General features: G+C 42.4%; 1 protein-coding gene across 1 annotated transcript; it reads right to left on the bottom strand.

Moving 5' to 3' along the window:
* Positions 1–5,065: 5,065 nt before the first annotated feature.
* On the bottom strand, positions 5,066–60,371 carry wdr1 (WD repeat domain 1). The gene is made up of 15 exons (XM_078214845.1): positions 60,032–60,371; positions 55,915–56,036; positions 55,737–55,827; positions 46,805–46,952; positions 38,216–38,396; positions 28,152–28,229; positions 26,459–26,539; positions 25,856–26,089; positions 20,859–20,946; positions 18,038–18,194; positions 13,198–13,285; positions 11,788–11,898; positions 11,068–11,244; positions 6,907–7,051; positions 5,066–5,720 (listed from the first exon to the last, which is right to left on the bottom strand). Exons 1-15 carry the CDS (start codon positions 60,045–60,047, stop codon positions 5,611–5,613), a joined length of 1,827 nt encoding a protein of 608 aa, XP_078070971.1. The 5' UTR covers positions 60,048–60,371; the 3' UTR covers positions 5,066–5,610.
* Between the last annotated feature and the right edge of the window lie 11,718 nt (positions 60,372–72,089).

Genomic DNA, 72,089 nt, shown 5'->3' on the forward strand with positions numbered 1-72,089 from the left:
CTTTGAGAAGGTGATGGTGAGCTGCCTTCTTGAATCACTGTAATCCATGTTCTGTTGGTTGACCCACAATGCCGTTAGGGAGGAAATTCCAGGATTTTGACGCAGCGACTGCGAAGGAACGGCGATATATTTCCTAGTCCTATTTCCTAGGATGGTGAGTGTCTTGGAGGGAAACTTGCAGGTGGTGGTGTTCCCATTTATCTGCTGCTTTTGTCCTTCCAGACGGAAGTGGTTGTGGGTTTGGAAGGTGCTGTCTAAGGATCCTTGGTGAATTGCTGCAGTGCATCTTGTAGATAGTACACACTGCTGCTACTGAGCGTCGGTGGTGGAGGGATTGAATATTTGTAGATGTGGTGTAAATCAAGTGGGCTGCTTTGTCCTGGATGGTGTCAAGCTTCTTAAGTGTTGTTGGAGCTGCACCCATCCAGGCAAATGGGGAGTATTCCATCACACTCCTGACTTGTGCCTTATCAATGGTGGATAGGCTTTGGGGAGTCAGGAGGTGAATTACTCGCCACAGTATTCCTAGCCTGCCCTTGTAGCCACTGTGTTTATATGGTGAGTCCACTTGAGTTTCTGGACAATGGGCGGTCACTTTCATCTCACCTCTTGAGTTCAACCCCAAGGGTGTTGACAGTGGGGGATTCAGTGATGGCTACATCATTGAATGTCAAGGGGCAGTGGTTAGAGTGTCTTTTATTGGTGATGGTCATTGCCTGGCATTTGTGTGGCACAAATGTTACTTGCCACTTGTCAGCCCAAGTCTAGATATTGTCCAGATCTTGTTGCATTTGAGCATGGACTGTTTCAGTATCTGAGGAGTCGCAAATGGTGCTGAACATTGTGCAATCATTGGCGAATATCCCCACTTCTGACATTATCAGGAAGGGAAGGTCATTGATGAAGCAGCTGAAGATTGTTGGGCCATGACACTACCCTGAGGGACTCCTGCAGAGATGTCCTGGAGCTGAGATGACTGACCCTCCACAACCATAACCATCTTCCTATGTACCAGGTATGACTCCAACCAGCGGAGAGTTTGTCCCTGATACCCATTGATTCCAATTTTGCCAGGGCTCCTTGATGCTACAGTCGGTCAAATGCGGCCTTGATGTCAAGGGCTGTCACTCTCACCTCATCTCTGGAATTTAGCTCTTTTGTCCATGTTTGAACCAAGGCTGTAATGAGGTCAGGAGTTGAGTGACCCTGGCGAAACCCAAACTGGGCGTCACTGAGCAGGTTATTGTTGAGCAGGTGCTGCTTGATAGCACTGTTGATGACCCCTTCCATCACTTTACTGATGATCGAGAGTAGACTGGGCGGTAATTGGCTGGGTTGGATTTGTGTACAGGACATACCTGCGCAATTTTCCATATTGTTGGGTAGATGCCAGTGTTGTAACTGTACTGGAAGAGCTTGGCCAGGGGAGCAGCAAGTTCTGGAGCACAAGTCTTCAGTACTATTGCCGGAATGTTATCAGGGCCCATTGCCTTTGCAGTATCCAGTGCCTCCAACTGTTTCTTGATATCATGTGGAGTGAATCGAATTGGCTGGAGACTGGCATCTGAGATGCTGGGGACCACTGGAAGAGGCCGAGATGGATCATCCACTCGGCACTTCTGGCTGAAGGATTGTTGCGAACACTTCAGCTTTATCTGTTGCACTGATGTGCTGGGCTCCTCCATCATTGAGGATGGGGATATTTGTGGAGCCTCCTCCTCTACTGAGTTGTTTAATTGTCCACCACCATTCCTGACTGAATGTGGAAGGACTGCAGAGCTGAGATCTGATCCGTTGGTTGTGGGCTCGCTTAGCTCTATCACTTGCTGTTTTTGCCATTTGGCATGCAAGTAGTCCTGTTTGGTAGCTTCACCAGGTTGACATCTCATTTTTGGATATGCCTGGTGCTGCTCCTGGCATGCCCTCCTGCACTCTCCATTGAACCAGGGTTGATCCCTGGCTTGATGGTAATGGCTGAGTGGGGGATATTCCGGGCCATGAGGCTGTAGATTGTGCTGGAGTACAATTCTGCTGCTGTTGATGGCCGACAATGCCTCATGGATGCCAGTCTTGAGTTGCTAGATCAGTTCGAAGTCTGTCCCATATAGCACAGTGATAGTGCCACACAACACGATGGAGATTATCCTCAATGTGAAGGCAGGACTTTGTCTCCACAAGGACTGTGCAGCAGTCACTCTTACCAATACGGTCATGGACAGATGCATCTGCAGCTGGCAGATTGGCAAGGATGAGGTTAAGTATGTTATTTCCTCTTATTGGTTCCTTCGCAACCTGCTGCAGACCCAGTCTAGCAGTTATATCCTTCAAGACCCGATCAGCTTGAGTGCCGCCGAGCCACTCTTGGTGGTGGACATTGAAATCCTCCATCCAGATTACATTTTGCGCCCTTGCCACCCTCAGTGCTTCCTCCAAGTGTTGTTCAACATAGAAGAATACAGATTCATCAGCCGAAGGAGGACAGTACGTGGTAACCAGTAAGAGGTTTCCTCACCCATGTTTAACCTGAAGTCATGAGACTTCATGGGGTCCAGAGTCAATATTAAGGACTCCCAGAGCAATTCCCTCCTGACTGTATACCACTGTGCTGCCACCTCTGCTGGGTCTGTCCTGCCAATGGGACAGGACATATCCAGGGAAGGTAACGGTGGTGTTATAAGATATGATTCCATGAGAATGACTATGTTAGGCTGTTGCTTGACTAGTCTGAGACAGCTCTCCCAATTTTGGCATTAGCCCCCAGATGTTAGTAAGGAGGATTTTGCAGGGTCAACAGGGCTGTTTGTTTTGCTGGTCTTTTCTGGTGCCTAGGTTAATGCCAGGTGGTCCATCTGGTTTCATTTCTTTGTTGAGACTTTGTAGCAATTGTTACAACTGAGTGGCTTGCTAGGCCATTTCAGAGGGCAGTCGAGTCAACCACATTGCTGTGGCTCTGGAGTCACCTGTAGACCAGACCATGTAAAGACAGCAGATTCCCTTCCCTAAAGGACATTAGTGAAATGTCCTTTAGGGAAGAGTGCAATGATAAAAGCCAGAAGAGCTCTCTAGCCAGTGATCACTGTCCTTGGGCTCGAGACAATTCAATCAATTCTTAAGTGTATTTGGAAAAGCCCACTGACATTCCTGGTTCACACTTGATATCATGCATGCTTTGTGCATGAACCATATTAAGTATAAGATCCTGTCTCAGTGCATGAATACTTGAGTCTGAGGAGATATGTTGGCATGCTGTACATAATCACCCTTTTCAGATTTGCTTCATTTAATTCTTGAACTGCACCAAAACCACCAACCTGACAAGATTCTTCTATTGGATTATTGACTTTTCTAATTGGTCCCAACTCCTGGACCAAAGTCTGTTTAGAAGATAATGGTCTCTCCCTGGAGATATGTTACTCACACAACAGTGGATGGCACCAGCCAACAGCAGTAATGCTTATCACAATTCCCAAAATTCTTTAAATGACAGTTGTCTTGATTTTCCCAATCTTCTAAAAAATGTGGTTTATTCATCTCTATTTGATCCCCAAATCAATTTCTTGCCCATTTCCCAGTGAGCCACCCCTTGTGTAGTCAGCATAATTTGCTGGTTAACACATGGCCTCCTGCAAAGCCCCTCTTCAACTAAGTTCTGATTTTAATGTTCCATTTTGTTTGATAGGTCTATCTCTTGTGTAATATTTTGACTCTGCAGTGAGTTGTTACAATTTTTGCTAATTACAAATCTTTCAACAATATGAAACAATGGCATCAGCCAAGTTTGCTTTCATTTTCCCTTACTTAATTTGTTTTTTTGGGCTAACTGCTTATCTTCTGATTGTTTTTCACTTCCTTTCTAATTGCGTTCCTTATTTTAAATTCAAACTAGTTAGTCTCAAACACAAGGGTCCTTTTGTCATACTTGATGCTGCATCCATTTTATGATCATGTTGTAAGCCTCAAGCCTCAACATTCTCTACAACCTTATGGAACAATTCTAACAGTTGTTTAGATACCGAGTCAATTTCCTATAACATTGAATAATTGCAGCAAATTCTTGTTGGAATATGTACCCATCTTGCTGTAGTTGAGACCAGAAATAGAACTTGAAATTTTTTAACATTGCTGATGAATCTGACATTTTAAGCAATGCTATGTTTCATTAATGAAATTGTCATGGTTTGTATTAGATTCACAGGGAGAGATACCATTTAAAAACAATCAATAATTGAAAGAGGGCGAGACTAAAGTGCAGGGTAAACACCATTGGTTGGACCCAATGACCTGTTTCGGTGCCAAATATCCCATCTAATCCCATGGAACAAAAAACAGAAAATGATGGAAAGACTTAGCAGATCTGGCAGCATCCGTGGAGAGAGAAACAGTTCATGTTTCAGGTCTGCGATTTTTCAATATATTTCATATTTCTGGTATTGCATTCAGCCAGAATACAATCTGGTATTCCTGCTGTGACCCATTTCCAAATTAATTTCCATATTTTAAATTCCATGCACTCTCATTTTTACAAAAGAAAATAGCACATTTCAAGGACTGGCTGTCACTTTGATCAAAGCATAGTACCCCAAGGCAGAATTTAAATAACACAAATTGCCTCTAAGCAATAACCATGGTTTTGTATTTTATATTTAAGGATTCAATTAGCAATTTAATCTAACATTAGCTTTGTTGCACATATAATAGATGGATTGTGCACAAACCATGAGAAGGATTGATGGACAATTTGGATTTTTCTATCTATGTCTGTGTTTCTATGTTCAAACGCCAAAATGTTCTCGATGTCAATTTTTCAAAAGTCTGACAGCATTGAAAAAGTTTGAAAAACCACCAGTTTCTTTCCCCTTTTACATGCCCACTTACTCAATTTTGAGCATTGCAGTGATTTTATGAATACATCAATCAAAACAAACTTGTTTTACATTATAGACAATTTAGGAAGCATTCAGCACCCAAATGGTCTTGTGTCTCATTCATTTGGTTCACTGAATATCAATTGCACCTAATGGAATAACACAGCGGACTTCACTTACAAACTAACCATACACAGCTGAATTTTTAAAGCATTAAAAATTTATTAGGTACTTTTCTGATCATCTGGAGAAAGTCTGAGGCAACAATTGTGCAGTACAGATTTCTAAAGCAAAGAAATAACATGTACAATATACAGTAGCTGCACTTACATCAATTTAGATCACAATTTTCCAAGAATTTTTGTCACTGTACAGAAATATTCTCTAGTTGTCATTGAGTGTCTCTTGATTCAACTCAATACAACTTCATAGATCTGGACTTAAACAAAAAAAAGCTGCATATAGGGCTTTACAGAAATAGAAATAAGGCTGTTGCCTCTGGAATGTTGAAACATACGAGGTTAAGCTCCAGAGATTAGGTTAACAAGTGCTTTTCACGTGCAATTCGTTTTCTGCTAAAGCTTTCCAAACACAGTATATTAGATATGAACACTTAAGGTGAACTAGGATTGTGATATGAGGCCCAATGGGCAATAAAGAAATATTCCGCTCGATGCTAAGTTTCTACAGCAGCACCCTAGTCCCTGAAATTCTACGTGTCCTTCCCAAAAACAGCAATTTTTGTTCAGTTGTAGGTGATGGTCCACTGCTTCACACAAGCATCATGAGAAGTTGTCACCAGAGTATGTTCATCCAACCAAGCAACAGAGCTAATGTGATATAACCGATGGGTATCTAAGGAAAAAAACAAAATTTTATATACAAGTTCACGCAAGATTGGAGAGTTCTGCAAAAGAAAAAAATTAAGGCCGTATCATAGTCCACATTTATATTACAGAAAACAATCTGCAGTCCCACTTCAAGTCCATGACCTTAAAATTGTGTTTTGCAATTTTCAATTTAGGGTAGGACAGTTGATAGCGAAAACAAAATCACATTAAAAAGCAATTAGTTGCTGGAGCAATGTTCAGGATTACAAAACAGACATACTTCATCATTACACAAATTTAAAAATTGAATTGTCTTCTAAATGTTCCTCTTGTATATTGTTACAAGTCAAAATTTAAAACTTGAGGTACCAGGTCACCTGCATTTAGTACAATTCAGATTTTGTCCGAATCCAACTGTCTGCCTTCACCAAATTGTACATTTTAGATTGCAAACTTCACCACAAAAGTACCACCTTTCAACAAAGGCATAGAGTAACCCATTCTGCTAAGTAACTAACTGGTAGAACCTTAGGGTGGGGATGGATTTTATTCATGGATATCTGACAAGTGTTCAACCCATAACACAGGTTTGCATAGCCTTTAGACAATATGGATAGCTTTCACCTATGATTATTATGAAATTATGGTTTGGTGATGGTTCAAATTTTTGATTGGTTAGTCAACACATGCTTGGTCATAATGTCTTGCATGGCGAGTTCTGGCAGTTTCAACTCATATCCTAGGTGGTCTTACGGCACAGTGGCAGCACCCTGGACTAGAAGCTCCAGGTTCAAATCCAATGCCAGGACTTGTGGGCGACGGAAGGATCATTCATAACATGGTTCAACAGGCTGAGAATCCTTCCACCACTTCTCCACTATTCCTCGAAGGGACAAATCTGCGCATGAAGATACACTTAAAGCCCAGATCATCTCACTGATCTACAGTGCAAATACACTGCTTGGGAATGATATCTGATGTGAGATGCAAAAATAAATCAGTAAACATTGCAATAAATGCTTTCTTCAGGTGGAGTTAAAATCCACCGTTGTTACAAAGTGCATCTAATGTTCTATTCTTTGTCATGACTGATAGAGGCGTTGGAGATAAAGGCGTAGGAAATGTAATTGTTAAAATGATAACATCCATTACACCATTGCAAACCGCTCATAACCATTAAAAAGGCACACTTTATAGTTCACTACAAATACCTGGTATTTTGAATAATTTATTTCGATCATTCAGGGTCCAGATAAAGACTAATCCATCCATCCCACCGGTTGCAAAATGTTGATTGTCTGGAGACCATGATATGCAGAGAACTTTGGCGTGATGTCCATAGTAGGTATCTCCCTCCTGTTAAAATAGACATTGTTAAAATACGGTTTCTTGCCTCCCATAATAGAATACTTTTATATAACTTGATTGTGCACCTGGTCATTGGACCTGAACTAATACCAGAATTTACTTTGTTATGGAACATAGGGCAATACTATATTGTTTTTGAATTTCCTTTCCACATCATTCCAGATCTTCTAAAGCATGGCCTTGCTCTATGGAGTCAAACTGTTACTGGAGTGTCAGATTCTCTAAGAATGGCAGCATATAAAAGTCACAAAAACAGAATCAACTGGGTATCCGACAGCCTGAAAACTTTCAAATGCAAAACTACTGAAGTTACTGAGAAATTGCACAGGTAGTCATCATTTTTCCTTTATGGTGTATACACACTGTAGAGACATTCTATTTGAGAAAGCGCGTTGACGAGGCTGCCTCAGCTGGGTATAACTGTTTGCAAATGGCCTTCTCAAGAGAGAAGGTATTTTCCCAATTAATTGGATGAAAGTTTTATCCACTGGGTGCACAAGATCAATCAATAAGTTGAGGGAGCATGTCTCATAACTTACAGCGCAGTTCCAACTTGGCAAAGGGCAAGTACCTCTAATCCTCACCATTGCTGGAGCCAATTTTTGCTCGACTGAGAATTCAGAGATCTAATCTGCTTTCATCTCGCATTCACCAGGAATATTGCTGCAGATTTCCATCATCAAAAATTCAACATGAATTATTAAAATCAAATGTGATTTTTGTCCTGTGCTCATTCCTCAATCTCCTCCTGGAAGTGTCATTATACTCAATATGGATGCATATGTGCTATCTGCCTTCCCTTACTTTGCCGGAGTATTCTTCTTGTGCAAGTGCAGATGGCAAATGTCAGAAGGCTTTACAACTGAGCCTGAACTAGGTAACACTGTCTAACAAGTGCGACTGTTAGATGCTTTCTGGAATTGAGGAAGGACAGGAAAATAAGTTTAAAAATGTATAAATGGACTGGACATGAAGCCTTTGTGGGAGAGTTTGAAGCGATAACCAAACAACTAGGGAAGTAGAGAGCGTTTTAAAGTAAAGAGTGGGGATGAGGGCTCAGTTGCTTAGAAAATTAAGTCAAAGTTATAATAGGAGTGCAGGTTAGTGATCAGTCTGACTGTTGACAGAAAACTACAAATAGAGACAGATCATAAACATTATTTTACACCAAGGACTCATACAAAAGCCCTAACTAGGTGGGGGAAGTGTTCCAAGAACAGAAGGTTTTAAAAAAATCAGGGGTATACGAGGATGCAGTGGCACAGGATAATGAGGGGGAACTTGATTGTCAATGTGACAGGCCAGGGCAGGAAATAAACAAAAATATATAGCACAGAGCAAATCCAGAGTTGTAAACAGTTGTTAAAAATTAACAAAGCTGAATGTTCTTTATCTGAATGCACAAAGCATTTGCAACAAGATAGGGGAACTGATAGCACAGATTGCAATGACGAGTATGATGCACTGGGTATTACAGAAACATGGTTGCAGGGGTGATCAGGACTGGGTGCTCAACATTCCAGGGTATACAATGTTCCAGAAAGGAAAGGAGGATGGGTAGCATTGTTAATCAAAGAAGGTTTCAGAGCAGTGCTGAGTCATGATATAAATGCAGGAGAGAGTGATGTATCATTGGTTTGGGTTGAAATTGTGAATAGCAGGTGAAGGAAGAAAGGGTGGGAGTAGTCTTAGACCCCTAAATGTGATCTCTCAAGAAGTCAGTATAAATGGGGAAATGGCAAGGGCACATTTGAAGGAAACTGCAATTATGATGCGAGACTTTAGTCTGCATGTTGATTGGGCGAACCAAACCAGCAATAGAATAATTTGTGAAATGCATCAGGGATTGCTTTTTAGAGCAGTACGTTGTGGAAGCTACCTGGGAACTGGCTATTTTAAATTTGGTTTTGTGTAATGGAGGATGATTAATAAGGGCTCTTGTCGTCAAGGATCCCCTAGAGGATACAATATGATAGAATTCCAGATACAGTTTGATGGTGAACGCCATAGGCCCATAACCAGAGTCTTCAACTTAAGGGTTAGGGTTAGGAGTTGTCCAAGGTGAATTGGGTATACAAACATTTAAAAAAAAAAGTTTATTAGTGTCACAAGTAGGCTTACATTAACACGGCAATGAAGAAAATCCCCGAGTTGCCACACTCCGGCACCTGTTCGGGTTCACAGGGTGAATTTACCATAGCCAATGCACCTAACCAACACATCTTTCGGACTGTGGGAAGAAACTGGAGGAAACCACTCTGCCACCGTGCTGCCATCTACAAGTCAGTAGTTTCCTCCGGGTGCTCCTGTTCCCTCCTACATTGCAAGGATGTGCGGGTTAGGTGATTGACCATGCTAAATTTCCTCTTAGTATCTGGAGACTAGCAGGATAAATATGTAGGGCTATAGGGCTTGGGTGGGATTTTTGTCAGTGCAGGCCGAATGGCCTCATTCTGCATTGTGGGATTCGACCTCTCCTGAACAAGGCTGGTGAAATAACCGCAAACAAAGAAATGGTGGATATGTTAAAGAAAATATTTGCATCAGTCTTCACCATGGAAGACAAATGTTGTTAAGATATCAGATAGGTCGATTTCAAATAACATGGTAGAACTTACAAAAATCCCAAGCACAAGGGATAGAGTATATAGAGATCGGTGAAGGGGCTAAAGGCAGACAAGTCAACAGGACTCAATGAACAGCAAGCTAGGGTTTCAATGCAAGTGGTTGCAGGGACAGTGGACCCATTGGTTGAAATATTTCATAACTTGCTAGATTCCAGGATGGAACAAGGAGGTCGGAAAACAGCCAATGTGGCTCCCTTATTCAAGAAGGGAGAAAGCAGAAGGCAGGGAACTATAGGCCAGTTAGTTTAACATCTATTATTGGCAAGATGCTGGAGTCAATATCAAAGAGAAAATAGCTAATCATTTAGGAAAACTGAATATAAATCAAACTTAGTCAACATGGTTTTATGACAGGTAAATCATATTTGCCAAGTTTGCTTGAATTCTTTGAGGATGTAACGGAGAGTAGATAGAGAACCTGTGGATGTAGTTATTTAGATTTCCAAAAGGCATTTGACAAGGTGCCACACAAGAGACTGGTACATATAGTAAACGCTCATGGAATTGGAGCAAGTGTGTTAGCATGGGTTGAAAGCTGGCTGGAATAAATGGGCCATTTTCAGAGCGGAAAGATGTAATTAATGGAGTACCACAGGAATTAGTTCTTGGCCTGTAATTGTTCACTATTTACATGAATGATACGAAGATAGATGGAAGGGCATGTTGTGATGAGGATATTGTGATTCTGCAATGGGATATAGATAGAATTGATTAAAAAAATCTGGCAAATGGAATTTAATGTGGGGAAGTGTGAAGTCATACACTTTGGTAGGAGGAATCAAAAGGCAGATTATCTAATTGGAGAGAGAAGTACAAAAGGATCTAGTGTACTAGTCCATGAATCACTAAAAGCTAGTCAGCAGTCCAACAAGTCATTAAAAAGGCAACAGCCGAATGGCTTACTCCCTCTGATAATTCATGTGTTTGTATGTACTGTTTTTCTGTTTCTGTTAACATGCTTTGTGGATCTGTAGGAGGGTAGTGAAGCAGGTGGAATATAGTGCAGGACAGATGGAGTGACCAAATACTGAACACATCTTACAGAAGGTGAAGGATGAAGGCTGGCACAGAATCTTAGAAAGAAAAATATGGGTAAACTTTCAGTGGCAATGGTGAAGAGGCAAACAATTTGAGACTTAGACAGAACGCGGTGTTTAAAACTCAACACTAGGTTAAACATGATACCAGGGTTTTGCACATCTCAGTTGAGGATGAGCATATGAAACAATCTTACAAAGACTAAATGTTGAAGCAGAGCATTCTATAGCAAGAAAAAAAATCTAACTTTATGGAGATCTAATGCACATAGAAAACCTAATCAAAATTTAGTCTGTTCAAGATGTGTCAGTTCTAAAATTATTGCAGAAATAAAATCACCTTATATCCATCTGCAACAATAAATACTTGTATGGCTTTATTTGAAGAACAGACAGCCAGGGTCGCACCATCAGGTGAGTAAGCCATGGCAAGCGGTTCTGCCGATTGCCCTGAAGTTAAAACACAATCTTTTTGCAGTGTAGTTCCTTGAACAGAATACAGGTGCACTTTTGAATCCTGATAGCAAAGAAAAACATGTACAACAGTTTGAAAATTATGAATTATACAATAGTTTCCTGCAAGGGAAAAAGGGCAGAAAGCAGTAATACTGAATTTGCAAATGTCAGACCCTTGCTTTTTAAAGAAAATTCATACATCCTATTGCAACACGACACTTTTCTTGAGATGCACATTTATGAATGAATATTATTTTAAATGATCTGCTCAATTATCAAAGTTAAACTTTAGAACCAACTTCAATAGTCTTGAGAACTTTAAAACTAACTCAATCATGCTGGTTTACACCAGAAAATTAAAATTAATTTGCAACCAGAAATCGAATATTTCAAGAGAACACTAACATTGAAAATTAAAGTGTCTATTTTAACAAAATGTCATGGTAAAATTAAGTGAACTTCTATTACAAGCATATTACTCCAATTTTAACAGAATTAGTATATTTTTATATACTTGACAGTATCCATGTTCATTGGCAATGCATATATAATGAACATTTTGGCACAATTACAGTTCAATTAAACAAGTAAAGACATGTCTTACGTTTCCTCCCACAGCCACAGTAGTTCCTCCAGGATGAACTGCTAAGCATCGTGGCTCATAATCAAGGTTCTCAATCATAAAAACTTTCTTCTTGTTCTTCAGCAGTACAATCTGAACAGATGAATATATTTATTACATTTTTGCACAAGTTCTTGGTCACAGTTTAAGAATTAATACAGATTTCAGAGTCAAAGTTAATTGATTGCTTTTAATTTAACCAATTAGAAATTATTAGCTAACAAATTTGCTTTTAGAACATAGAACATTACAGCGCAGTACAGGCCCTTCGGCCCTCGATGTTGCGTCGACCAGTGAAACCCATCTAAAGCCCCTCTAATCTACACTATTCCAATATCATCCATATGTTTATCCAATAACCATTTGAATGCTCTTAATGTTGACAAGTCCACTACTGCTGCAGGCAGGGCATTCCACACCCTTACTACTCTGAGTAAAGAACCTACCTCTAACATCTGTCCTATATCTCTCACCCCTCAATTTAAAGCTATTTCTCCTCGTGCTAGCCATCACCATCGAGGAAAAAGGCTCTCACTATCCACCCTATCTAATCCTCTGATCATCTTGTGTGCCTCTATTAAGTCACCTCTTAACCTTCTCTCTACCGAAAATAACCTCAAGTCCCTCAGCCTTTCCTCATTACGATCTTCCCACCATACCAGGCAACATCCTGGTAAATCTCCTCTGCACCCTTTCCAATGCTTCTACATCTTTCCTATAATGCGGCGACCAGAACTGTACGCAATACTCCAAGTGCGGCCGCACCAGAGTTTTGTACAGTTGCAGCATGACCTCCTGGCTCCGAAACTCAATCCCTCTACCAATAAAAGTTAACACACCGTACGCCTTCTTAACAACCCTATCAACCTCGGTGCCAATGTTCAGGGATCTATGCACATGGACACCCAGGTCCCTCTGTTCATCCACACTACCAAGTATCTTACCATTAGCCCAGTCCTCTGAATTCCTGTTACTCCTTCCAAAGTGAATCACCTCACACTTTTCCGCATTAAACTCCATTTGCCACCTCTCAGCCCAGCTCTGCAGCTTATCTATGTCCCTCTGTAACCTGCCATTTCCCTCTGCACTGTCTGCATTTGCCATTGAACTGGAGGCAGAATAAAATTGTGATGAGTAGCGTCCATTATACATCTTGTGAAGGTGTGAAAGTCACAAATGTGGCCCTGTGCTCCATATTCCACTATCCATTATTTAGTTTGGATTTTGTGCTTTGATGAGTCCTATAGTTTAAAATAAACTAAAAATTTACACTTAAGCACAAAATGCTATTATCCATTACAAGCACAATTAAGACAAGGTTAACCAATAAAACCATTACTTAGATGTAAAACTACACATTATCCACAAGTAGACAATATTCAAAAAAATTACCTGCCCAATGCAAATGACCACTGTAAGGCCACCAGGACCAACACCAACATCCTTGGGTTGGCTATCCAACTTCATTGTGTCTTGGGCACTATAAACAATAGTCAGTGAAAATACTAAATAGATAGAACATGTATAGCAATATTGTTAACATTAGACAGAGTGATAACACAAATTACTGAGCGCAAAATTTGATAGCTCCTGAAACATCAGCACAGGGATCACGAAATTGCAACTAACCCATGTTTATTGATTGCGATGCAGGCACCGCTCCAACTTTGTACTGCTTATTCATTTCAATGATTTTAGCAACCATCCAGTGCTGACTATGCTGCTGATTGCCTGGACACACCAGCCGAAGGATAATATCTGAGTGGTTATCACTACCTAAAGTTAGTATAAAAACAAAATATGCAGCAGGTCTGGCAGCATCAATGGAGAGTGGTCTGTGCTCTTTCATTAGAATTGGGAAAAGTTAAAAATCGATTCCAGTTTTAGCAAGTTGAGGGGGGGGGGGGCGGGAAGAATGACAAAAGGGAATGTCTATGATAGGTTGGGAGGCAGAAAGTGATAAAAGGTTTCATGGCACCCAGTCAAACAATGAGGAGCTTTTCCTCGAGCTCGTGTTCACCTTCATTGGAACACTAGCAGTCCTGACAGAAAGATCAGAGTGGAAGCAAGATGGAAAATTAAAATGACAGGAAACTGGAAGTCCAGGATCACACATGCAGACTGGATGGAGGTATTCAGCAAAGCGGTCACCCAGCCTGCATTTGGCCTCTCCAGTGTAAAGATGACCATAATATGAGCAGTGGATACAATGTTTAAATTCAAATAAGTATATTTCTGTTGGAGGGAATGAGGTAAAAGAGGTGCTTGTGTTCCCTGCACTTGCATGGAAAGGGAAGAGGTGGTAAAGTGACTTAAGGGATGGACTAGTGTGACAGATGGAATAATTTTTCAGAAAATGAAAGTGGAGGACGGGGGAAGATGGGCTTCGTGGTGACATTACGCTAGAGGTGACACGTGACAGAAGTGTCCTGTTGAACACAGAAGCTGGTTTGGGTGAAATGTGAGGATGGGAGAACTCTATTGTGGTTCTGGGAAGAAAGGGCAAGAGCAGAAGTGCAGGAAAAAGAATGTGTGATGGAAAGCCCCGTCAACCATGGCAGGTGACAATTGTCAATTAAATAAAAAAGGAAGGTGTATTGAAGAAGTTCATCTAAAACAGATGTGACAGAGTTAGGAAAACTCTAGGAAACAAGGCTCGAGAAGTAAACGTGGGATTACTGTAAATATCGGTCAATAACCCATCCCCAAATAAAGACAAAATGCAAGAAAGGGGAGAGTTAAAGCAACTTAAAGCTAGCATGCACTTCTTAAAGGGTACGTTGCTAGAGCGGGTGCTGGTAATCATGTAGAAGTGAGTATGACCTCGGAAACACTGAAGAATAGCACATGGGAGAGAGTGGGTTCAAAGGTTCTTGAATGCTGCACTGGAGGCCTTGGAGAGGAAAACTGGGGCAAGGATGCCCTGAAGGCATATGTTCAGAAGGCAGTGGAAGCAGATCGCTATAGAGTCAATACCCTAATGATCTAGACACTGCTAGTAGTTTAATGACTGCACACATTGCTTAATTTAATATATACCTACCAGTCAGTTACTTTAAGATGCATACATGTTTTTAAAATCAAAATGAAAACCTTAAAATAACTGCACAGTACAAGATAGGCAAAAGGAAATTAAAAGTAACATTTTGGTTGAGAACACAACATATGAAATAAGAGCAGGAGTAGGCCATCTGGCCCCTTGAACCTGCTCTGCCACTAAATAAGATCATGGTTTATCCTTTCATGGACTCAGCTCCACTTAACCACCCACTCAACATAACCCTTAAATCCTTTACTGTTCAAAAATGTATCTATCCTCGCCTTAAAAATATTCAATGAGGGAGCCTCAACTGCTTCACTGGGAGGGAAAAGAAGCCATATGATGGCTACATCGCCTAATATGTTGCAAGACACCAGACAAATTTCTTCACTCTTGCAGATCAAGGTGGAGACAGAAGCTAACCAGAGGGGTTTATTAGAGGCTTTCACAGCTAAACATCCATCGAGGAGAAAGTACATTGTTGAGACAATTATTTGCCGAGGCCGTGGCCAGCAAAGGAGCTGAAACTGAAGGAGGCCACATTATACCTCATCCTCAGTTTTGCATCCCATTCCCCCTTACCCAACATATTCCTTTAAAGAATCCTAAATAATCCTCCTGATTTACAAGCCGCAGGTGGTGTAAGCATTCTATTCTACTCCATGCTCCCCATTTCCACATCACAGCCCAACTCCTTTCTCTTTCTTCTTTCAGATGTCCAAGTGCAATTCTGTCAAAGGACAAAATGACACCGAATCTGCTAACTATTGGGGAATTACAGTTACTGATATTACATTTGGCAGAGTGGTTCAGAGTCCGGGACCATTGGGTTCACCTCCTCACTTCCATCTCTTCAACCACTGAGGCATGGGCCAGGGCCACATGAAAAAGATTGTCCTCACAGGACAAGGGCATTCATTCTGCCACTCTGCCTTGTGTTGACAATTAGCCAGCCAGCCCAGATTGCTGCCTCTCATGAATTGTGCAGTCCGAAACAGGGCCAACGTCAAGAGCTGCTACAGGGCAGCCTCTCCGGATATATGCTACATGCACCACTGAAAATCAGCAGCTGTCCACGAGTCATGCCACAGCCACTGGGGTAGTACTGCACAGGAGCACTGGGACAGGCAACAACACTCTCAGAAGAAAGGCACTAAGGGAGTGCAAAAGTGAGATCAGTTGATTGCATGCACTATGACAATTTCATTTAGAAATTTGTTTTGGAACGTTTATTTTGCATTAGCTTTAATTTTGCACCATGGCTCAGCAAATGCTGCAGTAATCAGAGGGGTAAGTAAGGTGCAGAAATGTTAGCGAATGGAGTTATATTAATGATATTGCACACAAGTTCTTTGCAGATAACACAAGTCGAAAGGGGCATCTAGGTTGTCTCTTCCATCTTACACCCCTGCTTCAGCCTATCATATCATTAGTGGCAAGAGTTGTCCTCATGTCAGGGAGACTGTGCAGCATGAAGCTCATGAATCTTAACAGCTCTGCCAAATATTCCAAGGCTGCTCCAGAGTGTTGTTTCAAAATGCCAATGGTTTACTCGATCATATTTTGTGGAGCAGCATGGCTTCAGTTGACAATGTGGGTTGCGCATCCAAGTTATGAGCCATGTGGTCAATGGATGCCCCTAGTCAACCGAGTACTCCCCTTTGGTTACTGTGCAAAGGAATCATGACTGCTGCCATGATACTGGACACTAACCTGCATGACCTGCTGCTCATTGTCACACAGCAGCTGGGCTGTGAGGGCAATATTCCCTCTAAGCTGCAGCCATGCAGTCACCCAAATGTACCACACGGGGAATAAACAGGCTTTGTACAAGTAGCTGTCCCTTTAACCTACATACATGGGTCCATGAGGCGATCTTAAAGAAACTGCACAGAGCAACAAATGTGCAAAAAGGAAATCTGTTGAGTGGAATACCTTTTGGTTTCACGATGTGATATTTGACATGTGGCACCAACAAAGAGATGCACATACAACCAGCTTGCACCACAGTGAAGGCTGCAATCTTACAAAAAACAGATGTCTCACACCTAGTTTGCTAAAGCTCTGACAGGAGAACTGCACCGAGTGCCTTGAGCAGGGATGACATTTTGCTCAGAGCCCTTAGGTTTTGAATTACCTCTGCTAAATCTCCAAATTATGTCGTATTACTATGGAAATGCCTACAAGAACACTCATGTCTGGTAGCAACAGGTGTACGCAGAAAACTTGGAAGTCTGCAAATACGCCACACCTGCCACAGCAATCCCCATAGACCCGAACAACTTGAAATCATAGAAAGCACCAAACACCTGTAAAATCAAAGCAAGACTTAAACCAGCAACTAATCGGTTAGTTGAAGATTCCTGATAATGGGGCTATGAAGGTAGGTACATGTTGGAGGAGATATGCTTCCTGCTGCTCAACATGCTCCAAAATGGTACCAGTGTCAAATTAAATGTCGCATGTTGATTGATGTCGTGATCTACCCATTTTGCTTACTTCAAGCACACCAACAACCTCAGCAATGTGGCATCCGGCTTGATTTGTCTCAAATGTGCACACTTGGAGCTTCAAGGGTACTCAATACCCAAAAATATCAATTGTTCACTGCTCAATTAAAGAATATTGAGCAACACACGTGTGCATTCTTTCCTCGTTCCCCCGCCCCCCAACCCCCCCTGCAGCCTTTGACATGGTCACCAACACAATTCACCGCCAAAGCCTTTTTAAGAAAATCACTTCCAGCAGTGACTTCCCTTCCCATCTGGGCACCATAAACCCTGGATCCAAAGACTCATCTTTAGCTCCCTCTTCTGCATGCTGTCCCTTGGTGACATCACTCAAGTGAGATTGGTTTCCTTGCTACCATTTTTAATCCCCCTTGCAAGACCCTTCCAGTCTGCTGTTTGCAAAATCTTAAATTTCCTCGAACTAAGCATGAGACACAAATTGTTTCTGGCTCCCATTAAACTCCACTTTTTTGCCCCCAACTCCATTCCCTAGCCCAGACTATTCACAATCGCGACATTCTGCTTAACAAAAGGTGATTTTCCAACCCCTGCACTTGGTTGGTAAGGAGAGCATTGCATCCTAAAAGGATAGTATTCAGCAAAATTTCAGATTTTGAAACACTGTGTAAAGGATACACAAGCTGAAGACAATAAAACATGCAACAATGTAATAGCATCTTACTTGTATTCTTTCTTGACCAAATTTGTGAAACGCACAGTATCATCCATACCACAACTGACAAGCTCATCCGAGTCATTGACCACCATAGATGACACCTGGTTCGTATGCCCTTTCCCTGAAAAAGTATCATTCTCTCCAGTTTGAGCATTCCAATCATGTGAGGAATCATGGGAGTTAAGGGAACATAAAACGGAAAATTTGTCAAATACATTCAAAAGCATTGCATGATACACCTGAAGGAAGTGGTACCATTTCTGTGTAGCATTTCTGGATTGATTCCAAGCTAAATAACACAGTTTGTGTATTTTTTTTTCAAAAACTGAAAACGTAGTCAGCAAAACTTCAACATATATCTTACATTTTTTTTAATAAACAATGGAAAGGTTTTGGCAATGGGTTATATTTAAGTGTTGCGTTTTAAAACAATTAATTCTTACAGGTGAGAAAAAAGCCAAGGTTGCAGAAACTGAATATGTATTTAAAAGTCTGGTGTGTGTGGGGAAGAAACAGCTGGTTTTACTGCCCAGTGTATAAATTAAACACCAATCAGGGAAGAAACAGTTTCAAAGAGAGAAGGAACGACGAGAGATAGTCATGCAGTCAGTAGCATCCAAGCAAAAGCTTGATGTGAAATCATAGAATCCCTACAGGGCAGAAGAGGCCATTCAGCCCATTAGGTCTGCATCAACTCTGACAGAGTATCTTACTCAGGCCCTCTTCCCCACCCTATCTCTGTAACCCCATACATTAATTATGGCTAATCCATCTAACCTATGCAATTTGGGACACTAAAGGGTAATTTCGCATGGCTAATCCATCTAACCCACACATCTTTGAACTGTGGGAGGAAACCCACGCAGACATGGGGGGAGAACACAGTCACCCAAGGCCAGAATTGAACCCAGGTCCCTGGAGCTGAGGCAGCAGTGCTAACCACCATGCCGTCCCTGGAGAGGAGAAGCTTGCTTATAAAGCCCTCATAACCGGAGTCCAAAAGTGGAAATCCTAAATGCACAAAGTTATGATGGAAAGTTATTTCAAGTGGTGTTCCACAGGGCTTGATGTCAGGACCCTTATGGTTTGTGTAATATATTGGCGATTTGGATGTGAATGAGAAGGGGCACAATTGGGAAATTTGAAGAGAACAAAGATTGGCTGAGTAGTGTTGAGGATAGTTATAATCTCCAAAATGATATAGATGGGTTGGTGGGGTGGGTGGTAAAGTGGCAGATGGATTTTAACACAAGTGTGAGGTCATGCATTTAGGGAGGTCAAACAGTTAATAAATGGGAATATACTAAGAGGGGTAGATTAAGTGAGAGATCTTGGCGTACAAATACACAGGTCCATAAAGGCAGTAGTTCCAAGTAGACAAGGTTGTAAAGACATATGGAATGCTCTCCTTCATTGGCAGAGGTATAGAATATAATGTTCTAATTATACAGGATATTGGTAAGGCCACAACTGGAGTATTGTGTGCAGTTCTGATTATAGGAAGGATGTAATTGCTCTGGAGAGAGTGTGGAGAGAAGGTTCACAATAATGTTGCCTGGGCCAGAAAAGTGTAGCTAGGAGGAGAGATTAGATAGGTTGGGGCTTTGCTTGGAACAAAGGAGGCCGAGGGGTGACTTGATTGAGGTGTACAAAATTATGAGGGGAAGAGATAGAGTGGACAGGGTAACATTGTTTTTCTTGTCAGAGAATTCTAGAACCAGGGGACATAGATTCAACATGTGGCAGTAGGCGTAGAGGGGACACGAGGAAGATTTTTTTTAAAAAACCACAAAGGGTGGTGGTTTCTAGAATTCGCTGCTCAAGTTGATGGAGGCAGAGACCCTAAACACTTATAAAGTACCTGAAGTGCCTTGATCTGCACCTCAAGTGCTGTAAGATACAGGACTGTGGGCCAGGTGCAAGAAGATGGGATTAAAAAGGACACCTGGATGTCATTGGGCTTGCACGGACAAGATGGGTCAAATGACCTCCTTACATGGTTTAACTTTACAATGGTTCCATGGATTCGCAGACTAATAAAGTAACTGAAACCTTTTACAAAAAAAGAATTCTTATTAAATTCATATTAGCAAAGGCTTTAATTTCAAGGCAATTACATTTTCAAGTAGGGCTTAAAATTTTATACTATGATAGAGAACGAAGCAAAAATACATTTTCCTTTATTGCCGAAATAAAGTATATATCAACATGGGAATTAAATAAATTACTAAGTGGCTCGACAACAAGAAAATTAGGTTGTTTCTCAAATCTGGCTCAGTTCAAAGAAAGATTCTCACGGTTGTAAAATATAAAAGGCAAGTCCCAAAATTGCTCCAAAAACTAATGCCTACAAACTGATGTATACAAATTTCTATTGATTGAAGCCAAGGACAATTGCATAAAACAAAATGAAAAATCTCAAAATAAAAGCAGAAACTGCTGGAAACACTTTGCAAATCTGACAGTTATCTGTGGGGAAGCAACAAGGTTAACATTTCAGGTTGATGACTTTTAGTTCTAACAAAAATGTAATCAACCCGAAATGTTAACCTACATGCTGCCAGATCCACAGTATTTCCAACATCCGCAGGCTTTGCTTTTGTATGAAGAAACACAAACATTGTCAATTTTAATCAAAAACTAAAGTAACTGAAAATGCAGGTGATATTTCTTTTAAGAAAATCAGACAAAGATGAAGGAATTGAGAAAAACTAAAAAGCTAAATAATTTAATTTAACATGTTCCAAGTTATACAGTTTGATATTCTGGGCAGGTAACTGAAGCAGTCAAGTTACCAGATCTCAAGATATGCACTGAAAAAGGATATTGATATGGCCATCATGGCTGCCTGAGAAGATGGAATGCCTTCCATCAGATGAGTGGACTGCCAAGGATTGAATTGACTTGCTGTGCCCCTATAAAGTAAAACAGCATAATCAAAATATTTTTGGATACAAATTCAATGGAAATTGTATGCAGTTGCTTTTAGGACCAAAATCAACTGTATAATTCAGGAATAAGTCAAAAGTTACTTAAATAGATGAAAGAAAGGCTAAAATGCAGCAAAGAAAATGCATCAGAAACCATACCGGATTGTTTGACACTAGCTCGTAGCTGAATTGCAAATAACAAATGGGTTTACATAGTGCAGCACCCAAGCAGCATAGAACTGGATTTAAGAGCTATGCTGATTGATTACAACTGACCTCTCTAGTTCGCATAAACAAAGTGCCTTGGTTTGATTTCTTTTTTTAATCATTAACCAATAACCATGGAGAAAAACATGTGGGCATATCTTGGGCAAGGACAAGATAGAGCTCGACTGTGATGACCCATGATCTTGACAGTTATCATTAAGACTTGTACATTAATGGCCACACTGGTTACAATTGGTGCTCAAAATCATAGCCGTTCAATAACTTCAAAGACCAAAGGCAGAAAGAGACAGGAAACAAAATGAACAGATACTTCGCCTACTTTTCTGAAATATTTTCCTCTAAATAAAGGCGGAGAAATATTTGAGATGCAAAGGAACTGAATTACTGAACATTTACATTTAGACCTGGAAAATATTTCTCCATTGCAAAATTCTTCAAATATTAGGTTAAACCTCAAATATTCACTGCACTTTTAAGAATCTACAGAAGTGGACAAGATAAATGATCAAAATTATTTTGGATGGTTGAACATAGAACGTAGAACATAGAACACTACAGCGCAGTACAGGCCCTTCGGCCCTCGATGTTGCGCCGACCAGTGGAACCAATCTAAAACCCCTCTAATCTACACTATTCCAATATCATCCATATGTTCATCCAATAACCATTTGAATGCTCTTAATGTTGACGAGTCCACTACTGCTGCAGGCAGGGCATTCCACGCCCTTACTACTCTCTGAGGAAAGAACCTACCTCTAACATCTGTCCTACATCTCTCACCCCTCAATTTAAAGCTACGTCCCCTCGTGCTAGCCATCACCATCCGAGGAAAAAGGCTCTCACTATCCACCCTATCTAATCCTCTGATCATTTTGTATTGCCTCTATTAAGTCACCTCTTAACCTTCTCTCTACCGAAAATAACCTCAAGTCCCTCAGCCTTTCCTCATACGATTTTCCCACCATACCAGGCAACATCTGGTAAATCTCCCCTGCACCCTTTCCAACACTTCCACATCTTTCCGAGAATGCGGCGACCAGAACTGGACGCAATACTCCAAATGCGGCCACACCAGAGTTTTGTACAGTTGCAGCATGACCTCCTGGCTCCGAAACTCAATCCCTCTACCAATAAAAGCTAACACACCGTACGCCTTCTTAACAACCCTATCAACCTGGGTGCCAACTTTCAGGGATCTATGCACATGGACACCCAAATCCCTCTGTTCATCCACACTACCAAGTATCTTACCATTAGCCCAGTACTCTGTATCCCTGTTACTCCTTCCAAAGTGAATCACCTCACACTTTTCCGCATTAAACTCCATTTGCCACCTCTCAGCCCAGCTCTGCAGCTTATCTATGTCCCTCTGTAACCTGCCACTTCCCTCCGCACTGTCTACAACTCCACCGATTTTAGTGTCATCCGCAAATTTACTAATCCATCCTTCCACACTCTCATCCAGGTCATTAATAAAAATGACAAACAGCAGTGGCCCCAAAACAGATCCTTGCGGTACACCACTAGTAACTGAACTCCAGGATGAATATTTCCCATCAACTGCCACCCTCTGTTTTCTTACAGCTAGCCAATTCCTGATCCAAACCACTAAATCACCCTCAATCCCATGTGACCGTATTTTCTGCAAAACCTTACCATGGGGAACCTTATCAAACACTTTGCTGAAATCCATATACACCACATCAACCGCTTTACCCTCATCCACCTCTTTGGTCACCTTCTCAAAGAACTCAATAAGGTTTGTGAGACACGACCTACCCTTCACAAAACCGTGCTGATCCCTAGGTATAGGTACAATGGCATCAATAGGGGTAGGTGGGTGTGCGGTGGTATTGCCACTGGATGGGTAAAGAGATGGGCAATGCTTGTGGGTGGCAGTGGTCAGCATTGCTGCCTCAGCAGCAGGGACCCATGCTTGAGTTGCACATTCTCCCCATTTCGGTGTGGGCTTCCTCTGGGTCCTCCGGTTTCCTCCCAGTCAAAAAATGTGCAGATTAGATTGGCAATGCTAAATTGCCCCTTAGTGCCAAAAGATGCATAGGTTAGGTGGATTAGCCATGGTAAATGCGTGGGGTTATGGGTATAGGACAGTGCCAAGGGTGGGATGCTCTTTCAGAGAATGCAGACTGGATGGGCTGGATAATGTCTTTCTGCACTGTAGGAATTCTATGAATCGCAGGAACATTTTAAAATTTTATGATATAAAAGGGAGATATTAAGGCAGATGACCAAAACCTGGGTCAGTAGGTTTTAAGGAGCATTTTATAGGAGGAAAGTGAGGCAGAGGGGTTCCAGACCTTAGGACCTTGGCAGCTAAAAGCATTGCCACCAATGGTGTTGCAATTAAAATTGGGGATGCTTAAGAGGCCAAAGGGGAGTTTAAATATGACAGTGGTTTAGAGCAAACATCAGGTGCCTACTGTAAAGCTAAAGTTATCAGACCCAGCAGTAGAACATTTCAGATGATGCATTGTGGAAAAGGACTCTGGAAGCTTTGAGTCTTGCACTCATCAGGACAGATGCAAGAATGCCAAAGAGAGCATTTATTGATGTTGCATGAGAAAAGCACACCGATTGGCCAAGAGGTTTCCATGGGGAATTTACCAGGGAAATTTTATCTGCCACACTTTTGCTTAATTTCAAAAGATGTAATTGGCTGGACATGTCCCTATTGTCTGCAGAGGAGAGAATACTGCATATGAATGTATCTCGCTTTTAGCAAGCATGAGGTGAGCCATGTTGCACAGGTACCAAAATTCATACCATGTTATTAATTTGTGCTTGGCAGAACATCTTTTACATTATTTCAGGTTATTTACTCTTCCAGGAACTAAGTATTTAAAACTACGGATAACAATTTTGCCCTCAGCTAACAGCAGTGGCATTATCACTGGCTTAATAATCCAGACACTTGTGGCAAACCTCTGGGGAGACCCAGGTTCAAGTCTCATCATGGTCGATACTGAAATTTGGACCTATAAGATCTAGGCTTAACCTAATGATGACTATAGAACCATTGTCAATTGCTGTAAAATCTCATTTGGTTTACTAATGCCCTTTAGGATGGCAGATTTTCCTCACTAATCTAGTCTGGCCTACATGTGACTCCAGAACCACAGCAAAGGAATGGCCTAGAAAGCCAGTTCAAGGGCAATTAGGGGTGGGCAATAAATGCTGGCCCAACAAGTGATGCCCACATCATGAATGAATCGAAAAAAAACAAAAACTATTGATGTTCTTGCAAGACCCTTTGTGGTCAATGAAATAGGACTTCCTAATGACAAGCATCAATTATATATGGAAAATATATTTTTAAAAAACTATTTTCAGTATCCAGAAGGCACTTTACTGAAAAGTTTATGAACACATACCAAACAATGCCAACAAGCCAAATCACCACATCACAAATTACAGCATTTTATTCCACAATGTCCTCTGTTGAAGGACAGCGTTTCTCCAATTGTTATAGCTCAAGAGAGTTTTCGTCATAATAATCTTGTTATAAATAGTAATAGGAGTCCAAGAGGATTTGTTTCTTCAGAGAAGTTAATCTTTAGTGAAAATGATTTTGTAGGAACTTAATGGAACAAAATGTAAAAATCACAGCAAATTAAGACCATCTTGACTGATTGCTGCATGCCATCATAGACAAAAAATTTGCATATAATTATTTTGTATATTTTTAGACATATGTATGAACAAGGGTGTACATACAAACCACTAGAACACAAAAATAGTAAGCTTACACATTCCCCAGCTCCAGCTGTAACTTCCTGACCACAGCCCCTACTCCTGCCTGGTCTATTCTCCCCACACACCCCATTCTTATTGCTGCCTGGTCTATGATCCCCCCCACACCCCTACTGCTGTCTTTAAAATATTTTACAGGATGTGGACATCGCTGGCTAGGCCAGATCTGCTGGCTCTCTGATAGTCAAGAGACTGAATGTATGACTGAACCTATGCATTGGAGTCCAGTGGAAGTCCTGAAATTGCCCAGGAAGTTTAAATTTCTGATGGGCAATTCCCTGCTCTCTGGGGCCATGTGAATGACTGTGTTGGAGACTTGACAGTTTCACAGTACTTACCCAGATAGTTACCAGGAAATGTTGGACAAATTAAAACATGGTATAACACGTGACTAACTACACAATCATCCCTCTGACATGATTAATGATTCCCCCCCCCACCCCCCCAGAAAACCTGACAACCCATTTCCCTCCCAACTACACCCCACAAACGGACATCTCCCACCCCATTCACTCACTACATTCAAAAACTGGACCTTTAAACTCCTCATATGGCAGCCAGTGCCATAAAATGGTCTGGGGAGGATTGGAGGGGGTGCTGTCTTCCCTTGACTCTATTCCACTCTGATGGAGATTCCCAGGGAATGGTGTGCTGCACATTTAAATACAAAGCAGCATCAAGTGAGGGGAATCTTTGAGAGCAGCAGCTATCCATTTGGCAATGATGCTGTTTGAAAGATTCAGATCTTTGTGTTTCAGAGTTAACATAAAGCAAATTTTAATTTGAGGGAGCTAGGCATGCGGGTGGGGGGCAAGGATAATAAAAACAGTTTAGCATCTCTGAACTAAGACATCACAATGAGAACATTCTCCGAGCACTATAGAAAGTGCTTTACCTTGAGAACACGGAGAGGCTTGCTGGGATTTGCTTTATCTAGATAGTTGATATAGCCAGAAAGTGAAATGCTCAGCAGATGATTGTTCTGCCACAAGCAGCCCAATTGTTGGTCCAATACATCAGACCCCATATTGAATGTTGTCACTGCAGTGTTGGCTTCAACATCCCATAGTTTAACAGTCTTATCACCAGAAGCAGAGAGTAGGTGCGTATTCTCAGGACTCCAACTAATCTGTGGAAGACAAAGGACAGAAATTAAGATATGGGGTTTCAACCAATTAAAACATTAACTGGCAGGTAGCTTTAAATATTTGCTAGTTACAACCAATTCAACAAGTTTTAAACTGTACATTAGCTGGAATGTTCTATTCAATCAAGACTTTGGTAAAGCAAAAACAGCTTCAATGCATTGTTTAAAAAACTGAGTAAAATCACAGTAGCAAGATGATTCACCAGAATTTTATCAAATTAGCAATGGAAAGGACATTTAATATGTGTCTTTCAGTTTTAAAGTTAAGCTGCGTTTCAAAGTCATACAGTAACAATCAGTCTTTTTGTAGATAATTGCACATTCATCCCAAGCCTAATGTAACAAACTTACAGCATATACACCTCCACTGTGGGCACTGCCACCTCCAAGAGCACACAGCTGATCCCCATTCTTCCCATCATAGATAAAGACCTATTTTGAAAAAAACAAACTAATTAGCACTTAAAATGGAATAAGTACCAAGAAAAACAGGTATTGAATTTTTGCAAGAATCCAAATTACATTCGCATGTTGAGATACTCAAATAAGATGTACAAACTGATTGTTCCAAATGTGTCTTTCATTGATAATTATAAAAAAAAAACTCCCCTCTACCCCACCCCCCTTTTAAAATAAGGCATCCATAAGAAAAGCCCAATGTATTTAACAAAAAACTGGATAATACATTTTAGGAACATCTGTTGATGCTTTGCACTTGAAGTTATAACTGAAATGTATTATCCAGTGTTCAAAACTGAAGCCTGATATTCCAAATTTAATTTAAAACCTTGTTAATATGGTGAGTCTTTAAAGCTATGCTAAAACACTAAATGACTCTTGAAAGCACAACTTTCCATATTGTTCATTCAGCAGCCTCCAACAGTCACTGACCAGACAAACTGGTCAAAACTGCACAGCCTCATTTTTCCACACATTGTAAAAAGAAAACTGAAGCAGACAAAACCTTTGTATATGTAAACTGAGCTAATGCCAATTTCAGGTAGCTGTCAGGCACATTTAAAAAGTGAGGACAAACATGGTGGCAGTCATGCACAGACTTGGGGTCCATAAATTGACATTGTGCCCATCTTATGCTAAAGGGCTGGGGACACATTTTGCATGTCTCTAGGATGAGACACTATATTAGCTCAAGTGACTGTTTAAAATTTCACAGATTTGGAATGTATTGAATTTAAGCCCAAATGTTCTATGTTGTCTCTACTTATTTTGGTTCTTTAGCTGTTGTTTTGTTTGAGATAAAATCAAATATTTATTTTTGCTGTCAATCAGGATCAATGATTGACAATACATTTTGACATTTGTCAGGTTTCTGCTTAAAATGTGGCATTTTAACAGAAACATTTTCAATTATGATCTTAACACATTCACATATAGAAAAGCAAGCAATGTATACTCCACCAAGAGCCAGCTGACTGGTAAACAGTGTGACTATGTTAAATAAATGATGCACTGTGATTACATCTCAAAATATGTCATTATATTTCTATGTGCATGTTGATACTTGCATAGATACTATGCTTAATGCAGGGCATTTAATTATGTTCCCTGTAAGCACTAATTTGTTAAATCTTGTCATCTACATAACACATTTCCTCCCCCCCCCCTCCTCTTCTATGTAGTTCACACAGTAGAGGAATGACAAGCCATTTCTCTGAAAACATGAAGTGGGATAAATAATTTAACATTCACTACAGCCATTTCCCAGATTTAATTGAAGCACAAAACACAGATCCCACTACTCTATGGTAATTGGCCCAGCTTGCCTTCCTTTGGAAATGCCACTGAAGCAAATTGTGACATTGCACTTCAACAAAGTACATACTGGACCAATATTGGGATTTTTCGAAATCATCAGCAATAGGAAACAAACTTTGTTCTTCTGCCAGCATACAAATTCAGGAAGATCAAATGGATCTTATTAGATGGAGTTCATGGCACTGAAATTTTCATCAAGTAATGTAAGCAATGAGCATATGCGAACTCAGAGATATTGTACTCCCGAATAAGTTGTGTCTAATCTTACCTGTCCGTCTGCACCAGCTGAAGCAAACTTTGACCCATCATTAGAATATCGCAAGCAGTTCACAAAACTTGAATGGCTCTAAGGGGAAATTAGAGAAGCAAGTCTAGAAAATGGATTTCATAGGTACAAGATAAGATACTTTTCTTAGAGTTGAGATTTTAAATTTTAAAGTCGAAAAAAGACCACAGATAAATTGTCATAATTCATATTTGTCACCAGACAGTAAAACAGTGAATAGCTCTAGATTTCTCCACACCATTAAATATCTTTATTATGAATGAAATTGGGATAGAAGCCCAACAGTATAATGTCTTGAGACAATGAAACTCAACTGAACATTACAAAAATGAAATTTTTCATAGAAATACCCTATCCACATGGCAGGCAACATATGATGAGGATGCCAATAGATATTACAAGAAACATGGTTGAAATATTTGTGAATGCCTTGAGTTAAGTGCTGAGTTGATGATTCTATTCGGTCTCCTCTCAAAGTTCCCATCATTGCTGTTGAGTGCTCAGCCAATTCAAATGACACTAAAAAGTTGAGTGCTGAAGTTCTGTCCTTCATAGCTAGTTGAAAATCAATAAGACCGTTTCATCTACTTGAAAAAAATGCCCAGGTCTTAGAATCTTAGAAACCCTACAGCACAGAAAGAGGCCATTCGGCCCATCGAGCCTGCACCAACGGCAATCCCACCCAGGCCCTACCCCCATATCCCTACATATTTTACCCGCTAATCCCTCTAATCTACGCATCCCAGGACACCAAGGGGCAATTTTAGCATGGCCAATCAACCTAACCCGCACATCTTTGGACTGTGGGAGGAAACCGGAGCACCCGGAGGAAACCCACACTGACACGAGGAGAATGTGCAAACTCCACACAGACAGTGACCCAAGCCAGGAATCGAACCCAGGTCCCTGGAGCTGTGAAGCAGCAGTGCTAACCACTGTGCTACCGTGCTGCCCACAATTCCATTTTACAAGGAAACGTAACCTGAAAAACTCCATCACAAAGAACCTCTACTCAATACAACTGGGAGCTAATGTAGGCCAGCAAGCACAGGGGTAATGGGTGAATGGGATTTGGTAAAAATTAGAATATAGTCAGAGCTTTGAAGGAAATTAAGTTTACAGAAGGTTTAAGGTGGAGCTGGCAAGAAGAGCACTTGGATATAGGAAATGTAAGCCATTTAGCCACTTGAACCTGTTCTGTCATTTAATGAGACCATGGCTGATATGTAATCTAATTCCATACACCCACCTTTGCCCTGTATCCCTTAATGCAACTAGCTAACAAGAACCTATCAATCTTAAATTTACAATTAACTCCGACCATCAATTGCCATTTGTGAAAGAATTCCAAATTTTTAGTAGAAGTTTTTAAAAAAATCCTTGATGGGAGCTGAGAATTATTGGCGAGACTAGCATTTGTTGTCTATCCCTAATGACCCTTGAACTGAGTGGCTTACTACGACTTTTCAAAAGATGTTAACCACACTGCTGTGGGTCTGGAGTTACATGCAAGCCAAACCAGGTAAGGGCAGCAGACTTCCTTCCCTAAAGGACATTAGTGAACCAGACAGGTTTTTACAACAGTCAATAGTTCCATGCATAGCTGGACAAATTTCAAATATTTAAACAAAAACACCATCCTGATGCATCTAACTTCATGAGTTGGTCAGCTGATTTCCCCAAGCCCATTACTACATTCTACAATTAGCAAATAGCATATATATCTGACTTTTCCCCACATAACCTAAAACACATAAGTTATGGATTCCTACTTAATCAGCTTTTAATCAGGACAAATTTAAATATTTATAATTACCTAACAGTTTCCTCAATGAGTAGAAGCACAAAGTACAAGTGGAAATATAAATAGCTCCTTTTGAGGAAGGCTAGCTAATGTATGCAGGTGCAAAGTGTTTAGAATAGGGACAGCAAAATATTAAACTTATTTCCAGCTTGTTTGCCAAAATTTCACTGGCATACTAAAGTATAAACATTTTTGCATAAATGAAGAATTTAAAATATATACAACATTTCAAAATATTCACTTTCTGCACATCTAAAAAGGTTGTATTTTTTAAATAAACTGCTAGAACATAGCAACTTATACCAAGTTACTGCAAAAAATATTTAACAGAAAATTCAAACATTATGCTTTACTTTTTGAGAATTGCTTGCTTGGAAGGTTAGTGCACAATATTTTAAAAAGAGGAGGCGATGATCTAGAGGTCTAATTTCCAGCACATTTTCAACTTAGGAGTGGCACGATGGCAGAGTGGTGAGCACTGCTGCCTCAGTGCCGGAGACCCAGGTTCGATTCCAGCCTTGGGTGGCCGTGTGCAGTTTGCACATTCTCCCTATGCTTGTATGAGTTTCCTCCAGGTGCTCAGGTTTCCTCCCACAATCCAATGGTTAAGTGGATTGGTCATGCTAAACGGTTCCATACTGTCCCAAAATGTGTAGGTTGGGGGGATTAGTGGGGTAAATGTGAGGTTGAGACAGGGCAGGAGTGGGCCTGGGTAAGATGCTCTGTCGGAGAGTTGCTGCAGACTCGATGAACTGAATAGCCTCCTTCTGCACAATAGCGATTCAATAATCAGTAGAGAAAGTTAGTTAACTGTCAGGATGCTGTTCAAAACAGTATTTGAAATAATTTCATCAAGTGCCTCTCTCTTTCATAGTCAAGGCTCAGCTAAATTCTTATTCTGGATTGCTTGTTTCTACATCTCCTTTGTAATTTCTAGTTATGCTGTTTAAGTTTTCTACTGCAGTTAGAATCATAGAAACTGTACAGTGCAGGAGGCCACTAGGCTCATCAAGTCTGCACCAACAACAATCCCACCTAGGCCCTATTACCGTAACCCTACATATTTACCCCACTAATCCCTCTATCCTACACATCATGGGACACTAAGGAGCAATTTAGCATGGCCAATGCACCCAATCCACACATCTTTGGACTGCGGGAGGAAACTGGAGCACCTGGAGGAAACCCATGTAGACATGGGGAAAACGTGCAAACTCTACACAGGCAGTGACCCAAGCTGGAAATTGAACCCAGGTCTCTGGAACTGAGAGGCAGCAGTGCTAACCACTGTGCCACCCGTTGGGATTTGTTTCCTGAATTCATAATTTTAGCAAGCCAATTCTGTTCATGTGTTGTGTTCTTACAAGCTTATTGAATGAGAACATTAACTAAAAACAGGAGTGGGCTATTTGCCCTTCAAGGCTCCTCTGCCATTCAATTCGATCATGGCTGATTTGGTTGTGGCCTTGGCTCAGCCTCAAATATCATCCAGCCTCCACTTAGTCTGCGGCAGTAAATTCCAAAGATGACTGACAATCAAATCAATTTCTCATCTCCATCTAAAATGAGACACCCCTTAGTTTTGGCTTCCCCGGCAAGGGGAAACATCCTCCCTGCATCTACTTCAGCAAGAACCCCTCTCGTTCTTCCAAACACCAATGAGTATAGGCACATGTTTAACTTTTCACCACAAGACAATCACAACCAAGTGAGCCTTCTTTGAACTGTCCCCAATACAAGCATATTCATCCTTTAAAGTTTTTTTTGGAAAGTTCTTATTTAGTGTCACAAGTAGGCTTACATTGACACTGCAAATAAGTTATGTGAAAATCCCTAGTCGCCACTCTCTGGTGCCTGTTCAGGTACACTGAGGGAGAATTTAGCATGGTCAATGCACCTAACCAGCACGCCTTTCACACTGTGGGAGGAAAACTAAGGAGACCTAAACTGTACATAGTCCTCCAGGTGCAGTCTCAAATGCCCTATGCCTTGTACAGCAAGACTTCCCTACTTTTATATTCATCACCCTGACCCTTATAATAAAAGGTCAACATGCCATTTACTTTCCTAATTACTTGCAGTACATGCATGCCAACTTTGTGATTCATGCAATAGGACACACAAATCCCTCTATTGCAGGATCTCTCAACTGACAACATTGCTGCTATTCTTCTGAAATTATACTCCATTTGCCAAATTTTTGTCCACTTAGTTATCACATCTCCATTTCCATATGATTAGCAGGCCATTGAACTGAATTCTCCAGGTCCACTAGCATCTCTTGACACCTCACTGCCAGGAGTGGTACCCTCCACTGGGGTTTACTATTGCTTTTCACCAACAGGGAATAGGTGTCCTGATTCCACCAGAGGAAAGAGACCATTGAGGCTCCCCCGGTCAGTCGTAAGCACCAGCCTGGCACCACCCAAGGGCAAACTGGCATTGCCCAGTGCCAGGGCCTATGGGGGAGACCAGTTGCCACTCTGCAATTGGGATCGGTGAGGGAGGGAGGGAGGGAGATTGGGGCTGGTCATCGGGATCAGGGCTGGCCCAGAGAGATCCAGGAGTGCAGCAGTGGGGGGGTTGCAGGGCTAGCCAGCCAATGGCTGGCCAGAGACCTGGAGGCAGGCAATGCCGGGTGGGGGGGGCACCATGAATGCCACGATTTCTGTGCTGACAGATGAGCGCGTATGCAGTGTCCCACTCAGCGTTATGCTGCTGGCCTCTTGGGCAGGAATAGGCCCCGTCCCCGCTTTCCAGAGTGAATCGCACTAGGGCAGTTGGTGATGCGCAGAGCATTGGAGATTCATTCTGGAAATCATGCTAAAAAGGTGGGACTGACTCCCATTTTGCTGCATATGTTTCAGAGTATCCTGGCCATTATGTCTATGGTTCCCCTTTGTCCATTTAGAGCTCTTTTGTGAATATTCAAACTTCATCCTGTACAACTTCCTTTTCATAAAGGCATGTTTGCTCTTAATGTATTCTGATTTTGTTCATGTCCTGCCACTTCTTCCTTAATAATGGAAACCAGAATTCCACCCCTCCTCCACCCAATAAAAACAAATGTTAAGCTATCTGGCTTATAGTTTTGTGCTTTCCACCCCCTCCTTGCTTGAACAGGGGTGTTACATTTTTACTTTTCAAATCCACTTTGCCAAAGCAAGGGAATTTTGGAAGATTACAATCGATTTTTTAATGCCTCGTGTAAAGACAAATACAAAATACTTGTTCAAAGTTCCTGTCATGTCCTGGTTTCTCATTGTTATTTGCCCAGTCTCATCCTCTAAGGGACAAACATTTAATCTCGCTACTCTCTTCCTTTTTGCGCAGATGTACCCCCGTTTTTTTCATCTCGCATTCTAGTTTCTCCCTCGATTATTTTTCCAGTCATCCATCGCTGGATTAACTTTCCCAATCTACTGAAATGGCACTAATATTTTGCAGCATTGTGTAACTCATTTCAATTGATACCACCTGTGAATTGTTTTTAGCTAGCCACGCATGGTTCATTCTTCTTGTGGAATATTTCTCAATGAAGTATATCTGTGTTCAGAATATCTCCCTCTGCTTCTCTATCATTTTACCTTTTAAGTTATTTTCCCAGTCCACTTTCACCAACTCATTTTCATTCCTTTGAAGTTGTCCTTGAGACCAAAGTTTCCCACCCTCAAACTGTTCTGTGAAATTCTATTGTCTCATGGTCATTTTTGTCTAGTGGATCCTTCAGAACAAAGGAAATTACAGCACAGGAACAGTCCCCTTCGGCCCTCCAATGTGCACCGACCATGCTACCTGACTGAACTAAAATCCCCTACCCTTCCGGGGACCATATCCCTCTATTCCCATCCTATTCATGTATTTGTCAAGACACCCCTTAAAAGTCACTATCGTATCTGCTTCCACTACCTCCACCGACAGCAAGTTCCAAGCACCCACCACGCTTTGTGTAAAATATCTGCCTCGTATCTCCTTTAAATCTTGGCCCTCACACCGTAAACCTATGCTCCCTAGAAATCGACTCTTCCACCCTGGGAAAAAGCTTCTGGCTATCCACCCTGTCCATGCCCCTCAATCTTGTAGACTTATATCAGGTTGTCCCTCAACCTCCGTTGTTCCAGTGAGAACAAACCAAGTTTCTCCAACCTCTCCTCCTAGCTAATGCCCTCCATACTGGGCAATACCCTGGTAAATATTTTCTGTCCCTTCTCCAAAGCCCCCATTAGTGTGGCAACCAGAATTGAACACTATATTCCAAGTGCGGTCTAACTAATTAACATTCTGTAAAGTTGTAACATGACTTGCCAATTTTTAAACTCAATGCCCCAGCCAATGAAGGCAACCATGCCATAGGCCTTCTTGACTATTTTCTCCATCTGAGTTGTCACTTTCAGTGACCTGTGTAACTGTACAGCCAGATCCCTCTGCTTATCAATACTCTCAAGGGTTCTGCCATTTACTGTATATTTCCCATCTGTATTAGACCTTCCAAAATGCATTACCTCACATTTGCGCAAATTAAACTCCATCTGCCATCTTTCTGCCCAAGTCTCCAACCGATCTATACCCTGCTGTATCCTCTGACGGTCCTGCTTGGTATCTGCAATTCCACCAAGCTTTGGTGTCATCCACAAACTTACTAATCAAACCAGTTACATTTCCTCCAAATCATTTATATCTATTACGAACAGCAAAGGTCCCAGCACTTATCCCCAAGGAACACTAGTCACAGCCCTCCATTCAGAAACACACCCTTCCACTGCTACCCTCTCTCTTCTATGACCAAGCCAGTTCCATATCCATCTTGCCAGCTCACCTGATGCTGTGCAACTTCACCTTCTGTACCAGTCTGCCCTGAGATATCTTGTCAAAGGCCTCACTGAAATCCAGGTAGACAACATCCACCGCCCTATCCTCATCAATTGTCTTCGTCACTTCCTCAAAAAACATGATCCAGTTAGTGAGACACGACCTCCCCTTCATAAAATCATGCTGCCTCTCGCTAATATGTCCACTTATTTCCAAGTGGGAGTAAAACCGGTCTCAAAGAATCCTCTCCAATAATTTCCCTACCACTGACGCAAGGCTCACCGGCCTGTAATTACCTGGATTATCCTTGCTACACTTCTTAAACAAAGGAATAACATTGGCTATTCTCCAATCCTCTAGGGCCTCCCCTGTAGCCAGTGAGGATACAAAGATTTCTCTCAAGGCCCCAGCAATTTCCTCCCTTGCCTCTCAGTATTCTGGGTTATATCCCATCAGGCCCTGGGGACTTGATTACCTTAATATTTCTCAAGAAGCCCAATATCTCCTTTTTGATCTCAACATGATCCAAACCATCTATACACCCTTCCCCAGACTCCTCATCCACCAAGTCTCTCCCTTTGGTGAATACTGACAAAGTACTCATTTAATACTTCGCCATTTCCTCTGGCTCCTTGCATAGATTCCCTCCCCTGTCCTGGAGTGGGCCAACCCTCTTGCTCTTTATATACGTATAAAAAGCCTTGGGATTTTCCTCAACCCTGCTGGCCAATGACTTTGCGACCCCCTTTAGCCCTTCTTACTCCTTGCTTAAGTTTCTTTCTACTTTCCTTGCATCCCATACTTGCTTTGTGTTCCCAGCCGCCTCGCCTTGACAAATGCTTCCTTTTTCTTTTTGATGAGACTCAATATCTCTCGTTATCCAAGGTTCCCGAAACTTGCCATACTTATCCTTCATCCTCACAGGAATGTGCCAGTCCTGAATTCCTATCAACTTACACTTGAAAGCCTCCCACATGCCAGATATTGATTTGCCCTCAAACATCTGCCCCCAATGTACATTCTTCAGTTCCTGCCTAATATTGTCGCAATTAGCCTTCCCCCAATTTAGCACCTTCACTTGGGGACTATACTTATCTTTATCCATCAGCCCCATAATGCTTACTGAATTCTGGTCACTGTTCCTGAACTGCTCCCCTACCGAAACGTTGACCACCTGGCCAGGCTCATTTCCCAATACCAGGTCCGGTACAGCCCCTTCCCTAGTTGGACTATCTACATACTGTTTCAAGTCGTCCTCCTGGATGCTCCTTACAAACTCTGCCCCATCTACGCCCCTAGCACTAAGTGAGTCCCAGTCAATATAGGGGAAGTTATAATCACCCACCGGAACAACCCTGTTACTTTTACACCTTGCCAAAAGCTGCCTACATCTCTGTTCCTTTAACTTCTGCTGGCTGTTGGGAGGCTTATAGTAAACTGCCAACATTGTGACCACACTTCCTATTCCTGAGCTCTACCCACATTGCCTCCCTGTACGAGCCCTCCCGCAGGTGACTTCCTGCAGTACAGCTGTAATATTCTCCTTAACTAGTAGTGCATCTCCACCAGCCCTTTTACATCCCCCTCTATCCCGATTGAAACATCTGTATCCTGGAACATTAAGCTGCCAATCCTGTCCTTCCCTTAACCAAGTCTCTGTAATGGTATCATCATAGTTCCAAGTACTAATCCAAGTTCTAAGTTCAGCTGCCTTGCTTGTTACACTTCTCACATCGAAACAAATTTGATTAGCAACCACATCTTGCCTGCTCTTCCTCCGAGTCTTACTGGCCCTACTCTAGTTCCCCTTCAGTTAATTCACCTTTACTTTGGTTCCCACCCCGCTACCAAACTAGTTTTAATCCTCCCGTGTGACACTAGCAAACCTCCTAGCCAGAATATTTATGCCCCTCCAGTTTAGATGCAACCTGTCCTTCTTGTACCAGGTCCCACCTGCCCTGGAAGGGATCCCAATGGTCCAGATATCTTAAACCCTCCCTCCCACACCAACTGTTTAGTCATGTGTTGAGCTGTACTATCTTCCTATTTCCGGCCTCACTGGCATGTAGCACAGGGAGCAATCCTGAGATTACAACCCCAGAGGTCCTGCTTTTTAAACTTTCTACCTAACTCCCTAAACTGCTGCTGCAGGACCTCGTCACTCTCCCTACCCATGTCGTTGGTACCAATATATACCACGACCTCAGGCTGTTCACCCTCTCCTTTAGAATGCTTTCTGCCCTTTCAGAGACATCCTGGAACCAGGAAGGCAACATACCATCCTGGAGTCTCTTTCACTATGAGGTAATTCATTAATCCTGTCTCATTACACATCATTGGCTCTAAAATAGGCTGCTCCCACTTGGTTCCAGAACATAACGTCCAAAGAAACTAATGCAAATACATTGAACTCAAAGTTACTTTTGTCCATTTGATTTGTACAATCTATATGAAGATTATGAAATTGTCCAAAAGAAAATACCTTTCTTACAATTCCCCACTTCTTGAATTATGCTCTGTTCTACAGTGTATCCATTGGTTGGGAGCTGAACTGACTACTCTTAGTCACCTTTTTGCCATGCTATTTCTCCACCCAAACTGATTCCATCATCCAAGCCAAAATCATTTTTCACTACTGTACTGACCTCATCCTTTATTTACAGGACTACCCCACTTCCTTTTCTTTCTATAATTTTGGAATGTCAAACAGCCTTGATCATGCAACCACACCTCCATAATTGCATCACATCATACCCATTTATTTCCATTTGCGTTGAGTCATCCATCATGTTACAAATACCCTTTATGCAGTCAGGTGAAGAGCAGTCAATCCAGTCTATCATTTTCCTTTATGACCCTATTTGCACTCATGTACATATGCTCTTTGTCACACTCTGGTTAGCTACTCTTGTCCATTGCATTGACCTTTCTCATTAACTTTCTAAATCACGCCTCATGTGAACATCCTCCTCAACTATTTAGTTTAAAGCCTTCTCTGCAGCCTTGGTTTTATGATTCACCAGGACACTGATCTCAGAAACATTCAAATGCAGCTGCTCCCAACAGCACAGCTCCTCATTCCCCAGCACTGGTGCCAGTTCCCTATGGATTAAAACCCATTTCTCCAACATCAAACTTCAAGATATTCCATCAATTCACTGATCTTACTTATGACCTGCCAATTTTCTCCTGGCTATATACAGATATGCCCACCCAAGCGTTACAGCAAAGCACATTCGAGACAACTCTTCATATAGGCAAGAAAATTTACATGAACCTAATGTACTCATAGAAGTGAAACTATGTTTCTATGAAACTGCAAACTACTCAATTTGTGAACTTTGTATGATCGAGTTATAGTTTACAATTACTCAATTTTAACTACATAACTCAAAACTGGTCTTTTCATTGAAACATTTAATAGGTCACTTACAGTAATTGTAAACTTGAATTTCAAAGGAAGTCCTTCAAAGAACACGCAGGTATAATCATCACTTCCAGTCACAACTCGGAAAGGTCGATTTGGCTTAAAAGCGATGCTGTTTACAATTTTGCTGTGGCCGCTAAGCGATCCAACAGAAGTTCCTGTATCCCACTGGAAGACTGCTCCATATCTGCAATGATTTGAACAGGATTAATACTTTTAACTCAACATAAACAGATACTGTGCATGTGGTTTACTCCTCCACAGTGCTGTCCCAGTGAACTTTCATTCCCGTGTGTTCCAATAAAGCCTGCACGGCTTTTGTAATTGTTCTTTCCCTCTATCCTCATGTCACACTGGACAATGATGTGGAGATATCCACTCCATCTGACGAAGGAGCAGGGCTCCGAAAGCTAATGGCATTTGCTACCAAATAAACCTGGTGTTATTAAAACTCTTCCACTGGACAATCCCAGGATTCCATTCTTGCCACACAACCCCAACAAACTTCTCAGCATCAATATTTGCAGCTGGACGACTATGATTTCATATGTATGCCATGTTTTTTCTCCTCTCTCTCATGCTAGCACCATTCTGGACCACTGCTGTTGTCCAACTGCACAAATGATTAAATCTTGAATTCGGAAGAGCTTCCTTCAACTCAATTGCAAAAAACACAAATGATCAAATTTAGCTTCAACCAAAAACTTTACAACTTACCCTACCACGTTATTCTCCCAGTTGGGCTGCAGCGTATAGCTCAGCTTATGCCTTGTTAGACCTTCAACTGAACTTCATAATGCCATATCTTAACTACCAAAGATTATCCATTCTCTCCAACACTCATCTCCACCTTTACTTTGATTTGAGATTGTCACAGCAACTACATTGCTGTGTTATGTAAGCCTACTTGTGACCCTAATAAACTTTAGCCCCATTACCAATGAAACCAGCGGCCACAACTTGAATTTTTCGAGAAGACTGCTTCAAAGCTATCCTTGCCTGTTCAACATTGCTTGATCTATCCTGCCAACCAAGTCCTTCTGCCCTGTCCTCATCAGTTTCCATTCCCCCAACACATCAATTTCAAAACCCCTGTACAAGTCTCGCACTTTCCCCAAATACAACACAAAATATAGCAGCAGCCTATATAGCTGCCAAGTTGCTCCACCATTCGATACGATCAGGGCGGCACGGTAGCGCAGTGGTTAGCATTGCTGCTTCACAGCTCCAGGGACCTGGGTTCAATTCCCGGCTTGGGTCACTGTCTGCATGGAGTTTGCACATTCTCCTCGTGTCTACGTGGATTTCCTCCGGGTGCTCCGGTTTCCTCCCACAATCCAAAGATGCGCGGGTTAGGTTGATTGGCCATGCTAAAATTGCCCCTTAGTGTCCCGAGATGCTTAGGTTAGAGGGATTAGTGGGTAAAATATGTAGGGATATGGGGGAGGGTTTGGGTGGGACTGTGGTCAGTGCAGACTCGATGGACCGAATGGTCTCTTTCTGTACTGTAGGGTTTCTATGATTCATATCTACTCCACTTTCCTGCCTTTTCCCAGATCCCATAACTTTTTTCAGTGCCAAATAAACTCCATCACGTTCAGTCTTGAAGATACTGACACAGCCCTCAAAGGTAAAGAATTTCAAAAGAATCAACTCTCAAGTGAAGAAATTTCTCAAGTTTGAAATGGTTAAACCCATCATTAACCCTAGTTCTGGACTGAGACCCAAGCACTGATCTTTGCAGCACTCCACTAATTACATCGTTACCTAAAAATGACCTATTCCAATTGGTCTATTCACCAATCCTCAATCCATGCTGTTACTGCAATCCCATGAGGCCTAATCTTACGTATTTTGGGCACCTTCTCAAAAGCCTTCCGAAAATCCAGATGGACTATTTACTGGCTCCCCGCCACCAACCCAAACACACAATATTCCTGATCTACAGGCTAGTTATATCCTCAAAACTAAAAACCATGTGCCTATGTCTCAGAGCTTCCATCATAGTTTCTAGTTTTCCTGCTACTGATGTCAGACTGACTTACGTAATTGCCAATTTTCTCCCTCTGCCCTTTTGTTTTAAGAAAAAAAGATTGCATTTACTACCTTTCAACACACACAGACTGTTTTTGATCATATGGAATATCCTAAATTCCAACTCAGAATGAATCTGCTATCTCTGCAACTACATCTTTTAAAAACCCCCAGGTGCAGACCATTAGGTCCAGGGAATTTATCAACTTTTAGTCTTTGTTAATAGTGCATTTTTGTTACTAATATTAATTACGTCAGGTTCTTTACTCTCATCCGGCCCTTGGTTCCCCACAATTTCTAGCATCGCCTTCATTCATTTATCTTCACAGAAGACAACTTTTAACATTTATGCCATCCCCTTATTCCTCATAATTTCTCCTGTCCCTGCCTCCAAGAGGCCCATTTACTTCTATTAATCTTTTCCTTGTGCTTTGTGATCATAATTCCTGCTCCGTTGCTTTGCTTTCTTCATCCTCATCAGGTCTTGGATCATATTTGTATTTATTAAAACGCTCCCAATTTTTAGACTTGCTACTCTTTTTGACAACGTGTTTTTTTTCCAACCCAATGCTACTCCTAAATGTCTCTAGCCATAACTATCAATTTTCTAGTGGAGTTTCATTCCCCAAGGAAATGTATATCTATTGAAAATTACAAATTAAAGGTTTGCCATTGCTCATCTGCCATATATCTTTTAATCTAATTTCCTAATCTTTAACACCAATATGCACCTCATGTGTGATTGGTTTATTTAAACTGAAGACTCTACATTCAGATTTAACCTCATCACTCTCAAACTTTGTATGAAATTCCATCAAATAATGATCGCCGAGAACCTTTTACTACAAGATTTCTAATCATCCTAGTCTAATTACAATACTATATATAGACTGTCCCCTAGTCTACACAACATTGTTCTGGAAAACATTCATATGCATGGCATGACCTCATCCTCCAAGCTACTTTTATCCATTTGCTTTTGCTTTGCCAATCTACATGAAGTTCACCATCTTCACTGATTACTCATCAAATTCCCCTCAACTTCCTGACTTATTCTCCATCCAACAGTATGATTACTGTTAGGCAGCCTACAACCTCCTTCTACATGTATTTTGTGTGTTTTTTAAAATGACTACTGTGGTTCTACAATTCTAAAATTGTGATTTTTTGGGGTCAAGATTCTTCCTTTACTATCAGGTCTACACACCTTTTCATTTTGCTCATCTTTTATAGAAGTCCGGCACTCTGGAATATTTAATTATCAATGTTGGTCACTTTGCAAAATCTCAGAAAAGGCTAGTGAATCAAACACTTCTATTTGGTGTCAGTAATTCATCTGTCGTTAGGTCCATGCACTCAGATAGAATGCCTTTAATTTTAACTTTGGTATTTGACCCTGATGTGACCATAGTTATTAGTGCCTTCCTGACAACCTGCATGAATTTACTCCAATTGCTAATCGGCACTAGTCTCCTTTATTGAAACTTCAGCATTCATCCTCTGCTCTCGACTCCTCTGCACCACAGTCTACAATTACTTCCCATGCATGATTTGGAATGCTCTCCCTAACCTCCATCTTCCCTCCGTCCCTTCATCTCTTCATAAATTCTTAATGCCTTCATCCTCACTCTGATCTGAGAACATTAGAAATGGAAGCTGCAGTAGGCCATTTGGCCCTCTGTCTGCTCCATTGCCCAAATAGCCAGATCTTCAAGCTCAGCTCCACATTCAGCATCCCTTAATTTCCTTAGTAGCCAACAAATCTATCACACTGTCTCAAAAAGACAGAAGTAATTTCTCAATGGTCAACCCTTTTATTCTGAGATTGTGACTGATGTTCTAGATTCCCCAGCCAAGCAAAAAGTCTATTCATTATCTACCGTCAAGAATTTCATATTTTAATTGGATCACCTCATTTTCCAAACCCCAGGAACATATGCTTAACCTAATCAATCTCTCCTCTCATCCAAGGAACAAGTCCGGTAACTATTTGTTGTGCTCCCTCTGAGGCGAGTAATCCTCCTTTAGTTAAGCTGTCCAAAACTGAGTAGCACTCGAGGTATGGATTCATCAATGCCCTATATAATAGTAAGGCTTCTTTACTCCCACACTCCAATTCCTTTGTAACAAAGTCAATATGCCAATTGCCTTCCCAATTGCATGCTGTATCTGCATGCTTACTTTGTGATTCACATACAAGGCCATCTAGGTCCCTCTGAATATCAATGTTTCTCAGTCTCTCACTATTCAAAAATATTCTGCATTTTTATCTTTCATACCAAAGTGAGGGGCTTCATACTCGTCCACATTGTATTCTCTGCTAGGTTCTTGTCTACTCACCCACCCAGCCAATATCCCTCTTTGCTCCTTCATCACTTACTTCCCATCTAAGTTTTTATATAATCAGAAAACTTTGATACTTTATACTCAGTCCCATCAACCGGGTCACTGATACAGTTGCAAGTAAGATACATTCCATGAAAGTGTCGCCTAATATTACTGCAGATTTGACAATCTGATATGACAATTAAAATTCATAGTATATTATCCTTAATACCTGTGCCTCAAATTTCATGATTTAAGCTCTACCTAACAACTACCATTAGGGAGCACGTTTGATCATGGTTTTCAAAAGGGTATTGGGTAAGTACCCAAGATAAAAATTGCAAGGCTACAGGGAAAGGGGAGGGGAGTAGGACCAGCGAGATGCTCTTGCAGAGTTGGCATCGTGTAACCATTCTATAGTTTTACGAGCAAATCCCAGTGATTTTTGTTAGCTCCACCTAAACTAATTCTATTTCTTGATTTGCCCAGCTAAGATCTTCTATGTTATTATACCATCTTTTGTTTTCAAGACTACCTCTCATTTTTTGCTCAAGTATCCTAGAATATTTGGTTCCCAACCTCAGTCACATTTTAATCAAATTAAAAATAATTAAGTTTCTGTTCTATTAAAGTAATTTGTTACAAATCCTTCACTCAGATGCATTCTTTTAAGTTTCAACAGTTCCTAATTTTCCTTGACTTTACCTTAGATACTAATATCCTATTAACTTCCTTCTCCCTTCCTGCATTTTCATCCAAAACACTGCTCTGCTCTCGAGCCTGGATGTTTACCTTGCTACTTTTGAGTTTACTTTTTCCTGAATTCCCATCACCACCCTACCCTACTCCTTCTCCAATGCTTGGTGGCCAGTTATTTTGGCCATTGAAGTGCTTTGGAAATGTTTTGTATTAAGTTACCATAAGTATGTCATTCTATTTGCTTGGGATGTATTGCAAAATCATTAATGGCTCTTTGTAATTAAGCATTATGACAATGAATCTGCAAGTCAGGAATGGGAACATGTTAAAACTGCACTCTGCAAACAAGACTGTTCGAACAGACAGGATGAACTAGCGCCCAAGATTCTTTTTTCCCCAATTATCAATTTTCAAATAATTAAGTTTGCAAACTTGCAAATTTTAACCTTGAATGTCATTAATTCAGTAATTAATTCTTCAAATTATACAGGAAAAATTGAAGTTAATAACCAAGAATATTCAATATTTCAAGCAAAGACATTATCCTGAATACAAAGGCATTCAAGTAGCTAATCTTAAACTGAAAGCAACTGTAAATCAAAAGTAAGTTTTTATTAGGCAAAAAAGAACTTCGAGAGTCTCTCATAATTAGCCATTATCCTCAAATACTCCTTCAAATTTAACATTTGTAACACAATATCTAGACTTTGGAAACCACCTAATTTGGGAGTATTAAACAATTTTCCTGCACTACCAGAACAAAGATTGTGTCTACCACAATAAGCGTTGGAAAAACTCAGCAGGGCATGCAAAGGGTTAACATTTTGTCCAACATGACTGTCACTGCTGCCTCTCAGCACCAGGGACCCGGGTTCAATTCCAGGCTTGGGTCACTGTGTGGGGAATTTGCACGTTCTCCCCATTTCTGCCTGGGGTTCCTCCGGATGCTCTGGCTTCCTCCCACAGTCCAAAAGACAGGCTGGTTTTGTGCAACGTCCATGCCAAATTCTTCCTCAATGTAACCAAATAGACAGGTGTGTGGCACTAGGTGATTTTCACAGTAACTTCATTGCAGTCATAGAAATCATAGAAACCCTACAGTGTAGAAAGAGGCCATTCGGCCCATCGAGTCTACACCAACCACAATCCCACCCAGGCCCTACTCCCATATCCCTACATATTTACCTGCTAATCCCTCTAACCTACCCATCTCAAGACAATAAGGGGCAATTTTAGCATGGCCTAACCCACACATCTTTTGACTGTGGGAGGAAACCGGAGCACCCGGAGGAAACCCACGCAGACACGAGGAGAATATGCAAACTCCACACAGACAGTGACCCAAGCCGGGAATCGAACCCAGGTCCCTGGAGCTGTGAAGCAGCAGTGCTAACCACTGTGCTACCGTGCTGCCCCACTGGATTGCAGTGTTAATCCAAGTCTACTTCTGACACTAATAAACTTTTTCTTCAGCACTGAAGAGTTATCTTGGACTTGAAATGTTAACTAAGTTTCTCTCTCCACCAATGCTGCCAGACCGGAGCTTTTCCAGCACTGATTTTATTGCACATCTCCAGTGTTTTGGATTTATTTTAGATGAAAACCAATTTAGTGCCATTTTCTCAAAAAGGGACAGGATTGAGTCAAAACATTTTTGCAGTAATTAGCATTATTCAAGCTCAAAGGATAAGATCAAAAATGGCTGTTCAGACTGCATTTTCATTCAGTTTTTACTTCATCCTTTAGAGAATGCACCCTGAGCTTTGTGCACCATTTCCCCCATAACAGTGATAGTAAAAACACCAAAGAATGTCACAGAATGTGACCTGTTCTGTAGATTGACAGGGTTTCCAGTCAATTAGTTTGAGATTATAGTTTACATTTGTTGTTTAGGCTGAATACTTCCTGCAAAATAACTCATCTATACAGAATTCACTTCCATTTCTGTTGCTAATTCTAAGGAAGATGATCCACATATTGCAGCATTGCTAACGGTGGCCCATGATACTTTGTTTAATTAAGCAATGATAGCAAATTTCTCATTAAGATTAGTTTCAAAGTAACAATTCTGATTGCTAATTGCAGGAAAAAAAAACAGGGTTAATTTCAGATGTTCCCGAGCGGCTAATTATGTAAAAAGGGTCCAGGCTGTTAAATCTGGCAACATATTTTCACTTGCCAACTTTAGAAATAATTTCCGAGCGATCACAAGGATGTGCAAGTTAAAACCTGTGGTTTCATCCGTAATATGAACGCGTTACCCTACTGAATATGGAACTGAAAGGGGGCCCCCTTTGAAGGATTTCATACATCGCAAGATGACTATAAAAGGGCAAAATATTGCAGATATTGGAAATCTGAAATAGAAACAGCAAATGCTGGAAATATTCAGGTTAGGTAGCATCAATGAGAACAAAGAATTTGGCATTGAATCATGCAAGTAGAATATGAAAAGTCAATCTTCTTCAGAATACAAGTATTCTAAAGCCATACTTGCTCAGTTCTCTTTCTAAAAACTGCAATTACCTTCTTTTGGATGGAGCGTTGTGAAGTTGCGTTTGAGGTGTGGTCCCTTTAAAAATTGCTGTTTAGTGCTCGCATGTTTAAAATGTTTAAAATGCAGGCGCAGGGTACAGATTGCAACATTTGTAACCAAGACCAAGCATCAGGGTTGCCTTGGTAACAGGCTTTTGAATTTGACAGCCTATCAGTTTAAAGAAGACACAACTACCAGGAACCTATCAAATTTGAATTTGCTGTTGCTGACATCGGACCAATCCTGGTGTAGGAAATGGAGAGATCAGAGATATAAAAAATAGGAACTCAACTGCCTGTCTTCAGTTCAGTTGAACTGAAACGTTGCCACCTCTCAACACTTGGAGGGCAAAGAGCAGCTCTCTGCCAGCGAAAGAAATTTCTCTTAAGAGAATTTTCCATCTATCTAACAAAAGGGTACCACATCAGAAAGGGCGTACAGACAGGATTGCCAGGAGAACTCCAAAGGTTTTCCCCCCCAAAGCCATAAAACCTGTTGTAAAGTTGACTAAATTAGTTTTTTTTTTGGTAATGAATCATGCATGCATTTATTTGAATAGCGTTCCAGGCAAACCTTACTTTAATTGATATGTTCCTTGTTTAAAGTTCCCGGTTGGTTAAATGAAGAACTTGTTAATTATTCTCTTAAAGTGTCAGGACTTTCTATGAATGAACCTCTAAACATGAACAGTCAACACCTTCCCAAACAACATCAGATTAAACAAACTAACAGATTACGAAGCGAGGTAAAGGGGATTAACCTCTGCGTCGTAACAGGAGAAATTTCCAAGATTGGAATTAAGCATCTCTAAAGAGAAGCATTTTTAGGAAGTAAATAGTCTCCATTTAAATACACTTCAAATGCTCGATATCTTTTGCGATCTTAACATAATATAGTATACTAATTCAGCACAAAGTAAATATGTTCAAAAAAGTACGAAAATCATTGAGCTTGCCATTACGAATGCAGCCTGTTCCTTATTCAGTAATTTGACGACTTACATTTCTTTTCCTTTTCCAGCAACTGCAACTTTTTGGCTATCCCCAGACCAACAAATATCTTTGATTGTTCCCGAGAAGGGTTGGTACTCATACTTCAATAGGTGTTCCTTCTGGGTGGTATCCCAAATGCGAATTTTTCCAGAAGCATCTGTTATAATACAAAACAAAAAAAACACTTAGTTTAAGGTTATCTGTAGCACACCAAACAAAAGAGCATAGAATAACCCTCAATACTGAAGAAAGGACGGAATGGAAAAATCCTCAATACTGATGGATTGGCCAGGAGCCATTGAGGAAAAAAATCCAGTGTCTCTTTAGGTTCAATAATGGTAACCATGAAACTCCCAATTGTTAAAACTATTGGGTTCACTAATGCCCTTTAGGGGAGGAAATCTGCCATTCCAACCTGAAAAGGCTTTCATGTGACTTCAAACCTACAGCAACGTGGTGCCCTTAAAATAACGGAGCAAACCAATCAATTCAAGGGCAACAAATGTGAAGATTGCTAGCAGTGCCCACATTCCACGGAAGAATTAAAAAACCTTAATTACTGTGATATCACTAACTCAAAACAAGATTACTTTCAAGAAACTAAATACCTGAGATCCCAACCTTGTAGGAAAATCTGTCTGTAAAAATCCCATTATTTTTGTGAAAGGAAAATTGCCATGATTAATAATTAGAGGTCTTTGAGGATGTAACAAACAATGTTGATAAAGGGGAACCTATGGATATAGTTTACTTAGATTTCCAGAAGGCATTTGACAAGGTGCCATATCAAAGGTTACAACATGAAATAAGAGCCCACAATGTTGGCGGTAATGTATTAACTTGGAGGGGGGAATTGGTTAGCTAATTGGAAACAAAGTGGGCATGAGTTATTTTTAGGTTGACAAATGGAGCGCCACAGGGATCAGTGCCAGGACCTCAATTATTTACAATTTATATTAATGCCTTGGATGATGGGATCAAATACAAGGGTGCTAAATTTGATGACAGCAAGACAGACAAGGAAGTTGAAGGGCGTAAGCAGTCTGCCAAAGGAAGTGAATGTGCAAATATTTGGGAGAGCACCCTGAGGAAACCCCCGCAAACATGGGGAGAACATGCCAACTCCACACAGACACTCAAGGCTGGAATTGAAATGGGGGTCCCTGGTGCTGAGGCAAGTGTTAACCTGTCCACTGACAGGAAGAATAAAAAGGCAGCATATTATGTTAATAGAGAGATTTCAGAATGCTGCAATACAGAGGGATGTGGGTGTCTTTGTACATGAATCAGGAAAAGTTAATATGCAGGGATTATGGAGGCAAATGGATGTTTTGCTACAATTATACAGGGTATTGGTGAGATCACATCTGGAGTACTGTGCAGTGTTTTGGTGTCCGTATTTAAGAATTTATTTGCATTGGAAGCAGTTCAAAGAAGGTCCACTCAACTCATTCCTGGGTTTGTGGAGGGGGGGGGGGGGGGGGGAAGAAGGAAAGAGAATTTACCACAAGTGGAAAAGTTGGATAGCTTGTATTCATTGGACTTCAGAATAATGTGGCGATCTTATTGAAAAATGTATGACCCTGAGGGCACTTGACAGGGTGGATGCTGAAAGAATGTTTCACCTCATCAATGGATGACGTCACATTTGCCAACATTGCTTTCTATTTATCATTCTTTTGCCTATGTATGCTTCCATCTATACTGCTCACAATGCCAGCTGGGATTTCTACTCCATCATCCAAGTCAAATATACTGAATATTTGAGATTCCAACACAGATCTTTATGGCACACCACTAACCACATTCAGTACCTGCCCATTATCACCACTCTTGCCTCCTACCATTCAGATAGATAATTGCCAAAGCGAGGTGATAATTAGCCTTCAATTCAATGTTTTTCAGTCTGAGGAAGAACTTTATTAAATGCCTTTAAGGCGGCCACAAAATAAAAAGGCACGAGAGATGGGGGGGAAAATGACAGCATCCTTTAAAAGTGCAACCACTGACAGGCATGCTGATGATCAGTGGATGATGTGTTTGTCAGTCCCTGTCTTCTCGCAGAGCCCGATCTCCAGTCATCTTGGATTTCCCTGCCACTGGGTCAAGACCTCACTCCGCTGAGACTGTGTGCTGGTTGGTGTGCAACGATCACCCCATGTTAAGAGAATTCACACACAGGCATCTTCCACCCCAACCTCACACCATCCACCTAAATGATATTTTGGAACCTGGAACATCAGGTCCTTTATGGACAACCCCAACAGGCCTGAATGTCGCACTGCCATCATAGCCTGGAAACTCTGGTGCCACAATACTGATATCACTGGGTGAGACAACTGGCAGAAGGCCAGCTTCAAGAATAAGGCGACAGATACATCATCTTCTGGAAAGGCAAAAACACATCAAGTCTGGTCTCCCAGATTGCCTGGATCCACTACAGTTTACTATCACCCCAACAGGTCCATAGTAGAAGCCATTTCCCCGGCCATGCACTCAATCCTGGAACACTGGACAACAAAGACACTTATGTCAGACACCTTTTTATTGACTACAGTTCAACCTTCAACACCATTATCCCAATAAAATTTGTCTCCAAACTCCATGGCCTCGGGCTCAACTCCTCCCTCTGCAACCAGATCCTAGACTTCCTAACCCAGACCACAATCAGTAAGAATAGGGCGGCACGGGGGCACAGTGGTTAGCACTGCTGCTTCACATCACCAGGGACCCAGGTTCAAGTCCCAGCTTGGGTAACAGGCTGTGGAGTCTGCGTGGGTTTCCTCCCAGTCCAAAAGATGTGCTGGTTAGGTGCATTAGCCATGCTAAATTCTCCCTCAGTGCACCAAACAGGTGCCGGAGTGTGGTGACTAGGATTTTCACAGTAATTTCATTGCAGAGTTAATGTAAGCCTACTTGCGACACTAATAAACTTTTAAAACTTTAATGACACCTCCTCAACGCCAGTGCCTACAAGGCTGTGTCCTCAGCCTATTCTACTCCTTATACACCTATGACTGTGTTGCCAAATTCAACTCCATTTTCAAGTTTGCTGATGACACCACTGTAGTGAGTCAGATGTCAAACAATGATGGAATACAGGAAAGAGATAGAGAATCTGGTGAAGTGGTGCGATGACAATAACCTCTCCCTTAATGTCACTAAAATGGAGATGGTCAGACTTCAGGAAGTGCAGTGGAGGAGTTGCCCCTGTCTACATCAAAGGTGAAGTGGAGATGGTCGAGAGCTTCCAACTGTTCAGATCACCACCAATCTGTTCTGGTCCCTCCATGCCGACACTATAGTTAAGAAAGCCCACCAGTACCTCTACTTTCTCAGAAGGCTAAGGAAATTCGGCATATACTATTCTCACCAATATTTATAGATGCACCATAGAAAGCATCCTTTCCAGATGTATCACAGCCTAGTATTGTTCCTGCTTTGATCAAGACTGCAAGAAACCACAAAAAGCCCAGTCCATCACGCAAACCAACCTCCCATCCATTGACACTGTCTACACTTCCCACTGTCTCAGGAAAGCAGCCAGCACAAACAACTCCACACACGCCGGACATACTCTTTCATCTTTATCCATTGGGAAAAAGATACAAAAGTCTGAAAACACATACCAACTACCTCAAGAACAGTTTCTTCCTCGCTGTCATCAGACCTTTGAATGATCCAATCACACAAAGCTAATCTTTCTCCTCACCCCATCGGTAACAGCAAGACTATATTCTGCACACTAAAGAAAGACAAGCTGATTCTTCTCGACAACTTCAATGCTAGAATCAGGAGGGATGCAAACAAACACCAATGGAGTAGTCCTTCTGACAAAATATCTAGGATGTGACCTGGTCATTACAAGCATCCTGTTCTGTCAGAGGGACAAGCAGAAGACCTCATGGCAACATCCCCACTCCAAGCATTGGCACCTAATGATATCGTTCGAGCAAGGGACCGCAAAGATGTCATCACCCACGCCACGACCAGAGCAGACGACTGGACTGACCACTGACTAATCCGCTCTACAATCTCCATCACCCTAGCTCCAAATTGGCAGAGCAGAAAAAATACTCTGCCACAGAAGACTCAATGTCGCTGGACAAGACCCTAAGAAAGAAATACTCAGTCAGTGCACAGCTAACGTGACCAATGAACCAGAGTTGCAGAATGCCCACAGCTTCTGGTCTTCCTTAAAAACCACCCGTCAGCACCTGTGAGGAGGTGCTCGGGCTCTCAACCAGGAAACACCAAAACTGGTTTGACTTGATCCAGGATCTCCTTGACTGCAAGCACAAGGTGTACCTGAACAGACAGCTCCACTAAAACACGAGTGGGGGAAGACGCCTATAGCAAGTGAAGGCCGAAGTGCAATAAAGAACCTGCGACCTAAAGAACAGATGGTGGGTGGAAAGAGGACAGGAAACTCACTGACAACAATGACGTGCGCGGCTTCTTCAGCGCTATAAAAACCATCTATGGTCCAAGTACCCAGGGACCCAGCCCAATGAGAGCCAAAAACAGAGGCGCAATCAACGCCCACTGGAGAGCTCTTCATGGACCTCTTCAAACAAGACGCAGCCTTTGACGAAAGTGCCCATGGCACCATCCCAGCTCACTGAGGTCACAAAAGTCACCCATTGTCCACAATACTCCCAAAATAAATGCTCCTTAGTGTCAGGAGGGTTAGCAGAGATAAACATCCTTTAAGAAAATGTGTTCTTACTTGGTTTGGACCCACAGCAATGTGGTTGACTTTTAAATACACTCTTAAATGACCTAGCAAGCCACTCAGTTGTTGCGAACCATCATGGAAAATTAAAGAAATAAGAATGGGTGGACTGTGTAATGATGTAGGTATCAAATGACAATGTCACACCCAGCCCCATCAATCTAGTAAAATTTCATCATTAACATTTGGGGCCCTGTCAAAATTGGAAGCACTGTCCCCCAAACTAGTCAAGCAGCAACTTGGCAACCATATTCCCTGAATCATAACTTAAAGCCAATACCCCAGGCACCACAATCACTTGATAAGTCTTCTCACCAGTAAGACAGATCCACCGGAGGTGGTGGCACAAAGGTATCCAGTGAGGAGGAAGTTGCCCTCAGAGTCTGACGGTATCAGGTCAGAATTTGGGTGAGAAAACTTGCAGACCTTCAACCATTCTTCCTCAGCTGATGGATCAGTATTTTATGTTAAACAACACTTGGAAGAGGCACCCACTGTGGCAACAACTGGAATGAAATCAGTTAAGGTTTCAACGTTCATTAACAAGAGTGGCTCAGTTACACCACTACCAGCCAAGCCCTGAAGGATATATCTGCCAGACTGGCCATGCAGCATCTGGTGAGAGGAAGAGACAAAAACCTACTAGATATTGTCCTCCCCAATCTGTCACAGATGCATCTGTCCATAACGATGTTGGGAGTCACCAGCTCAGTCATTGTGAAGATTAAGTCTCCTCTTCACACTGAGGATACTCTCCATTGTATGGTGTAGCACAATTAACATGCTAAATGGGATAGATTTCAAAAAGATCCAGCAACCATGAGGCACTGTAGGCCATCAGGAGCACCAGGGCTTTATCCAGCCATGATCTGTAACCTGATGGCCCAGCATAACCCTCTCTGCCATACCACCAAGCAAATGGATCAACCCTGGTTCAACGAGGATTGCAGCAGATGCCAGGAGCAGCACCAGGTCCAGCACCAGGTCAACCTAAAAATTGTTAAGCTGGTGAAGTTGCAACCTCATTATTTGCATGCCAAACAGTAGGTGCAATTTTGGGTTACACAAAACTAAACGCATGAATGCTGGTGGCTAATTAAGCTAACCAGAAGCGGCCCATCTTTGATGGGGAAGTGTGGCATGTCAGTGCAAAAGGCAAGGTTGAAGCATTGGCAACTATCTTCAGACCCACCTCAATCTCTTCCAGTGGTCCCCAGCATCACTGATGCCAGTCTTCAGTCAATTGGATTTATTCCATGCCTTATCAGTAAGCAGCTGAAGACACTGGATACTGCGAGGGGCAGCAAGAGTGACTGCCCCACACATCAAGCATTTGACAGTGTGGCATCAGTCCTGGCAAAACTGAAGTTAATGGGAATTGTGGGAAAACTCTGCTGGTTGGTGTCATAGCTACTGAAAAGGTAGATAGTTATGGCTGTTGGAAGTCAACTATCTCAATGTCAGGACATCACTACAGGGGTTTCTCAGGGTAGTGCTGTAGGCTCAACAATTGCTCCAACTATCCCCAGCATCCCCTACCATCATAATGTCAGAAGTAGAAATGTAAGCAGTAGGCTGCTGATTGCATACTTAGTATCATTCACAACTCCTCAAGATGCATGCACCAACAACTGGATAATATTCAGGCTTGGGCTGATAAGCGGCAAGTAACATGCACAAATATCAGACGACGACCATCTCCAACAAGCAAGAAGGTAACCATCTCCCCATGACATTCAATGGCATTACTGTTACTGAACCTGGAATTTAATCCAGATAAATGCGAAGTGATGCATTTTGGAAGAACTAATGTAGGGGGGGTTTACAATAAATGGCAGAGCCATCAAGAGTATAGAAACACACAGGGACCTAGGTGTGCAAGTCCACAAATCCTTGAAGGTGGCAACACAGGTGGAGAAGGTGGTGAAGAAGGCATATGGTATGCTTGCCTTTCTAGGACGGGGTATAGAGTATAAAAGCTGGAGTCTGATGTTGCAGCTGTATAGAACGCTGGTTAGGCCACATTTGGAGTACTGCGTCTCGTTCTGGTCGCCGCACTACCAGAAGGACGTGGAGGCTGGCTTTAGAGAGAGTGCAGAGAAGGTTTACCAGGATGTTGCCTGGTATGGAGGGTCTTAGCTATGAGGAGAGATTGGGTAAACTGGGTTTATTCTCCCTGGAAAGACGGAGAATGAGGGGAGACCCAATAGAGGTGTACAAAATTATGATGGGTATAGATAGGGTGAACAGTGGGAAGCTTTTTCCCAGGTCGGAGGTGACGATCACAAGGGGTCACGGCCTCAAGGTGAAAGGGGCGAGGTATAACTCAGATATCAGAGGGACGTTTTTTTTTTAAAACGCAGAGTGGTGGGGGCCTGGAATGCACTGCCAAGTAGGGTGGTGGAAGCAGACACGCTGGCATCGTTTAAGACTTACCTGGATAGTCACATGAGCAGTCTGGGAATGGAGGGATACAAACGAATGGTCTAGTTGGACCAACGAGTGGCACAGGCTTGGAGGGCCGAAGGGCCTGTTTCCTGTGCTGTACTGTTCTTTGTTCTTTTTTAACATTCTGGGAGTTACTGAATCGGGCTAGCCTATAATTGTGGTTATGAAAGTAGGTCAGATGCTGGGAATTTTCAGGAAAATAACACCTCCTGTCTCCCTAGGTCAGCCCACCACCTACAAGGCACAAATCAGAAACGTGACAGAATACTCTCCACTAGTCTGGAACAAGCATGGATATTTAAATAAAGGAAAAAAATCAATACCATATATTTACTTTGAATGCTTTCATAGAATCCCTGTAGTGCAGAAGGAGGCTATAAGGCCCGTCAGACAACAATCCCACCCAGGCCCTATGCCCGCAACCCTACGTATTTACTCTGCTAATCCTCCTGACACTAAAGTGCAATTTAACATGGCCAATCAACCTAAGCCGCACATTTTTGGTCTGTGAAAAGATTCTATTTCTAAGATCTTTTCAAGCAATTTATGCAATCAAGATCTTGAGAGTCCACATGCATCAGTCGCTGAAAGCACGCACGCAAATACAGCAGGCAGTATAGGCGGCAAATGGTATGTGGGCCTGTATAGTGAGAGGATTTGAGTATAGGGATAGGGATGTTTTGCTGCAATTGCATAGGGCGTTGGTGAGGCCACACCGGAGTGTTGTGTGCAGTTTAGGTGTCCTTCTCTGAGGAAGGATGTCCTGGCTATAGAGGGAGTACAGCAAAGGTTTACCAGGCTGATTACTGGGATGGTAGGTCTGTCATATGAGGAGAGACTAACTCAATTAGGATTATATTCACTGAAGTTTAGAAGGGAGAGAGAGAGAGAGGGGGGATCATATAGAAACTTATAAAATTCTAACAGGGTTAGACAAAGCAGATTCAGTAAGAACATCCCCAATGGTGGGGGAGTCCAGAACTTGGTGCCATAGTTTGAGGATAAGGGACAACCCTTTTTAGAACTGAGATGAGGAGAAATGTTTTCACCCAGAGGGTGGTGAATGCATGCAATTCACTACCACTGAATGTAGTTGAGGCCAGAACGTTGTCTGATTTCAAGAATTAGATATAGCTTTTGGGGCTAAAGGGATCAAAGGATATCGGGGGGGGGGGGGGGAGAGAGAAGAGAGAAATCAGGACATTGAATTCGATGATCAGCCATGATCAAGATGGATGGCGGAGCACGCTTGAAGGGCCAAATGGCCTACTCCTGCTTCTAGTTTCTGTGTTTCTAAGATCTTTTAGCACTCTTCCCATTGAGGTGAAGGGCCATTTATAAATGTTGACCCAGGAAACAAAATATTGTGCCAGAAGCAATTCATTCAGTAATTACTATCACAAAGCAGAGCATTATTTGACATTGTATCAGACCTCCCAACTTTCTGCTGCCTCTCTGCAAAACATTGCTCCAGACAGAAAAACTATTCACCACAACATACAAATTTGTAAACATTCATAAGTAGACATTTATGAGGAATTTAGGAATAATGGGATAATAAAAGATAACCCAAAATTATATTGGTTTGCTATGAACTTTCTTTCCAGTTGAAGAATCAACATTAGAAAGACCTCAATTCCCATGACAAACAGATTGATCTTATTTCCAAATGATAAATTCCAAAACAGTACAAGAAATTTGTGTTGCAGCATGTAGTAAAGAGGGCAATCAGAGTTGAGTACAGTACAACTGACGTACCTCCTGAGGCTATATAAAATCCAGTAGGTGCATATTGGGCAACCTGAACTTGATGAGCATGCTCAGTATATATATCAGCAATTTCTGGATGCTGAAATAAGAAAATATTTTTTAGACATTCAGAATTTTTAAAATATTCATACTGGCAAATTAAACAAATTTTTAAAAAAAGCATTACATCAATGTTCCTTATGATGACACTTTTGTTATTGGTATAAAGAAAGTTGACTCCTTTCGGATCACCTCCAAGGACCTTTGCAGCACCTCTTTCCACTTGAGGGAGGCTAGCAAATACTTTGCCTGTTGAGAAATAGGAAAGAAAAACTGAGAAAACACAGCATCTCAAAATTCTGCAATAATCAAATTAAATGCACAAATCAATCCTTTCCTAGATCCAAAATGTGAAGATAATCTTAATTTTTAATGTGAAGTTTTTGACAATGGATGATATTTTTAAATTTATTCCAAAAGCCAAGGTCTACACCACAGTGCAAAAAAATGTTTTCAGAAGCTCGGGTGAGGATAAGTCTGGAAGTATACATATATGTAGCTGGGTAAATCTTCTCTCTACATGACCAGCTATCATTTTTGAACTCCTATTATCTGAAACCTCAGCTTAGGCAGTATTGAAATTCAGTTTGATTCAAAATCCTGCATTCAGATACTTCAAGACCTTCATGTTTTGTGGAATAGATTATGCAAGAACAGTAGCAGTGTTTGAAAAGCTAACATGTTTCCATTTGGTTGATATCACCATCATCTTTAGGTTAGAACATTGTGGGTTTGAGTTTATTACCCATGTTGACAACAAAAATGCTGTGTGGTCATAGATGCCATCCTTAAAAAAAAATTTAAAACCAAGATTTCATTTGCTTCTCAAAACTTTTGTTTGATATAGAGAGTTCATCTGATGTCCTTGGCAACATCCCTCCTCCAGCCAATATCACAAAAACAGGTTATTAATCTCACTGCGATTAGAGATTTGGTTCAAAATGGCTATCTAGCTACATAAAAATAGTTTGAACATTTCCCTGCATGAAGAACTTTGATGTGGAGATGCCGGCGTTGGACTGGGGTGTAAACAGTAAGAAGTTTAACAACACCAGGTTAAAGTCTAACAGGTTTATTTGGTGTGGCTTTTGCTACCAAATAAACCTGTTGGACTTTAACCTGTTGTTAAACTTCTTACTGTGAAAAACTTTGATACAGACATAAGCCACTATACAAATGCAAAAATCTAAATATCCTGATTCAGCGAAGAGCTTTAGAGCTTGCAATTTCATTTCCCCAAGTTGTTTATTAGCTGTGGCTCATGGCACTCTTGCCTCTTAGACTTGTGGGTTCAGGAGCCATTCCAGAAACTTATCTGGGCTGATATTTTAGTGTAGAAATTATAGTGTGCTGCACAGTCAGAGCTGACTTCTTTCAGGAGACATTAAAACAAGATCCCATTTGCCCGGGTTGTAAAATATTGCCTGGCATTATTCAAATTCCAAGGAGTTCCTCTGGCCAAAGTTTATTCCTCAACCCACATCCAACAATGATTACCTGGTCATTTCATTCACCCCCCAATTTTGAGAGCTTTGCACAAATTAGTGGCCACATTTTCTGCATTAGTGAATACACTTCAAAACCACTTAATTGGTTGTAAAGCACTTTGGAATGTCCTCAGGGCATGAAAAGTATGACATGAATTTAAGTCTTTTAAAAAATAAAATCAAAAAGCTCTGCATGCAATATACTACAGAGCATATATCCACTAGGAAATGGAAAAAGTTCCTGGTAGTTAAGCAAATGTGTTTATTTCCAAATTGGCTTATGGCTGGAGGAGATTCTGAACTTTTCAAAACACATGAATGAAGTTTGATCATATAACCACACCAATGTTTGGTTATAAGAACAACTTCAGGTGACAAATTATGATCACAAAAAACACTGACTTGTTATCCTCATGCTCTCACCCTAGTTTTTGCTATTCGTATACAGGGGTACTAAATATGCTGACCACTGCTGAAGACAGCTCTTTGGTACCCTCTAGACATAGGAGTTACACAATATGAATGATACAGTGGTTGTATTTGTGCCCAAGTACCGCATGCTTATCCAAACCCTTTCTTATTGGATACTTTTTTTTCTTACTGATTCTTTAGAGTTGGGCTGGCTGTGACTGCTCCTATTGAACTATTTCCAGACAGATATTAATTTTCATGCAGATACTTGCATGCCAAATCCTGAGTGCATAGACAACGGAGGTCAAGATGTGCTATATTTAAACTTTTAAAATCATTGGACAAAAGCTTTGTTATCGAAGACCAGGGCCCATTATATTAAAGGTTAAATGATGTGGATGCAGTATTAGCTAAAGAATGCAAGACTAGAAAAAAATTAAAAATGTATTATGTCACAAGTAGGCTTACATTATCACTGCAATGAAGTTACTGTGAAAATCCACTAGACACCACACTCCGGCACCTGTTCGGGTACACAGAATTTCGCATGGCCAATACACCTAACCAGCATGTCTTTTGGACTGTGGGAAGAAACCCATGTAGACATAGGGAGAACGTGGAGACGCCACACAGTCACCCAAGCTGGGAATTGAACCCAGGTCCCTGGTGCTGAGGCAGCAGTGCTAACCACTGCCTCCATGCTGCCTAGTGTCTAGTGGCAAATCCAGGATGTTAGGATTTCCTGTTCTTCAAACACAAATGACTTGAAATGTGCATAAAGATTAAATGACAATTTACTTAAAAACTGAATTCGACACCAATAAGAACAGGAAGTATGGGTTAGAAAATAAGATTTGGTAAATGCAGTTCAGTTGATGGTGGTTAACACAGCAAAAATTTACCCCAAGCAGTAACATTTAGAACAGAGCAGCAATTACACAATATCTGCAATGAATACTTTAGCTATTTCAGATTTTTTAAATCAGAGAGCTTGGATAATACTTAAGACAGCAAATACACTCCCTCTTCAGTTAGTGAGTCAGTGGGCAGCCTTCTTAAACCTTTCAAATTCGTAGGGGTGTTGGGTAGGGAAGTTCAAGTTACAGGTCCAGCAATGATGCAATTCATGATCTCACTCAATAGTGGAACAGGCTGGAAAGGGCTAAATGACATTTCTATTCCTACAGTGATGTGATACAAATTAAACAATGGTTTAAATAATGCACCAACAATAACAATCACAGTTAAATTATCCCTGACATAATAGGAGTTTGCATTATATTGAACACTCTTTGTAAACGTGTTTACAATTAGGCAGATGAGCCAATTAGGTTTTTTCTTCTTGTTGCCATTCCTTGTATAATTTTATTGCAAGGATCTTAAAACTGGTCACATGCACCAAAATTTATGCACTACCGGAAGTGATTTGTAAATTGAAAAACATTTTGATACACTATCAAAACAAGTAACATAAATTGAAGTAACAGAAGCAATGGTTACAAAGTAACACGATGATGAGCCGCAAAGGGGAAACACGATTCAACAGTTTGAGACATTTCCTGGGGTAGTTTTACTCGAAAGGAAGAATTCTTGCATTAGGTCACCGATTGACGAAAAAAAGTTTAATTGTTTAAAGTTTTGTGTAATTGCAATCTACTGCACTTAATAAATCAAGATTAATATTAAACAAGACAGTACAGAAAACGTGCATATAAAGATTAGGTGGCTCCGAACTTTAATCTACATGAGGGTGGGGAATGAGAAGCGATCTGTTGAATAAATCGCTAGCTCTATTCTCTCTCCACAGAAGCTGCCAGACCTGCTGAATTTTCTAACATTTTTTGTTTCAGATTCCAGCATCCGCGGTAATTTGAGTTTGTACTAAAATATGTAACCATTCTCGGGAAATGGATCTCCGCCGAGTATATTTAAGGTTACAAAAACCAATACATATAAACAGGAAAAAGGGACACTTGTTAACTCCCTAATCCCAGTGTATTGAATTTGCTGACCAATTCAAAAGATACGCCCTGCTTTTCGGTTACTCCTGAATGAGCAGAAATCCAGTGGTGGCTGGAATGCACTGTCAAGTTCCAACCAGTTTAAAACAAGGGTGGGAAAAAAAGAGGAAAGGCAGGGTAAACCCGCAGAGAGAGAGAGACGGAGGGAGAGGCGTGAGGTTCCATCCTCGCGTTTGCCTTTCTCTCCTGGGAATCCCGGGCCCAGCACTGGGACACGGGCCAGGGTCAGCCTCGCCCCGTTTTCCCCCACCTGAAGGCTCCGCTGTTCAGAACCATCGCTAGAGGCAGACCGCAGGCCGGGGAGCAGCCGCCTGCAGACACTTACTCAGTTCGAAAGGCATCTCGGCTGGCTGGGCTGCACACACTGGGAGTAGTCGGCACTCAAGGCAGGGCAGACAGCTGCAGTGGCTGGTGCTGGCTGGCTCGGTCAGTCAGTCAGTCAATCGGTAACACTGAACACAACCTCCCTCCGCCTTCCCTGGGCACGGCCGCCTTCCCTCTTTGCAGGAATCACAGACAGGGCGGAGGCAGCGAGCACTGCAACCCGGAAACAGGCGCTAGCTCCCTCACTGCCTCGCCGCTTTGACCAAATATAGTCAAAGCCGCTCGAGCCGCCGCGGCTCTGAGCCCCAGCACCAACCACCGCCTCCTCCATGGCCTGACGCAGGGCGCCTGACGTCAGCGCGCACTGCAGTCGCGGGCACGCTGAGCGAGGGGGGGAAGGCTGCCTCCTGCCCATTGGCTGTCGCCGGGCGGGGGCGGGGCCAGTGGGCAGAGTGTCCCTGTGGCCGCCCCACTCTGGGCCAGGTGGCAGTGGGCAGGTAGAGCCAGACTGGAACGCTGCTTAAAGTTCATTCATTAGTGTCACAAGTAGGCTTACATTAACACTGCAATGAAGTTACTGTGAAAATCCCCTCGTCGCCACACTCCGCCGCCTGTTTGGGTACACCAAGGGAGAATTTAGCATAGCCAATACACCTAACCAGCACGTCTTTCGGACTGTGGGAGGAAACTGGAGAACCCGGAGGAAACCCACGCAGACACGGGAGAACGCGGAGACTCCACACTGACAGTGACCCAAGCCGGGAGTAGACCCCGGGTCCCTGGCAATGTGAGGCCGGTGGTAGTCATGATGTGGAGATGCCGGAGTTGGACTGGGGTAAAGACAGTAAGAAGTTTAACAACACCAGGTTAAAGTCCAACAGGTTTATTTGGTAGCAAAAGCCACACAAGCTTTCGGAGCTCCAAGCCCCTTCTTCAGGTGAGTGGGAATTCTGTTCACAAACAGGGCATATAAAGACAGAGACTCAATTTACATGAATAATGGTTGGAATGCGAATACTTACAGCTAATCAAGTCTTTAAGAAACAAAACAATGTGAGTGGAGAGAGCATCAGGACAGGCTAAAAAGATATGTATTGTCTCCAGACAAGACAGCCAGTGAAACTCGGCAACTGTGGTTACAGATAGTGTGACATGAACCCAATATCCCGGTTGAGGCCGTCCTCGTGTGTGCAGAACTTAGCTATCAGTTTCTGCTCAGCAACTCTGCGCCGTCGTGTGTCGCGAAGGCCGCCTTGGAGAACGCTTACCCGAATATCAGAGGCCGAATGCCCGTGACCGCTGAGGTGCTCCCCAACAGGAAGAGAACAGTCTTGCCTGGTGATTGTCGAGCGGTGTTCATTCATCCGTTGTCGCAGCGTCTGCATAGTTTCCCCAATGTACCATGCCTCGGGACATCCTTTCCTGCAGCGTATCAGGTAGACAACGTTGGCCGAGTTGCAAGAGTATATACCGTGTACCTGGTGGATGGTGTTCTCACGTGAGATGATGGCATCTGTGTCGATGATGTTGGCATATTGAGGTGTGAATTTGGACAGACCATTGTCCGCAGCAAACTACCCAGCCTTCAGGAGAACAGTGACCACGACACCACACCACCCTGCCACAGCAACCTCTGCAAGACGTGCCGGATCATCGACACAGATGCCATCATCTCACGTGAGAACACCATCCACCAGGTACATGGTACATACTCTTGCAACTCGGCCAACGTTGTCTACCTGATACGCTGCAGGAAAGGATGTCCCGAGGCATGGTACATTGGGGAAACTATGCAGACGCTGCGACAACGGATGAATGAACACCGCTCGACAATCACCAGGCAAGACTGTTCTCTTCCTGTTGGGGAGCACCTCAGCGGTCACGGGCATTCGGCCTCTGATATTCGGGTAAGCGTTCTCCAAGGCGGCCTTCGCGACACACGACGGCGCAGAGTCGCTGAGCAGAAACCGATAGCCAAGTTCCGCACACACGGGGACGGCCTCAACCGGGATATTGGGTTCATGTCACACTATCTGTAACCACAGTTGCCGAGTTTCACTGGCTGTCTTGTCTGGAGACAATACACATCTTTTTAGCCTGTCCTGATGCTCTCTCCACTCACATTGTTTTGTTTCTTAAAGACTTGATTAGCTGTAAGTATTCGCATTCCAACCATTATTCATGTAAATTGAGTCTCTGTCTTTATATGCCCTGTTTGTGAACAGAATTCCCACTCACCTGAAGAAGGGGCTTGGAGCTCCGAAAGCTTGTGTGGCTTTTGCTACCAAATAAACCTGTTGGACTTTAACCTGGTGTTGTTAAACTTCTTACTGTGAGGCAGCAGTGCTAACTACTGTGCCACCATGCCACGATGTGGAGATGCCGGTGTTGGACTGGGGTAAACACAGTAAGAGTTTTAACAACACCAGGTTAAAGTCCAACAGGTTTATTTGGTAGCAAATGCCATTAGCTTTTGGAGCCCTGCTCCTTTGTCAGATGGAGTGGATATCTGCTCGCAAACAAGGCACACAGAGACACAAAATCAAGTTACAGAATACTGATTAGAATGCGAATCTTTACAGCTAATCAAGTCTTAAAGATACAGACAATGTGCCACCATGCCACCCCAGACAGCAGCCCCAGGTGCAGCTGGCTCTGCTGCCTGGTGACCCAGCTTGGCGGGGATGTAGGTTCCAAGAAATGGGAAACCAGGGATTCCTGCGGTCTGTTCCCGAGAGTTTCCTCCTTGCCTTTTATGGAATGCAACTTTTCTGGGGCTCTTGTTAGACAGGTAACAGGATGTGGATCCCTCAATAACTTCCACTTATAAACTGCACTCAGCAAGGCCCCTCATAATCAGAAAAAGGAGATTTTCACAGTAACTTCACTGCAGTGTTAATGTAAGTCTACATCTGACTAATAATTTTTTAACTTTACTTTGGACAACCGACCAAAAGCTTTGGCAAAGAGGTAACTCTTTAAGGAATATTTTAAAGGAGAGAGACAGTGGGGCTTGCAAAGTTGATTCTCCTGAAGATACAACTGCCGGGGTGGGGTGAGTCCAAGAGTCTATAGTTGTTGGAACACACAAGTTCTCAGAGGGTAATAATGCAGCAGATTATAGACTAAAGAGGTTCAGAGGGTGACAAATTTGAAATCAGGGCATTAGTTGATTGGGAACCAATGTAGTTCAGCAAGCCTGAGGTGATGAATGATTGGGACTGGGTCTAGATGAGATCCAAGTTTTGGGAGAGTAAAAGATGACAGGAGCACAATGAAATATTCATATCATAGAATCCCTACAGTGCAGAAATAGGCCATTCAACCCATTGAGTCTGCACCAACACCGACAGAGCATCCGACTCCCCCCTGCCGCCCACTCTATTCCTGCAAACTTATGCATTTACCATGATTAATCCACCTAACCTTCATATTTTGGATCACTAAGGGGCAATTTAGCATGTCCAATCCACTAACCTGCACATCCTTGGACAGTGGGAAGAAACCCACGCAGACATGGGGAGAATGTGCAAACTCCACACTGACAGGCCGGAACTGAACCCGGGTCCCTACTGCTGTGAGGCAGCAGTAGTAACCACCGTACCATCCTCAGACTTAAGGTCATGAAAACAGGGATTAGGGTTTCAGTTGCAGATAAATTATTGGCCTGGACCCCTGAAGATTTGCTTTTATTGTTTCAAGTGCTCTTGGGAGTTCAAATCAGGCCTGGGGAGGAGACAGATAGGTGAGACAATAAGACTGGTGGCAGGAAGTCACCCAAGTTTCCAGATATCCTGACAGCTCACCAATCCGATGGATAATAATTTGGTGGGCTATTGACCAGAAACTTAACTGGACCAGCCATATAAATAATACAAGTATTCAATAATTCAGAGGCTGGGAATTCAGCTGAGAGTAAGGCACCTTCTGTTTCCCCAAAGCCTATCCAACTTCTACAAGGTGGGGGTGTGATGGAATACTCCCCACTTGCCTGGATGAATGTGGCTTGAATAACCCTCAAAAAATGTAACACCAGCCAGGACAAAGCAGCCTGCTTGACTAGCATCAAATGCGGCATGTTAAACATTCACTTCATGCACCACCGATGCATAATTGCAGCAGGATGTTCCATAATTCACCAGGCCCCTTCATCAGCACCTTCCAAACCCATAACCTCTACCATCTAAAAGGACAAAGGCAGCAGATATATGGGAACAACATCACCTGCAAATTCTTTCCCAAGACACGCACCATCCTGACTTGGAACTATTTCACTGTCCCCTCACATTCACTGAGTCAAAATCATGGAATACTTTTCCGAGCAGCAAATCAGGTGGACTTCAGTGATTTAAGATGGTAGCTTGCCAATACGTTCTCCACTTTGAGGGGGTGAGCTGATTGATGGTGATTTAACCTGAAGATCACCACACCTCAGACGAGTAGCAAAGTTGAGAAAGCGGGCCTCTTTGAATAGCCTCAACAGTGCATTCAACCAGCACTGTTGGTGTCACTGTGAACCAGTTGTCCAGCCAACTGAGCTAACCGAACCCCAATTAAAAGAGCAATGTCTCTGTCCCTGGATGGTCTCGAAGCACCAAACTTTCAGTTAACAGCCAAACACATTGACCAATTGTGCCACAGAAACTAAGATGCCAATACATTCTCAAGGGCAATTAGGGATGTTCACCTGAATATATTTAACTTTCATTTATAAAATTAACACTGGGATCTTTCCAGAATATAGGGAATTTTGAAAGATTATAACCAATGCAACCACTATCTTTGCAATCACTTCTTTTAAGGTGGTAGGATCCAGGCCATCAGGTCCAGGGAACTCTTTAGTTCCATCAGTTTTCCGAGTTATATTTTCTCTAGTGGTAGTTTTAATTTCCTCCCTCCTTTTGATCCTTAATTTACAAATATTCTTCGAATACATTTAGTATCTTCTACTATGAAAACAGGTGTTGAGAGATCCAATTTACCTTCTTGTGGAGTGGGTGCTAGGAATTACAACCCTGAGCATGCCTCTCCAAATTCTGCCGTCTGGGCCTCGGCTCCTCCCTCTGCGACTAGATCCTGAACTTCCTAACCCACAGACCACAATCAGTAAGGATAGGCAACAACACCTCCTCCACGATCATCCTCAACACCAGTGCCCCACAAGGCTGTGTTCTCAGCCCCCTACTATACTCCTTATACACCTATGACTGTGTGGCCAAATTCCCCTCAAACTCAATTTTCAAGTATGCTGACGACACCACCGTAGTGAGTCGGATCTCAAACAATGACAAGACAGGAGTACAGGAATGAGTTAGAGAATCTAATGAACTGGTGTGCCCACAATAATCTCTCCCTCAATGTCAACAAAATGAAGGAGATTGTCATCGACAATCATAAAGGAGAACATGCCCCTGTATACATCAACGGGGATGAAGTAGAAAGGATCAAAAGCTTCAGGTTTTTAGGTGTCCAGATCACCAACAACCTGTCCTGGTCCTCCCATGCCGACACTATAGTTAAGAAAGCCCACCAATGTCTCTACGTTCTCAGGAGACTAAGGAAATTTGGCATGTCAGCTACGACTCTCACCAACTTTTACAGATATACCATAGAAAGCATTCTTTCTGGTTGCATCACAGCTTGGTATGGCTCCTGCTCTGCCCAAGACCACAAGGAACTACAAAAGGTCATGAATGTAGCCCAATCCATCACGCAAACCAGCCTCCCATCCATTGACTCTGCCTACACTTCCCTCTGCCTCGGCAAAGTAGCCAGCATAATTAAGGACCCCATGCACCCCGGACATTCTCTCTTCCACCTTCTTCCATCGGGAGAAAGATACAAAAGTCTGAGGTCACGTACCAATCGACTCAAGAACAGCTTCTTCCCTGCTGCCATCAGACTTTTGAATGGACCTACCTTGCATTAAGATCTTCCTCTACACCCTAACTATGACTGTAACATTACATTCTGCACTCTCTCCTTTCCTTCTCTATGAACGGTATGCTTTGCCTGTATAGTGTACAAGAAACAATACTTTTCACTTTATACTAATACATGTGACAATAATAAATCAAATCAAATCAAATGCCTCGGGAATTGATATGCATGTGTGAACCAGAAGTGGGCTGCACATGCACAGCATAGCATGAAGTTCTCAGGGTGCCTATATGAAGAGAAAAAATAAAAAATGATGTGAAAACCTGATCTTGTGACAGGTTGTGGAGATGCCTGCGTTGGACTGGGGTAAACACAGTAAGACGTTTAACAACACCAGGTTAAAGTCCAACAGGTTTATTTGGTAGCAAAAGCCACACAAGCTTTCGGAGTCCATAAGACCATAAGACATAGGAGCGGAAGTAAGGCCATTCGGCCCATCGAGTCCACTCCACCATTCAATCATGGTTGATTTCAACTCCATTTACCCGCTCTCTCCCCATAGCCCTTAATTCCTCGAGAAATCAAGAATTTATCAATTTCTGTCTTGAAGACGCTCAACGTCTCGGCCTCCACAGCCCTCTGTGGCAATGAATTCCACAGACCCACCACTCTCTGGCTGAAGAAATTTCTCCTCATCTCTGTTCTAAAGTGACTCCCCTTTATTCTAAGGCTGTGCCCCCGCGTCCTAGTCTCCCCTGTTAATGGAAACAACTTCCCTACGTCCATCCTATCTAAGCCGTTCACTATCTTGTAAGTTTCTATCAGATCTCCCCTCAACCTCCTAAACTCCAATAAGCTCCTTCTTCAGGTGAATGGGAATTCTGTTCACAAACAGGGCATATAAAGACACAAACTCAATTTACAGAATAATGGTTGGAATGCAAATACTTACAGCTAATCAAGTCTTAAAGGTACAAACAATGTGAGTGGAGAGAGCATTAAGACAGGTTAAAGAGATGTGTATTGTCTCCAGACAGGACAGCCAGTGAGACTCTGCAAGTCCAGACAAGCTGTGGGGATTACAGATAGTGTAGCATGAACCCAATATCCCGGTTGAGGCCGTCCTCATGTGTGTGGAACTTGGCTATCAGTTTCTGCTCAGCGACTCTGCGCCGTCGTGTGTCGTGAAGGCTGCCTTGGAGAACGCTTACCCGAATATCAGAGGCCGAATGCCCGTGACCGCTGAAGTGCTCCCCAACAGGAAGAGAACAGTCTTGCCTGGGGATTGTCGAGCGGTGTTCATTCATCCATTGTTGCAGCGTCTGCATGGTTTCCCCAATGTCCCCAATGTGACAGGGACCAGAGTGCCATAATGCAGTGGGAGAGCGAGAGGCCCCAGTTAAGAAGAGGAGCAGAGAAAAAGGCTCCAAGCAGAAAATGGACTGTGGTTGACAGAATTTAAGCGACAAGGGCTCAGAAGCCTTGGCAATTGAAGAAAAGGCAGGAGAAGCCTTTTAATCTAAGAGGACTCTGGGGAAACCCTGAAGATCTAAGAAGACAGCAAAAGGTGATGACTCCATGCTGTGGGCTGCTGGGGCAAAGGTAACCCTTTGGAACAGTAGCATCCTGCTTGACACAGCAGAAGAGCTGAAGTTGTACTTGTGAGTTGGTGCTAATATGCAGACTCAGGAATCCAGGTGAACAGAGTCTTGGGAGACAAGACTGAAATCCTCTGAGGTGGCTGTTGTTCAGGTCATCTGAGTTGGAGCAACCTCTGAGGAGAATTTCAAGACAGGATCTTGAAAGGCGAAGACTAGATTTCCTCGTGAAAGACAGAGTTGGTGAGATTTGTTGAGATATGGGGCCCGATTTAACCATCCAGTTGTGCCCGTTTTCGGATGCAAAAACTTGGTAAAGTCGGGCGTAAGGCGAGTAGCGCGATCCACGCCCGCCTCCATGCCGGTTCCCCCTTTACCAAGGGCCGAAAATGGCTGCTGCCGGGACCGCATCCGAAACGGGCGGGACGTCAATTTAACTGCATTTGCATGTATTTAAATTGACTTAATGGGCCTCTCGCCCAAACTTACCGGCACTTCCCCCTTTACCACCGCATTCGCCCGTCCAGATTCGGCGCGAAACAGACGTGGTCAACCGGGATCTTGGATTCATGTCACACTATCTGTAACCCCCACGACTTGCCTGGGCTTGCAAAATCTCACTAACTGTCCCGGCTGGAGACAATACACATCTCTTTAACCTGTGCTTAACGCTCTCTCCACTCACATTGTCTGTGCCTTTAAGACTTGATTACCTGTAAAGACTCGCATTCCAAACATTATTTTGTAAATTGAGTTTGTGTCTTTATATGCCCTGTTTGTGAACTGAAATCCCACTCACCTGACAAAGGAGCAGTGAGCGCTCCGAAAGCTAGTGGCTTTTGCTACCAAATAAACCTGTTGGGCTTTAACCTGGTTTTGTGAGACTTCTTACTGTGTTTAACCCAGTCCAACGCCGGCATCTCCACATCATTTCCTTCTTTCCCATTATTCATTCTCCAGTCTCATCCTTTATAAGGACAACATTTCTTTCAGCTTTTCCCTTTTTAAACACTTGTCGAAGTGCTTATGATCTATTTTTATATTTTTTGCTAGTTTCCTGTCATTCTAATTTCTTTTCTATTCCTTTAGTTATCCTTTGCTGGCTTCTAAAATTTTTCCAAGCTTCTGGATGTATTATAAACGGTTAATGTCTAAAATGTTAATAGCTAGAGTGCATCATCAGTGATGTTAGATGATGCCTGATCACACGTAACTGGGGCCTGAGGGAAGAAGGTTCTAATGTCATTCGGCTAAAGTCTGTCCCTGTAAATAATGAATAGATGTTCACTTGTTTACAACAGCATGGTTCCAGCTTTCTTCAAAGACACCTGGAGCCCAGTTGTGGTATTAGTGCACTTGTCTATCATTAATCTTAGTAGGATTGTATGCCTTTTTATTCAAATTGATACCTTCCTTAATATAAAATAAAAGCAAATTACTGCGGATGCAGGAATCTGAAACAAAAACAGAAAATGCTGAAAAATCTCAGCAGGTCTGACAGCATCTGTGGAGATAGAACAGAGCTAATGTTTCGAGTCTGGATGACTCTTCACCAGAGCATAGAGGGGTCGGTTTTTGTCCAGTGTGTGCAGGAAGGCTTCCTGACGCAGTATGTAGATAGACCAACAAGAGGCGAGGCCACATTGGATTTGGTACTGGGTAATGAACCAGGCCAGGTGTTAGATTTGGAGGTAGGTGAGCACTTTGGTGACAGTGACCACAATTCGCTTACGTTTACATTAGCAATGGAAAAGGATAGGTATATACCAAAGGGCAAGAGTTATAGCTGGGAGAAAGGAAATTATGATGCGATTAGGCGAGATTTAGCTGGCATAGGTTGGGAAAGGAAACTGCAGGGGATGGGCACAATTGTAATGTGGAACTTGTTCAAGGAACAGCTACTACGCGTCCTTGATAAATATGTACCTGTCAGGCAGGGAGGCCATGGTAAGAAGTCTCACAACACCAGGTTAAAGTCCAACAGGTTTATTTGGTAGCAAATACCATAAGCTTTCGGAGCACTGCTCCTTCGTCAGATGGAGTGGAAATGTTACATTTCCACTCCATCTGACGAAGGAGCAGTGCTCCGAAAGCTTATGGTATTTGCTACCAAATAAACCTGTTGGACTTTAACCTGGTGTTGTGAGACTTCTTACCGTGTTCACCCCAGTCCAACGCCGGCATCTCCACATCATGACTACCATAGGCAGGGAGGAAGCAGACGTGTGAGGGAACCATGGTTTACTAAGGAGGTTGAATCTCTTGTGAAGAGGAAGAAGGAGACTTATGTTAAGATGAGACGTGAAGGCTCAGTTAGGGTGCTTGAGAGTTACAAGTTAGCCAGGAAGGACCTAAAGAAAGAGTTAAGAAGAGCCAGGAGGGGACATGAGAAGTCTTTGGCAGGTAGGATCAAGGAAAACCCTAAAGCTTTCTATAGGTATGTCAGGAGTAAAAGAATGACGAGGGTAAGATTAGGGCCAGTCAAGGACAGGAGTGGGAAGTTGGGCGTGGAGTCTGAAGAGATAGGAGAGGCACTAAATGAATATTTTTCATCGGTATTCACACTGGAGAGGGACAGTGTTGTTGAGGGGAGTACTGAGATGCAGGCTGTTGGACTGGATGGGATTGATGTTCATAAGGAGGAGGTGTTAGCAATTCTGGAAAGGGTAAAAATAGATAAGTCCCCTGGGCCGGATGGGATTTATCAGAGGATTCTCTGGGAGGCTAGAAAGGAGATTGCAGAGCCTTTGGCTTTGATCTTTGTGTCGTCATTGTCTACAGGAACAGTGCCAGAAGACTGGAGGATAGCAAATGTTGTCCCCTTGTTCAAGAAGGGGAGTAGGGACAACCCTGGTAATTATAGACCGGTGAGCCTTACTTCTGTTGTGGGCAAAGTATTGGAAAGGATTATAAGAGATAGGATTTATAATCACCTAGAAAGGAATAATTTGATTAGGGATAGTCAGCACGGTTTTGTGAAGGGTAGGTCGTGCCTCACAAACCTTATTGAGTTCTTTGAGAAGGTGACCAAAGAGGTGGATGAGGGTAAAGCGGTTGATGTGGTGTATATGGATTTCAGCAAAGCGTTTGATAAGGTTCCCCATGGTAAGCTTTTGCAGAAAATATGGACACATGGGGTTGAGGGTGATTTCGTGGTTTGGATCAGGAATTGGCTAGCTGTAAGAAAACAGAGGGTGGTGGTTGATGGGAAATATTCATCCTGGAGTTCAGTTACTTGCGGTGTACCGCAAGGATCTGTTTTGGGGCCACTGCTGTTTGTCATTTTTATTAATGACTTGGATGAGGGTGTGGAAGGATGGATTAGTAAATTTGCGGATGACACTAAAGTCGGTGGAGTTGTAGACAGTGCGGAGGGAAGTGGCAGGTTACAGAGGGACATAGAGATGAGAGGTGGCAAATGGAGTTTAATGCGGAAAAGTGTGAGGTGATTCATTTTGGAAGGAGTAACAGGAATACAGAGTACTGGGCTAATGGTAAGATACTTGGCAGTGTGGATGAACAGAGGGATCTGGGTGTCCATGTGCATAGATCCCTGAAAGTTGGCACCCAGGTTGTTAGGGTTGTTAAGAAGGCCAGATCATTGTCTGGGGTAGGGGGCGGGTGAGTGAGGCCAGATCGTTGTCTGGGGGGGATGAGTGAGGCCGGATCGTTGTCTGGGGGGGAGGTGAGTGAGGCCAGATTGTTGTCGGGGGTGGGGGGGGGGGGGGGGGGGGAGGAGGGAGACGGGTAAGATGTATCTCAGGCGCGGGGAGGGGGGCAGGTGGATCTCTGGTGGGGCGGGCAGATGGATCTCTGGTGGGGGCACGGGGGGGGTGGGGGGTCCGCTGCCAATCTGCGGGCGATCGGTGGGGGGGAAGGTGTGTTAGCTTTTATTGGTAGAGGGATTGAGTTTCGGAGCCAGGAGGTCATGCTGCAACTGTACAAAACTCTGGTGTGGCCGCATTTGGAGTATTGCGTACAGTTCTGGTCGCCGTATTATAGGAAAGATGTGGAAGTGTTGGAAAGGGTGCAGAGGAGATTTACCAGGATGTTGCCTGGTATGGTGGGAAAATCGTATGAGGAAAGGCTGAGGGGCTTGAGGTTGTTTTCGTTAGAGAGAAGAAGGTTAAGAGGTGACTTAATAGAGGCATACAAGATGATCAGAGGATTAGATAGGGTGGATAGTGAGAGCCTTTTTCCTCGGATGGTGTTGGCTAACACGAGGGGACATAGCTTTAAATTGAGGGGTGAGCGATATAGGACAGATGTTAGAGGTAGGTTCTTTACTCAGAGAGTAGTAAGGGCGTGGAATGCCCTGCCTGCAGCAGTGGTGGACTCGTCAACGTTGAGAGCGTTCAAGTGGTTATTGGATAAACAATATGGATGATATTGGTATAGTGTAGATTAGAGGGGCTTTAGATTGGTACCACTGGTTGGCGCAACATCGAGGGCTGAAGGGCCTGTACTGCGCTGTAATGTTCTATGTTCTATGTTCTAGAGCATACCTTCCTTAGTTAGCCACAGATGGTTTATCCATCTCAATGTGTTTTTGCCTGAATTGTAGGCCTGGCGAGGGAGTAC

Source organism: Mustelus asterias, chromosome 1 (assembly GCF_964213995.1).
Source record: "Mustelus asterias chromosome 1, sMusAst1.hap1.1, whole genome shotgun sequence".
Classification (NCBI taxonomy): domain Eukaryota; kingdom Metazoa; phylum Chordata; class Chondrichthyes; order Carcharhiniformes; family Triakidae; genus Mustelus; species Mustelus asterias.

Excerpts from the sequence above, each read along its gene's own strand:
- wdr1 (XM_078214845.1), bottom strand. Across the intron at positions 18,195-20,858 it reads CAGCCATGATGGCCATATCA|ATGATTGGAATGCTCAAACT; the intron begins ATATCCTTTTTC and ends ATGATTCCTCAC. Across the intron at positions 13,286-18,037 it reads TTGGTCAAGAAAGAATACAA|TGCCCAAGACACAATGAAGT; the intron begins GTAAGATGCTAT and ends TATTGTTTATAG.